The sequence below is a fragment of the Bos mutus genome, chromosome 22 (genome assembly GCF_027580195.1).
Source record: "Bos mutus isolate GX-2022 chromosome 22, NWIPB_WYAK_1.1, whole genome shotgun sequence".
Classification (NCBI taxonomy): domain Eukaryota; kingdom Metazoa; phylum Chordata; class Mammalia; order Artiodactyla; family Bovidae; genus Bos; species Bos mutus.
The window spans coordinates 30,112,142-30,176,074 of record NC_091638.1 but is presented as its reverse complement, the minus strand read 5'-3'; the positions used below and the strand labels follow the sequence as shown (position 1 = coordinate 30,176,074).

The 63,933-nt window shown below is 41.9% G+C and overlaps 2 protein-coding genes across 2 annotated transcripts; one reads left to right on the top strand and one right to left on the bottom strand.

Annotated features, from left to right (window-relative positions):
- The first annotated feature begins 30,908 nt into the window (after positions 1-30,908).
- On the top strand, positions 30,909-33,511 carry GPR27 (G protein-coupled receptor 27). The gene has a single exon (XM_070360126.1). It carries the CDS (start codon positions 31,049-31,051, stop codon positions 32,189-32,191), a length of 1,143 nt encoding a protein of 380 aa, XP_070216227.1. The 5' UTR covers positions 30,909-31,048; the 3' UTR covers positions 32,192-33,511.
- A 12,565-nt stretch (positions 33,512-46,076) lies between these two features.
- On the bottom strand, positions 46,077-60,091 carry PROK2 (prokineticin 2). Its single transcript, XM_005909946.3, has 3 exons — positions 59,789-60,091; positions 56,324-56,449; positions 46,077-47,676 (listed from the first exon to the last, which is right to left on the bottom strand). The coding sequence occupies exons 1-3, from the start codon at positions 59,882-59,884 to the stop codon at positions 47,572-47,574; spliced, it is 327 nt and encodes a 108-aa protein (XP_005910008.2). The 5' UTR covers positions 59,885-60,091; the 3' UTR covers positions 46,077-47,571.
- Between the last annotated feature and the right edge of the window lie 3,842 nt (positions 60,092-63,933).

Here is a 63,933-nt window from a genome sequence, read left to right as displayed (position 1 = left end):
TTTTTCAAGAAAATGCACATATGGCATTGTTTAAGCTATCCTGTGCATTTTATAGTTATTAACTCATTTAATCCTCACAAAATCCAATGAGGAAGGTACATTATTAGCCCATTCAACAGACGAGAAATTGAGAAATTAAATTAACCCCAAGGTCACCCAGCTAAAAAGTGAGAGGGCCAGGATTTGAACATAGGTATTCCAACTCCAGAATCTAGCTCCTGACTGCCAGTATCTACTGCCTCTCTAACTAGGAAACTAACAGGTCCACATAATAAAAATAAGAGTGAATAGTAAGCCTCCTTCCCTCCCAAGGCTATCAATACTGTTACCCAGAGGAAGCCACTGTTTATAGTTTCCTTCTGGAAAAATGCAAGTATGCATATAAAAGCATATATCTAGATACATATATTGTACACCTACCTACGTCTTTTATAAAGAAATAGATGTGTTTTATACCACTGCGGCATCTCCTGATCTTACTTAACATATTTGAAGACTTTCATATCAAAACATATAAATCTACTTCATTTTAAGCACTGCAAAGTAATCTATTCTAAAGAAGTAATATAATTTAATTCACTAACACTCAAGATTTGGTTTGCATTTTCTTTGATATTTAATGCTACCATAAGCATTTTTCTACTTAATGTCTTTCCTTATCTCCACCAGTTTATTTCAGAATAAGTTTGGAGAAGTAGAATTTTTGCCCGCATCTAAAATTTTGATACACATTAATTTGCACATAAATTAATGTGCAAAATGGTTACATACATTTACATGTAAATGATTTGTAAATACTGGCAGATTCCAAACTTTTATATACATCTTCAAATTTTATATAAAATTCTAAGGTATTGGTTGAAAGAGAGTTTTTGCTTACTGGTGATTAGAACTAGTCAAACTATCAAGTTTAGCTTCTTCCTTATGTCCTATAACAATACTCTCAGCAAGAAAGGGATATTTTAAAAGTTTCATCTGCAGTTTCTAAAAAATAATATACACCACATGATAAATTACTTTCAGAATTTAGAACTAGGAACAGTCTGGCAATTTGTCTTTATTATCAATTATGCACCTTCCTCTTTTTGCTTTGGCTTCCAGGATGCTCAAAATTACATCTGATGTTCGATCCAAACTTCAATAGTAACCAATGAAAAAGCATCATTACTTTTATATTAATGTATTCCTATTTTTAATGATCCAGTTGCACATGTGCATATTATATTGTGAACCCCTCAAATCTATTTTGGAAGTAGGTGATCTACAAAAAATATAAAATTTAAATCACCTTAAGATTACTAAAGAAGTCTGGTGATATGACCAAGGGGAGAAGCAAGGAGAGGACAATGGGCATTGCTTTCACTCCCTTCCTGTTAGAAACGTGTAAGATACTTAACCACTGCTAACCATTTCTCTTCAGAGAATGGTTAACCATTTCTTAACCATTTCTCTTCAGAATTATCCTCAGAAGATAATCAGTGAGGAAAATTCCCCTGATCCTTCCCACTTTGCAATTGGACAGCAGGAATTCCAAGTTTCAGGGTAGAAAGGGAACTTGGAGAGTATCTACATACACCCATCATTTTACAAATGAGGAAACTGAGGCCCAGAGAGGTGAGGGAACTTACCCGAGGCCACAGCTCTAGGAAATGACAGAGGCAGGACTAGAACGTGGGTAGCGTAAGGTCCAGGCCAACGTGCTCTCCCACTGCGTAGCACGCCACTCAGATGGCTTGGGGTGGCAGGAGGAAGGAAGAGAAGGTGACCCCACAGCCCCTAGCAACGAAAACAACAAAAAGACTTGAGGCACTCATAAATAATTAAGCAATTAGCTGCAGCAGCTATTCCCCTCCCTTCCAGCATCCAGTCACCAAGGCAACTTGGGCAGGGTGCCTGCTGGTTGCCTAGTAACAGCGTGGTCTGCTCCCCTGACATGTTCCCTAGGCATCAAAGGATTTGAGAGCCAGGAAGAGCCTTAGACAGGGACCACTATTCCAACACCTTCATTTCCCAAATAGGGCAGTGGCGGCCCAGAGATGCTGAGGAACCTGCCCAAGGTCACACAGCTACTCAGAGGCACAGCCAGGCTCCATTTCCAGTTGCTTTCCATTGTACTATGGCTGCCTCAGGGACACTGCAGATGAAGGAAAGGAGATCTCTCCACAGTTCCCAGAAGAATAAGAAAGTAAGATGGAGACAGCAAGCAGGAAAGAGACAGAGACCTTGAGCTCTCATATGCAATTAACAAGAGCTGGTAATCCCATCAGCCCAACTTTCATCATCACCATGGCAACATGGGTGAGGTGGGTACTGGTTGCCTAGTAACAAGTGGTCCTCTCTCTTCCACTCAATCCAGCTCCCTGGGAGTCGCAGGAACAGTAGAATGTTGGAGCTAGAAGGGAAGGCAGGGTTCCTGACACACAAGGGGCACTCTGCATGGGCCTCTAAAGTAAGAACACCTGAATCAAACGCCAGCTTTCCCCAAACCTGGAAAGCTTCTTATCCCTCGCCACCTCGGTCTCTACATCTGAGGAGTGGGCACACTGATGGTCCCTACCTCTCGAGCTGTCATTAGGATTAAACGAGAAAATGTACAGGTCAAGTGCCCGGTATTGAGTAAAGATGCAGCACATGTTAAGTATTCATTTATTCCAGTTTATCAGTGAATATTTGTTGCATGTCTGCCATACAAACACCACTGTTCTAGGCTCTTGAGATTTGTTAGTGAGCAATACAGACAAAAGAAATCCCTGTCTCAGGAAGCACACTTTCCTATGGAATGGATATATTATTATATCTATATATACACATATATCTATTTAAGTGTTTGCTGAATGGATGCAGAAACTTATTGGCAATGTGCTATGTTTACGTTACTAAGCTCCTTCTCTTAAGACTGAGAAGTTTCCTGTTTACAGGGTGTGATGCTATAAATATGCAGGCCTGTCTTGTATGTGGAAACTCCCGTCTTCTCTTCTTATAGAAGCATGGAAGAAAAAAAGGAGGGCAGTGGCCACTAGATGGCAGACCTCAATCTCTGCAGATAAATGACCCGTAGAGGCTCAGACCCAGAAGGATGCTTCCAGTGAAGGCAAGGGCTGCAGTTGGTCCATCCCAGGGCAAGGCTGGAGGGGTGGGAGAGACCAGAAACGTCTCTGGATGCAACACTGGAGTTCTCAGGGGAGGCTGTCGTGTGGTGGAAGAGAGACTGCTTTAATGAGAATGAATCCTCTGTTAATCAGGATCCTGCCCTGTGGAAGAAGCTGTGTGACCCAGGGAAGTTTTATTCACCTTGCTGAGCTCCACATTCCACAAAGAGGTAACAACAGAGCTCCCTCTGGTTGCTGCTTTGAGGCATACATGAGAAAACACGTCTAAGGCACCTTGCAAGCTGCACATGGAAAAAGCATTGTTACTCATCTAGAATCGAAAAGATGCCTGAAGGTCTGGTTCAGGGTTGCAAGTGGAAGAGAGAGGGCCAAGGGGAAGAGCACTTATTAAAGCCTCTGCAGTGAGGAGACAGAGGTCCTCCCAGTCACCAAGCCTGGGAATTGTGGCACTGAGGTTGGCTTGTCTTACCATCCACCTCCCTATCCACTCATCAGCCCCAGACTCCTTGTTTTGTTCTTCTCACCCTTGTATCGGTCTTCTCTCTTTATTCCCAGGGCTAGCACCTGCCCCGGAGAAGGCAATGGCACCCCACTCCAGTACTCTTGCCTGGAAAATCCCATGGATGGAGGAGCCTGGAAGGCTGCAGTCCATGGGGTCGCTGAGGGTCGGACACGACTGAGCGACTTCACTTTCACTTTTCACTTTCATGCATTGGAGAAGGAAATGGCAACCCACTCCAGTGTTCTTGCCTGGAGAATCCCAGGGACGGGCGAGCCTGGTGGGCTGCCGTCTATGGGGTCGCACAGAGTCGGACACAATTGAAGTAACTTAGCAGCAGCAGCAGCAGCAGCACCTGCCCTGGGCAAGCCGAGCACATTAGCCTCCCTGCTTCCAGGGTTCTCCAACCCGCGGCGGGAAGCACCCTGAGCAACCATCCTGAAACATCCATCTGACCATGCCTAAATGCTCCACTGCTGGCTCTCACGGGAAAGCTCAGAGTCTGGTGGCCACCAGGGCTCAGCAGCTTCAGGAGCCTTCCTGCCTGTCCACGCTTGTGCTCTCCCACTCCCCAGAGCTTCTCTGCAGCCTGGAGACATCGGTACCCGCTGGTTTCTCTCCTGCACCTCCACTTCAGCCCCTCTGCCCATTCTCCCTCTCAGGTCTCTGGACAAAGCTCTTCCCCAGCCTCCCACACTAGAGCAAGTCCTCCTCCCTGATCATTTCCTGCCAGCACGTGTCACAGCCACACTGATCTACTGCTTCCCACACCATAATATCCGGTCCCAGATGGCCAGGCCCCTCTTCTTCACTGCTGTGCCCTACTGCCCAGCCCAGTGTTGGCCACGTGGACAATACGTCATCAACATCTGTTAAGTACATGAACTGGGTACACAGCAGCTACTGACTGAAAACAACAGTCTATGAATTCATCTCCCAGTTTCTAGATGTTCTCTGTCGTCAGTGCATCCTTTGTGTGGATGGCATGTTAGTCTTCCAAAATAGCACCTTTTTCCTTTTACTTCTTTCCTCAAAAGCCTGAGCAAATGGCTAAATGGCTGTCTCTAACAAGCTGAGGTCAGAGATCTTCAGTGTAGCATTTGAAATCCTTTCCACCCAACCCACCTTTCCAAATGCATCTGCAACCATATTTCCAAATATATATGGTTATGTAGTATATATGCCTATATTTACATATATGTGGAAACAGAGGACTATATATGAAGTGTTTGGAAATATACATAGTTGGACACACGCTCTTCCCCTTGGAGTGTTCTCCCTTCTGCCAGGGCATGCGCTCCCGTGGGCAGGCCTATGACCCCTCGTAGTACGGCATGTGGAAGATTCAAGCTGCTACATCAGTGATCTGTCTACTCCCCACCCAGTGAACACACTGTGTGCACTCACATCTCGGCACTTTTGCCTGAGATCTTTCCTCTTCCCTGTCCTTCCAAACTGTCTAACCCTCTTTCAAGGGCCAGAGCAAGTTTCACTGCAGGAGATCAGCCACCACACACACTCCAGAAAGGGGCAGGAGATCCAGAGTTGCAGGGGCACATCTGAGCAGGTGCCCAAACTCCTTTCCTCAGGAACCCTCTTGCCCTGACAGCAATGAAACTGGGAAGTAACCATGTTTTTTACCTTGATTAGGAAGAAAGCCCCACCCACTTCAGAAACACCAGTTCTGGGACCACTCTGAGAATTCAGACTTGAGGACTTTTGTTGGGACCCCACAGTAGTCCACTGATTGGAAGAACCATGATTCAAACAAGCAACTCCTACTGTTGGGCATTTAAATTGTTACCAAGGTTTGTCTTCTTTATGTGCCCTCCCCTCCCTACAATAAATATGCTCTGCAAATCACTGGCTCCTTATAAAAGAGTAGTTATTAATGCTCCGCCAGGCCAATCAATCCACCAGAGAGGTGAGGATGGCTCAGATCAGAAACTGGACCTGAAGAGGAAGTTCAGTAGGCCTCCACTTGGTCTTTGAAAAGTATTTTTAATTGATTTTTAATTGGAGGAGAATTCCTTTACAGTGCAGTGTTGGTTTCTGCTTATTTTTGGAAGTTTTTAAAGGAGAGAAAAAGGTGGACAGTAGAGAGGCGATGTGAGCTGAGGAAGATACAGAAGTGTGTGTCTGAGCGCACCCTTTACTGCTATGTGATTTGGGACAAAGCAAGCTCTTTGCTTCTTCTTTTTGTTCGTGTAAAAAATGACTCCCCACCAGGACCGGTTTCACAGTGCCGTCTGGAGGTGAGGCTCTGCATGAGCCATAAAATGCTCCACAAGAGCTGGATGCTATCTCCTTATTCCTGGCGGGGACAGCCCCCATCCTCTGTGCTGTGTGAACATGGGTATTCTCCTTTGCACTTTAGAGATTTAGAGAAGAGTGTAGAGAGCAAGTGACTGTCCTGGTCTGCCTGAGACTCTCAGGACTGTAACACTGGAAGTCCTGAAAAATTCCTCCTCATCCTGGGCAAATCTGTGAGGTTGGTTGTGCCAAGAGCACGTCCAAGGAGCACGCACTGTGGCACATGGCTCTCCATGTCCATCACGGAGGCTTTCACTCCCCGTGGCCAGCTGACAATTATGGGTAGAGTGGGAGGTTATTGCTGGTCACTTCTTCACAGCTAAGAAGTTAACTGCTTTACGGGTAAGATTTGGTTTTGAGCTTTCAGTTAGGACTCAGGTATCATAGTGGAACATTTTGCAAGCCAGTATTCTGAGGAAGGGTGCTGTGCTTTCCAAAGCTTTATGTTGAAACTTAAGTAACTGCATTGTTTCATGGCTTAAGAAATCCTGATATAGAAAACATCAATTCCTCAGCAAACTATTAGAAGATGATGAGCCATTTTATAAAATGACCACCTGGCAACTTCCTTGGTAGTCCAGTGGCTAAGACTCCACACTCTCATTGCAGGGGGCCCAGGTTCAAGCCCTGGTCAGGAAAGTAGATCCCACATGCCTCAACTAAGAGTTTGAATGCCACAACCAAAGATCTGGCATGCTGGAACTAAAAAGATCCCGTGTAGCACAGCTAAGACCTGGTGCAGCCAAATACATAACATAAATAAATATATATATATATTTTTAAAAGCAACAACCTCCCCCCACAAATGATCACTGATAGCCTCACTTTCCATATTAACCTAAGTTCCTTGAGGGTGGAAAGTCCACCTCTGTGGTCTTCACAAAACAGGTGGCTAAAGTAGCAGATCCTTAATAAATAGTGGGATGATGAATCCCTGTATGATTAAAAAATTCATGAAATATTTTATGTCATTTATTACTTAAGAGCTGAGCAGTCTAAAATTTGAAAAGCTATTATCAACTAACGGGTGATTAGAAAAGGAAAATAAAGCAATTTCTGAAATGAAACTACACTATTTGTTTTCCTTTAAAAAAACGTGTAATTGCATCAATTTTTTAGAACAATAACTACCATGCAAAGTGCTACATTAGGAATCATGAAGATGCTTTTGAACAACATTTTAGGCTAATGACATCTTGCAGTTACTTAATCTCTTACCATGAGCAGGAATTCCACGCTCCCAAAACAGAAAGATATTGTCAATTTTTTTTACTTCTTTCTTATTGATCTTCATTTGGTGCATATTATGTACCTAATGCTAATTTGTATATTGTGGTATTCCTTTAAAAATTTCTTCAGTTTTTATAAGATGGTGTCTTTTCCTGGGAAGTGAAGGATATGCACATATTATTTACACAAAGCCTGTTACAAAATTTGGTCCTTAGTGGAGTCACAGTCAACATGGTCCCCACAGATCACCTTGCAGGTATGTCTTGTGTCAAAAATGTTCACTATCATTGACAATGATCTTGGAGATAACTAAGAATAATTTTTCTCCTTTCAAAAACATCCAGAACCCTGAGAACTAAACTCTGGATTATTTTAACTTTGAGCAATTCTCTATCATTCCTAAAATGCCCAAGAGTCATCTTTTATACTGCATGAAACATAATCTTGTCAACAAAATACAGTAGCATTGTTTTTCATATTTTGCAAACGCAGAGTTAATGATGCAAATAATTTCCTATCTTTCTTCTGAAGGAAACCATTAATAAGACCATACTCCTTGCAAGAATAAAAATTTAGTAGTAAGAGGGCACAAATCACCCATAAAGGCAAGACATACATTAGCAGTGAGGAAACAAGCCTAATGATTATAATGTCCAGATGGAAATGAATAACTGAATCATTTTCTATCAAATCAAATAGCATCTTAATAAGTTGTTACATCATCTCTGTTGATTTAATTTAACTGAAAGATATGAGAAAATAATTATGATTTGCAAAATATCTTCATTTCCCATGCTTATTAGCATTTGGCCTGTGAATCCCCTCCTTTTATTTTGAAGGTGATGTTACTTCAAAATGCCTTTTAGGTTTCTTTCACTCAAAAGCAGCCCATGTTCAAAAGAAAAACAGCCCCAAACTGGAATGAAATTATTGGAATTAAAAAAAAAAATGGAACTCCAGTGTTTGATCAAATCTTTTATCAAAGAAAGGATCCAAACACTTCTTTTGCCAGGCAAGCTCGTAAGTACAAGTTGTCATGGAAACAGGATGTATTCAAATTATACTAGGAATGACGTTCTTCATCTAACTAGGTGTTCATCTCCTCTAAATGGGGAGAAATTGTTGTAGCTGAAATCCATTATATTTCTTTCAATTCTGCATTAAAAACAATCATTTCCTTTATTTTATATAGAAGTACACAGACACAGAGCCTCATTCTCATAAAAGGGAGAATTAAAATTACTTGCAAAACAACTGGTGCGTAAATAAAAGGCATAAAATGAAAATGAATCCTATGATATAAATCTATTGACGCACAGTGAAGGGGTAAAGAATGAAAATCAGACAATACAAAACCACCTTCACTTACAAGGGATATATTTTTCTCCTATAGCATTAGTGACTATTTTTTACCAAATGATGTAGGCCAGGTCTGGAAGATGGGGTGATTTGTTAACAGGTGTACTGTCACGACTGCTGATGACAGCACAGGCCCTTGTTAATTCACACACATCTAAGAAAGACACAGAAGAAATGCACGGCTGTGATGAGCAGGCATTGCCCACTACTTATAAGGCAATCATCAAGAAACACATGGTATAAGCTAATTTTCTAGGGAAAGATTTACTGCATGCAAGGCCCCTGAAGTCACAGTATATCTAAGAGGTAGCCAGAAATTCTTTTTGAATCAAGGTAATTCTACAGAACATCTTTTAAATTTTTTTTCAGGTGAATATAATATTTTTCCACTATTTCCTTCCAAGAAGTGAGAAAAAAGGGTTTTCATGTCTTGCAGCCTAGAAGGCACCCCACTCCAGTCCTCTTGCCTGGAAAATCCCACGGACGGAGGAGCCTGGTAGGCTACAGTCCATGGGGTCGCCAGGAGTCGGACACGACTGAGCGACTTCACTTTCACTTTTTACTTTTATGCATTGGAGAAGGAAATGGCAACCCACCCCAGTGTTCTTGCCTGGAGAATCCCAGGGATGGGGGAGCCTGGCGGGCTGCCATCTATGGGGTCACACAGAGTCGGACATGACTGAAGTGACTTAGCAACAGCAGCAGCCTAGAAGGATGAGTTCTCAATAAAGCCTTTGTTCAGGCACTTAAGACAATGATCATTCAAATTAAAATGCCAATGGTTCCAAAATATATAAAGAACTCTTAAAACTCAACAATAAGTAAAGGATGACTCAATTTAAAAGTGGACAAAGACCTGAACAGACATCTCACCAAGGAAAATACAGAGTTGGCAAATATGCATATGAAAAGATTCTCAACATCACATGCCATTAAGGAATTGCAAATTAAAACAAGATACCACTGCACACTGATTAGAAGAGCCAAAATCCAAAACCACTAACAACACCAAATGCTGATGAAGATGTGGAGCAACAGGAACTCTCATTCATTGCTGATGGAATGCAAGTGGTACAGCCATCTGGGAAGACAACAGTGATTTCTCACAAAACCAAACATACTCTTACCATTCGATTCAGCAAACCTACTACTTGATATCTAGCCAAAGTAGTTGAAAACACGTTCACACAAAAATCTGCACATAAATGTTAACAGCAATTTACTCACAACTGCCAAAACTTGGAAGCACCAAAGATGTCCTTCAGCTAGTGAATGGATAAATAGTTGATTGATTTAGTTGCTAAGTTGTGTCCAACTCTTACAACCTCATGGACTGTAGCCTGCCAGGCTCCTCTGTCCAGGGATTCACCATGCAAGAATACTGGAGTGAGTTGCTATTTCCTGCTCCAAAATAAACTGTAGTATATAATATTAACTGGAATATTATTCAGGGACAAAAAGAAATGAAATATCAAGCCATGAAAGGATATGAAGAAGCTTAAGTGTATATGACTAAGTGAAAGACGTCAATCTGAAAAGGCAACGTACCATATAATTCCAACTATATAACAATTTGGAAAAGGCAAAACTATGGAGACAGTAAAAAGATCAGTATTTGCCAGTAGCTAGCAGGAAGTGACTGATGAACAGACAAAGAAATGAGGATTTTTAGGGCAGTGAAGCTATTCTGTATAATACTATAATGATGCATATGTCATTATATATTTGTCAAAGCCCACAGAATGCATAACAAGACTGAGCCCTAATGTAAACCATGGGCTTTGGATGATAATGATGTGTCAGTGTAGGTTCACTGATTATAACAAATGTACCACTGTGGTGGGGGATTTTGATAGTGGGGGAGACAGTGCATACATAGAGGTAATAGGAAGGGAAGCCTGTGCGTCCTGCTCAGTTTTATTGTGAACCAAAAGCTGCAAAAAAAAAAAAAAAAATACAGACTAGTTAAAAAAATATCAACAGCAATAATAGCTACCATTTCATGACTGCTTAACTATGTTCCACATTTACTTATCTCAGTTGTTCCACATATCAACTCTATGAGGTCGATATGATTATCATCCCCATTTTATATACTGGAGACTCAAAATGGTTAAATAACATTTCCACAATTATACAGCAAGAGGTACAAAGTTGACACCCAGGTCAGCTTGGTTCCAAGCCTGTGCTGCTAACATCTGCAAACTCTCCTCTTAAGGACATGTTTCACCTCCCTGAAGACACCTCTGTGTCATATGAAAAATGAGTTTGACATTTGACTTAGGAAAGGATTAGAATTATGCTCCAAAATGCTAAAAACAGAACACTGTGGGAAAAGTGTACAACGAATATATACACTTATTAAATAAACAACATGGAACTAATAAAACAGCAAAGAGTTTCAACTACAAATTAACAGCCATTTAGCATTTGCCATAAGACTGGCTGAACCACCTTCCTGTAGAGAGGGACTGTTTAAGAGACATAAACTAATAGATCCGAGAACTTCAAACACCCAAAACATGAAGAAAACACGAAAGCAGAGAATAAACAAATTGCTCGATATAAGAAAAGAAAAACATTATGAACAGAGAAACAAAAGTAAGGATTAGAGAAGACGTTTCATGGGAAATAATACAAGAAAGAAGATAGTGAAGTAATCTCTATAAAGTGCTGAAATTAAAAAAAAAATGTCAACCTAGAATTCTATATCTAGTGACACATCTTTTTAGAGACAATGGAGAATAAATGTGCTTCTAGAAAGATGGAGTAGAAATGCTTTTCTCAATTTTTCTCCTTAAGTGCAGTGAAAAATCCTAAACATTATATATGAAATAAACAGAAGGTGTAAAGATAGGAACCCAAGGAATAACACAATGGTGAGGTCCCTGGGATTTTTGGGTTTTTTTGCCATATATATTTCCCAGATTTAGAGTTGGAAAAGCTGGCAACCTGGAAATGACAATAGGTACAGAAAAGAAAAGCCCCAACAAAAGCCCTTCTCCCTAGCTAAAGGATATGAAGAGGAGTAGCATAGCAAGATAAGAACTTTTATACAACTACTACTCTACACTGGTTCCCAGGTGGCTCAGTGGCAAAGAATCCGCCTGCCAATGCAACAGACGCAGGTTCGATCCCTGGGTTGGGAAGATGTCCTGGAGGAGGAAATGGCAACCCACTCCAGTATTCCTGCTGGGATAATCCCATGGACAGAAGAGATTGGCGGGCTACAGTCCATGGGGTCACAAAGAGTCAGACATGACTGAGCACGCACACTCTACCCCAGCCAAAAATCACGGGAAAGACTGTCACCCCCCCTCTACTCAAGCTAGAAAGGCCAAGAGGGGAGCTGAAGCTTCTGCCTTCACCATGCAGAGTAGAGAAAACAAGTAAACAATTACACAAGCAAAAAAACCCATGATCCTACAAAACAGCCTATCTACAAAAAAACTCACTTCCAATACAGCAATGATTAAATTAAAAGGAAAAGGATGGAAAAAGATATGCCATGTAAATATTAACCTAAGAACATAAGAGCAGCTCTATTAATATCAGAAAAATAGACTTCAGAGCAAAGTTTACTAGAAACAAAGGACAGTACATAATGAAGAAAGGATCAACCCACCAGGAAGACATGACGACTCCAAACATGTGTGCACCAAACCAAAGAGTCTCAAAATATACAAAGCAAACCCTGAAATGGCAGAAAGGAGAAAGCTGATCCACAATTCCACCTGAAGTGAATCAACGCTCCACTCTGAGCAATTGACAAAAACTATGAGACAGAAAATTAGCAAAGGTAAAGAAGAAATGAAAAACAAAATCAATCAACAACATCTAACCAAAATATACTGCACTTTAGTAGAATATACATATTTTTCAAATGCTCTAGAATGTTCACCAGTACAGATTATATTCTGAACATAAAACAAACCTTAACACATTAAAAAAAAAGCAACAGGAAAACTCCTAAACACCTGAAAAGCAAACAGTACACATGCAGTAATCCACAGGCTAAGAGGGGTCTCAACAACACCTAGTTGTGGACGTGACTGCTGATGAAAGTAAAGTCCGATGCTGTAAACAGCAATACTGCATAGGAACCTGGAATGTTTGGTTCATGAATCAAAGCAAATTGGAAGTGGTCAAACAGGAGATGGCAAGAGTGAATGTCGACATTTTAGGAAGCAGCGAACTAAAAAGGAATGGGTGAATTTAACTCAGATGACCACTAACATCAACTACTGTGGCAGGAATCCCTTAAAAGAAGTAGAGTGGCCATCACAGTCAACAAGAGAGTCTGAAAGGCAGCACTTGGATGCAATCTCAAAAACGACAGAATGATCTCTGTTCATTTCCAAAGCAAACCATTCAATATCACAGTAATCCAAGTCTATGCCCCAATCAGTAATGCTGAGGAAGTTGAAGTTGAACGGTTCTCTGAAGACCTTCTAGAACTAGCATCCAAAAAAGATGTCATTTTTTTAAATAGGGGACTGGAATGCAAACACAGAAGTCAAGAAATATCTGGATTAACGGGCAACTTTGGCCTTGGAGTACAGAATGAAGGAGGGCAAAGGCTAATAGAGTTTTGCCAAGAGAAAGCACTGGTCATAGCAAACACCCTCTTCCAACAACACATGAAGACTCTATACATGGACATCACCAGATGGTCAATACAGAAATCAGACTGATAATATTCTTGGCAGCAAAAGATGGAGAAGCTCTATACAGTCAGCAAAAACAAGACCGTGAGCTGACTGTGGCTCAGATCATGAACTCCTTATTGCAAAATTCAGACTTACATTGAAGAAAGTAGGGAAAACCACTAGACCATTCAGGTACGACCTAAATCAAATCCCTTATGATTATACAGTGGAAGTGACAAACAGATTCAAGGGATTAGATCTGATAAACAGAGTGCCTGAAGAACTATGGACGGAGGTTCATGACACTGTAAGGATAGTGATCAAGACCATCCCCAAGAAAAAAATACAAAAAGGCAAAATGGTTGTCTGAGGAGTTCTTACAAATAGCTGTGAAAAGAAGAGAAGCAGAAGGCAAAGAAGAAAAGAAAAGATATACCCATTTGAATGCAGGGTTTCAAAGAATAGCAAGGAGAGATAAGAAAGCCTTCCTCAGTGATCAGGGCAAAGAAATAGAGGAAAACAACAGAATGGGAAAGACTAGAGATCTCTTCAAGAATATTAGACATACCAAGGGAACACTTCATGCAAAGATGGGCACAATTAAGGACAGAAATGATATGGATCGAACAGAAGTAGAAGATATTAAGAAGAGATAGCAAGAATACACAGAAGAACTATACAAAAAAGACCTTCATGACCCAGATAATCACAATGGTGTGATCACTGACCTAGAGCCAGACATCCTGGAATGTGAAGTCAAGTGGGCCTTAGGAAGCATCACTACAAACAAAGCTAGTGGAGGCGACGGAATTCCAGTTGAGCTATTTCAAATCCTGAAAGATGATGCTGTGAAGTGTTGCACTCAATATGTCAGCAAATTTGGAAAACTCAGCAGTGGCCACAGGACTGGAAAAGGTCAGTTTTCATTCCAATCCCAAAGAAAGGCAATGCCAAAGAATGCTCAAACTACCGCACAATTGCACTCATCTCACATGCTAGTAAAGTAATGCTCAAAATTCTCCAAGCCAGGCTTCAACAGTACATGAACCATGAATTTCCAGAGGTTGAAGATGGATTTAGAAAAGGCAGAGGAATCACAGATCAAATTGCCAACATCCACCGGATCATCGAAAAAGCAAGAGAGTTCCAGAAAAACATCTACTTCTTTCTTGACTATGCCAAACCCTTTGACTGTGTGGATCACAACAAACTGTGGAAAATTCTGAAAGAGATGAGAATACCAGACCACCTGACCTGCCTCTTGAGAAATCTATATGCAGGTCAAGAAGCAACAGTTAGAACTGGACGTGGAAGAACAGACTGGTTCCAAATAGGAAAAGGAGTATGTCAGTGTTGTATATTGTCACCCTGCTTATTTGACTTACGTGCAGAGTACATCATGAGAAATGCTGGGCTGGATGAAGCACAAGCTGGAATCAAGATTGCCGGGAGAAATATCAATAACCTCAGATATGCAGATGACACCACCCTTATGGCAGAAAGTGAAGAGGAACTCAAAAGCCTCTTGATGAAAGTGAAAGAGTACAGGGAAAAAGTTGGCTTAAAGCTCAACATTCAGAAAACTAAGATCATGGCATCTGGTCCCATCACTTCCTGGGAAATAGATGGGGAAACAGTGGAAACAGTGTCAGACTTTATTTTTCTGGGTTCCAAAATCACTGCAGATGGTGATTGCAGCCATGAAATTAAGACGCTTACTCCTTAGAAGGAATGTTATGACCAACGTAGATAGCATATTCAAAAGCAGAGACATTACTTTGCCAACAAAGGTCTGTCTAGTCAAAGATACGGTTTTTCCAGTAGTCATGTATGGATGTGAGAGTTGGACTATAAAGAAAGCTGAGTGCAGAAGAATTGATGCTTTTGAACTGTAGTGTTGGAGAAGACTCTTGAGAGTCCCTTGGACAGCAAGAAGATCCAACCAGTCCATCGTAAAGGAAATCAGCCCTGAATGTTCATTGGAAACACTGATGCTGAAGCTGAAACTCCAATACTTTGGCCACCAGATGCGAAGAACTGACTCATTGGAAAAGACCCTGATGCTGGGAAAGATTGAAGGAGGAGAAAGGGATGACAGAGGATGAGATGGTTGGATGGCATCACCGACTCAATGGACATGGGTTTGAGTAAACTCCGGGAGTTGGTGATGGATAGGGAAGCCTGGCATGCTGCAGTCCATGGGGTTGCAAAGAATAGGACATGACTGAGTGACTGAACTGAACTGAAGAGGGGTCTCAAAGAAAAATTTAAATATACATAAAACTGAATGAAAACAAAAAACACAACTCATTAAAATATATCAGATGCAGCTAATGCACTGCTGAGAAGGAAATTTACAGTACTAAATCCTTACATTAGAAAAGGAGAAAGGTCTCAAATAAATAATATAAACTTCTACATTAATAAACTAGAAAGAGTAAAGTACTCAAAGCAATAAGTGGAAAAAGAGAAGATAAAAGAAGAAATCAATAAAATTGAAAATAGAAAAAAAAGAAAATTAATAAAAGTAAAAAATAGAGACACTTTCCACATGAAAAAGCTGGAAGTATTCATCACCATCAGACTCATGCTACAAGAAATGCCACATGAAGCCCTTCAAGAAGAAGGAAAATTATATCAGAAGGAAATTTAGATATACAGAAAGGGGTGAAGAGAACTGGAAATGGCAATCACATCAATAGATATATGAATATATTATATTATATTTAAATGACATGTTTAAATAAAAACAATGTAGTGCGGAGAAGGCAATGGTGCCCCACTCCAGTGCTCTTGCCTGGAGAATCCCATGGATGGAGGAGCCTGGAAGGCTGCAGTCCATGGGGTCGCGAAGAGTCATACACGACTGCGCGACTTCACTTCGACTTTTCACTTTCATGCATTGGAGAAGGAAATGGCAACCCACTCCAGTGTTCTTGCCTGGAGAATCCCAGGGACGGGGAAGCCTGGTGGGCTGCTGTCTATGAGGTCGCACAGAGTCAGACACAACTGAAGCGACTTAGCAGCAGCAGCAGCAGTGTGGGATTAATAACATAAATAAAAGAAAAATGTGACATGAATAGCAAGAAAGAAATGAATGAAATGAAATAGAAAGAAATGAAAGCATACTACTTCAAATTTTTAGACTGTATATGAAGAGGCATAATATCACCTGTAAGTTAGAGATTATGCTTGCTATATTCCTCAAATGGGCTTCCCAAGTGGCACTAGTGGCAAAGAATCCTACTGCCACTGCAGGAGACACAGGAGACGCGGGTTTGATCCCTGGGCAGGGAAAATCCCCTGGAGAAGGAAATGGCAACCCACGCCAGTATTCTTGCTGGGAAACCTCATGGACAGAGGAGTCTGGCGGGGCTACAGGCCATGGGGTTGCAAAGAGTTGGATGCACGTGAGTGCGCGTTTGCACACACACACAACCCCCCCTTAAACAAACCACTGAAATAAAGCAAAAATTTATAGCAAATAATGTAACTAAAGAGATAAGAAATCATAAGGAACATTCAATTAATCCAAAATAAGCATAAAGATAGGGACAGGAGAAAAAAGAGCAGGTAGGACAAGTAAAAAAAAAACAAAACAAATAGGAAGATGATGGACTTGAATCTTATTATATTAATATTCACATTAAATGTGGACAGTATAAATACCCCCATTGAAAGCAGGGACTGTCAGATTGGAAAAAAAGAAGACCCAACAAAAATGCTGCCAAAAAGAAATGTGCTTTAAATATACAGACAGAAGCAGGTTAAAAGTAGAAGGATGGAGACTCTATGTTTCTTTCTGCAGGTGATACACAAAATCGTTCAGTTTAACAAATATTTACTGAACATCTCCTATGAACCAGGAGTATTTAAAAAATCTGTTCAGAGAACAAAACAAGTTTAAGAATTCACTCAAAACCACACACCTCTGTACACAGGCAAACACACGCACAAGCAGAAACCCTGAAATTCCAGGCACAAACTGTAAGCAGAATTAGACATTACATTGCTCCTTAGCTTGATTTTATGAGCATATCCTATCAAAAAATCATTTTTAAAATTAAAAAATAAGAGTAGATAAAAGATACACTGTACTACTTCTAATAAGAAAACTGTAGTGGCTATATCATTACCACACTAAATTTCAAAGCAAAGAGTACTACTAGGGATGACAAAGGTCAAATAATAATATAAAGGATTTACTGCATCAAGAGGACACAATAATTCTAATATTGTGTTGCTCCTGATAATAACAGAATTCTGAAATACATGAAGAAAAAACTGTTAGACGTGCAAAGAGAAATATACAAATCCATAATTATAGTCTGAGATTTCAACACCTTGCTCTCAATAATTGATAGAACAAGCAGACAGAAAATCAGTAAGAGTATAAAATATTTCAACAACATTATCGACTAACTTGACCTGATTGACATTTATAGAACATTCTATTTAACAACCACATAATACACATTCTTTTCAAGCACACATGGAGCATTTAAGCAAGACAGACCATATTCTGGGTCATAAAACAATTTGCAATAAATTTAATAGAGCTCAAGTCATATGAGTATGTTCACTGATACAATGGAATTACATTAAAAATTAATTAACAGCAATATACCTGGGAATCTCCAAATAAACATATAAGCTAAATAACACACTTCTATATAAACCATGCTTCAAAAGCGCAATCAAAAGGGAAATTAGAAAGTATTTTGAAATGAATAAACATGAAAACACACATCAAATTTGTGGGAGGCTGCTGAAGTAGTACTGAGGGGAATTTTATAATAAGGATGTTTGAATACTGGTCTCAAATCAGTGAATTCAGCTTCATTTTAAGAAACTGGGAAGAGAAAATTGGACTCAAAGTAAGTAAAAGAGAGGAAATAATAAAGATCAGAGCAAAAACCAATGAAGTAGAAAACAGAAAAAATAAATGAAACAAAAATATACTTCTTAACCTGTAGCCAGACTATTCAGGAAAAAATTGAGAACAAACAAGTTACCAAAATCAGGATTGACATAGACAATATCAAGACAGACTCTATAGACAGCAATGGATTTCTAAAGAAAACAAAGGAATGATTTATCACTCTCTGAAAATGAGTTAATAACATTGATGAGATGGAAAAACTCCTTGAAAGGCACAAACTACCAAAGCTTAATCAAGAAATAGATAATAACCTAAAAAGCCATATATCTGTAAAAGAAATGGAATATGTAGTTAAATACCTTTCCACAAAGAAAATTCAAGGATCAAATGGTTTTGCTGGTGAATTCTACCAAACATTTAAGGAAAAAATAATATCAACTACAGATTCCTTTTCTAAACAAACTACACAAAAAACTTGAGAAGGTGACAATACTTTCCGATTTGTTCTCTTAGGCCAGACTCACTCTGAGGTAAAAAACAGACAAAACTGGTACTAGAGGAAGACTAGAGATGAATAACCATCGTGAATATAGATATAAAAATTTCAAACAAAATTTTAGTGAGCAGAATATAAGGATAACACATGATGGCCAACTAGTATTTCTTTCAGGAATGTAGGTTGGTTTAACATTTGCAAGTCAATTAATATAATTCATCATTTAACAAATTAAAACGGTAAGCCATCTCAATAGATGCAGAAAAGCATTTTGCTAATCCAACATTCATTCCTGATTTTTTCTAAACTTCTCAGTTTAGAAGGGACTTCTTCTCAGGACCAGAAGGGAACTTCCTCATTTACAGGCATCTACAAAAACCTACAGGTAATATCACAGTTAACAGTAAAACACACAAAACTTTTTCTTTAATATAGAGGGAGAGACTGAGGTCTATTCTTATCACTTCTCTTTTAACATTGTACCGAGATTCTACCCAGTACAATAAGGTAAGAAAAATAAAAAGAGTCTAGACTGGAAGGGAAAAAGTAAAACAGATAACACAATCACCTACATAAAAAAACCTGATGAATTTACCCTAGAAAGCTGCTAGAGTTGATAAGTGGGTTTAGCAAATTTTTAGGATACAAGATCAACACAAATATCAATGATATATTTACATTCTAGGATTGAACAATGAGAAACAAGTTTTTTAAAAATGCCATTTACAATAGTATCAAAAATATAAAATACTTATGGATAAATCTGATGAAGATGTACAAGAACTGTACACTGATAACAAAAGACTGCTGAAAAAAATTTAAGACCTAAATAAATGGGTAAACATACCTTGATCATGTATGTCAAGAATACGGTGTATTGTTAAGACTTTAATTCTCCCCAAATTTATCGCTACACAATCTCAACTAAAGCCTTTTTTATAAAATTTGACAAACTGATTCTAAGACCTACATATACATGCTAATGACTGAGAACAGCCAAAACATTCTGAAAAAGAAGAACGAATTTGAAGAAATAACACTCCCTGACTTTAAAAGTTTATTAAAAAGCCACAATAATCAATACAGTGAGGTCCTGGCATCAAGAAAGGTATAGACAGACTGAACAGAACAGCAAGACTAGAAAGAGACACACACACACATATATATGAACAACTGATTTTTGACACAAATGCAAAGGCAATAGGTTTTCAACAGAGTAATGGAACAGCTGGCTATCCCTACACACATCCACACACAAAAAGAACTTCAATCCATACCTCCTATACCTCATACTATTTGTAAGAATTAGCTTAATATGAAACATAAAACTAAACATAAAAATTTAAAGAGAAAATACAGAAGAAAATCTTTGTGATCATGGTGTAGGCAAGGATTTCTTAGATATGACATCAAAATCACATTCATAAAACAATTCAAAATGATGCGCATATGAGAAGATGCTCAACATCATGAGTCATTATTTTCAACCAAGGAAGATTCTATTTCCAGCCAAATTATCAATCAAGTATGAAGGATAAAGAACTGCATTTTCAGACACATAATAAGATCTTACTGAGATATATAAATCACTTAAAAAGAAGTGAAAAAAGAAAGAAAGAACAAGAAAAAGATCTGGGTTATGGGTAACAGGTGCTCTGACATCGGTAAGTAGGGAAGGTAGGGAAGAGACAAACATGATGTTGTAGGGAAATGCCAGGGGAACAGCTGTGCAGACAGCTGTTCAGATCTGATCGAAGAGAATGTCTCCAAAGACAAAAATACAACCATCTGGTTGGATAATGAGTTTGGCTGTAGTGAATGAAACTGGATGGTTCTGTCAAAAAGTTGGAGGTCAAATGGGTTACATGCACATGTTACTTTAAGGGGGGAAAACCTACAATCGTTAGCTCTAGAGGGGGGGAAGTTGTGCAATTGACATAATGTAGTTACGATGTATGATTCAGCTGTGAAATACACTGCATGAGGTGGAACAACTCCATACCTCACTGATGCCAAGCTGACTCTAACTAACTTGTGTTCATTAGAGTTCTATGCCTGTTAGGAGAGTGGCAGAAAGGTGGCAGCAAGCGGGTCGGAAATGTAGCTGTTAAATCACAATGTCTGTGACACTGAAATCAGATCTTCTTAAAATCATATGGAAGTCTAAGGAGAAATGTGCCAAAGTCAACACTTTTTATGTGGCTTGTTTCACCATCAAAATCTGTCTGCCTTGTCTCAAAGGTAAGCCCACCTTTTATTTTGGTAGATACTCTCCTTAACAGTGGTAATAATTCTGGCCAGTAAAAGATTCTACACTTCATCTAAATCGAAACACAGTGCAAAGCTTGGGGCTGGGGGAGGAAGAATTTATATATGTGTAAATGTGTGCATGTATAGATGGTGAGTTAAACATTCATTTTTCGTTATAAGAAAGTTATTGACAACTAGTAAAACAGAAAATCAAGAAAGAGTAGGTACATCCCTAAAGGTGTGTTTCTATGGGCTTGTGTCCCACTGCTTAGAGAATTTTATAAGAATGTACTCCAAAAATCTGTATCTTAAAAATTATAGTCTCTATAACTCTCTAAAATAAAAATAACAATAATGAATACACTATCAATTTTCATTCCAATCCCAAAGAAACTGTCAGTCACTCAGTCGTGTCTGACTCTGTGACTCCATGAACTGTAGCCAGTATATGGAATTCTCCAGGCAAAAATATTGGAGTGGATTGCCATTTCCTCCTCTAGGGGATCTTCTGGATCCAGGGACTGAATCCAGGTCTCCTGCATGGCAGGCAGATTCTTTACCATCTGAACCACCAGGGAAGATAATCCTAAAGAAGGGCAATGCCAAAGAATGTTCAAACTATCATACAATTGTGTTCATTTCACATGCTAGCAAGGTAATGTTCAAAATCCTTCAAGCTAGGCTTCAACAGTACATGAATCAAGAACTTCCAGGTATACAAGCTGGGTTTAGAAAAGGCAGATGAATCAGAGATCAAATTGCCAACATCTGTTGGATCACAGAGAAAGCAAGGGAATTCCAGAAAAACATCTACTTCTGCTTCATTGACTATGCTAAGGTCTCTGACTGTGTAGATCACAACAAACTGGAATATTCTTAAAGAGATGGGAATACTAGATCACTTTACCTGCCTCTTTAGAAATCTGTATGCAGGTCAAGAACAACAGTTTGAACTGGACATGGAACAACAGACTGGTTCCAAATTGGGAAAGGAGTACGTCAAGGCTGTATATTGTCACCCTGCTTATTTAGCTTGTAATGCAGAGTATATCATGTGAAATGCCAGGGTGGATAACTCACAAGATGGAACCAAGATTGCTGGAAGAAATATCAACAACCTCAGATATGCAAATGACACCATCCTAATGGCAGAAGAGGAACTAAAGAGCCTCTTGATGAATATGAAAGAGGAGATTGAAAAAGCTGGCTTAAAATTCAACATTCAAAAAACTAAGATCATGGTATCCAGTCCCATCACTTCACAGCAAACAGATGGGGAAAAAATGGAAACAGTAGCAGATTTGGGGCTCCAAAACCACTGCAGATGATTATTGCAGCCATGAAATTAAAAGACGCTTGCTCTTTGGAAGAAAAGCTATGACAAACCTAGACAGCATATTAAAAGGCAGAGACACCACTTTGCCGACAAGGGTCCGTATAGTCAAAGCTACGGTTTTTCCAGTAGTCGTGTACAGATGTGAGAGCTGGACCATAAAGAAGGCTGAGTACCGAAGAACTGATGCCTTTGCTCTCTGGTGCTGGAGAAGAGGACTCTTGAGAGTCCCTTGGACTGCAAGAAGATCAAATCAGTCAATCCTGAATATTCACTGGAAGGACTGATGCTGAAGCTGAAACTCCAATACTCTGGCCACCTGATGGAAGAGCTGCCTCACTGAAAAAGACCCTGATGCTGGGAAAAATGGAGAGCAGGAGGAGAAGCAGGCAACAGAGAACAAGATGGTTGGATGGCATCACTGGCTCAATGGACATGAGTTTGAGCAAACTCCAGGAAGTGGTGAAGGACAGGGAAGCCTGACATGCTGCAGTCCGTGGGGTCACAAAGAGCTGGGACATGACTTAGCTACTGAACAACAATTTCCTTTTTGAGTAAATGAGGGGGCAGAGGATTACAGAAGTAGTAACTCTGATATGTACTATTCGTATCATGATTCCATACACAGGAAGAGGACATGTAAGGAATGGGACTGATTCTATCATCTTTGTCCTGATGATGGAGTCCACCTTCTGAAAAGCAAACTTGAGGATCACAACACGATTTAACCACAAGAGGGAGTTGAAGTGGCTATTAAATAATGGAAAAGAGAAGAGCCCCATAAAAAAGCTTTTCTCTCACTTGGAGTCATTATTTTAACTCTTTGAAAAAATTTTTCTAATTTACAGAAATATCAAAAATGAAATTTTAAGTGGTGACAAGTATAGATTTTTGCCTCTTCTAAATGTTAAAAGTGTTCATTTTCAAGCAATTAAAATATTGCCTATAGCATAATGGTGTTGTTTAGTGGCTCCAGTCATGTCTGACTCTTTGAGACCCCATGGACAGCAGCATGCCAGACTTCCCTGTCCTTCACTATCTCCCAGAGTTTGTTCAAATTCACAGCAGAATGGTTTCTCAATTCTGTACCAAATAATACAACCTTCAGTTTAGTATTTATTTACAAGGTATTGATAGGTTTTCCCTCATATGTTAGTCAATGCAGCCCTGTATAGGTACTTACTAACAATTCAGGCTTTCAGGCCAGGCAGATCAGATTTTAACCATACTTTACCACTACAGACTTTATAATTAACTTCACTAATTAACATCAGACTCAAGGTTCCTCATCTGTAAAATGGGGATACAGAGTTTTATAGAAGTAACTGGGACAGTATGTGCAAAATACCTCTACCCACTCCAGTATTCTAGCCTGCAGAAGTCCATGGACTATCCATGGGGTCACAGTCAGACACGACTGAGCGACTTTCACTTTGGTGCACTACCGAATCTCAACAACAGCTTTTCCAATGGGGAGACACTACACCGTAAAGCTACTGACTAAATAAGAATTTCTTAATCCCTCTTCTCATTTCAGCATCAAAATATGTTATACTGAAGCAAACCAAAGACACACCCCTTGTACACATAACCATATGGCAAGACACACTGATTTCTGAGGCCAAACCCAGGGAAGGGCCCAAGAATTCACACCTTTTAAAGGCTTGCATTCACTTAGAAAGCAACGCGGAGTCTAGACCTGCAGCACCCTTTTAACAAGGATACAAAAGTGACCTGACTTTAAAATGAAATGTTTTTCAGAATTATGTATTTTCTTAGGATATTCAGTTATATAACCATCACTACTACCTAAGTTTAGAACAATTTCATCAACCCCAAAACAAATGCTCCAATACTCATTAGCAGTTACTCTTGAAACCCCTCTACCTCAAGTCCATGACAACTACGAATCCGCTTTCTGTCTCTATAGATATGCCTACTCCGGTCACTTTATGTAAGTGGAACTGCACAATATGTGATCTTTTCTGTGTGACTTCTTCCACGTAGCCTAATGTTTTCAAGGTTCATCCATGCTGCAGTATATGTCAGTACTTCATCCCTTTTTTAGAGTGACGAGCACTCCAATATATGGAGAATTCATTTTGTTTATCCATCCATTCACTGATGGACAACTGGATTGCTTCCCCACCTTGGCTAGCATGAAAAATGCTGCTATAAACATTTGTGTACAACTTTTCAGCAGACACATTTCTACTTCTCTTGGGTATATACCCAGGAGTGGAATTACTCAGTCATATGTAACTATGTTTAACTTACGAGAAACTTCCAAACTATTTTCCAAAACAGCTGCATCATTTTATATTTCTGCACCAGCACTGCATGAGGGTTCCAATTTCTCCACATCATCATCAACACTTGTTATTCCCTGTCTTTTTGATAACAGCCATCCCTCTAGGTGTGAAGTGGTATTTTACTATGGTTTTGATTAGCATTTTTCTAATGATTAATGATGGTAAGCACCTTTAAATGTATTTATTGGTCATTTACATATCTTTTTAAAGAAATGCCTATTCAAATCCTTTGCCCAATTTTAAACTGAACTGTTTGCCTTTTTATCGTTGATTTATGGGCATTCTTTACATATTCTAGATACAATTCCCTCATCAGACATATAACTTGACAATATCTTCCCCCATTCTGTCTTTTCACTTTCTTGAAGGAGTTACTTGAACTACGAACTTTAAAAATGTAATAAAATCCAGATTATCTTTTTGTTTATCCTATTGCCTAAAGTTCTGAAAATTTACTCTTAGCTTTTCTTTTAAGTTTTATAGCTCTTACATTTATGTCTATGATCCCTTTTGAGTTAACCTTTGTATATGGTGAGAGGTAAGGGTCCAGCCTTATCCGAGGGCTTCCCTGATGGCTCAGATGGTAAAGAATCTGCCCACAATGCCAGAAACCAGGGTTTGATCCCTGGGTTGGGAAGATCTCCTAGAGAAGGGAATGGCAACCCACTCCAGTATCCTTGCCTGGAGAATTCCATGGACAGAGGGGCCTGGCGGGCTACAGTCCAAGGGGTCACAAAGAGTTGGACATGACTGAGCAACTAACACACACACACACACACAAGGGTCCAACATCATTCTTTGCATGTGACGAGAAATGTTAAAAGAGCTTTCATTAAAATATATTTTGCTTATTAGAAGTGTGACAATATGCCATGACAATATGCCAAAATGACATCTTCAGTCATTCATTTAACAAACATACACAGCAAGGACAGTATTTTGAGATAGGATCTGATAATTTTTCTTCCTCTCTTTTTCCCTATCCTTCCCCTCACTGAAGCACATACCAGGGTCCAGGGCTTCCTTGCCAAGGAGAGGTTTACAGAAGGTAGCTTCCTAACTTTTCCGGGACCACCAATTCCCAGGAGAACCGATCAATTATACTGCCCAGAAAAACAAGAAGGAACAGTACTCTCCAGTGCTGGAGTAGACAGGCAGTCCCCAGAGATGAAGGCAGAAGGGAGGAGAGAGAGCATTGACAGAGGGCGCATTTGTATGAGGTTTCCCACATGTAGTGCTGAGAGGCAACTAACACAATACTATTCCAGATTCTCATACCCCAAATCTGACATGAGGCAGCTAAGAACCACCAAACCAAAATGGCTTACAAGGACAGAAACAAAGTGATGAAACATCACTTCCTCCCACACATATGCACACACTACCCCGAACGACTGTGTGCTGGGCAATCTGGGTGCCAGCCTAGAATTATAGCACATCCTGAAGAAGTAAAGGTCCTTGATGAAGCCCCAGAAACAGTAAGGTTCCATTCTTTTTCTGCACCATCAAGGAAAAACGGTAACTCAGTCAGAAATTAAATTTCTATGAAGCAGATGCATTTCTGGCACCCTTGATTTTATGGACTGACATTCACACCTGCCACACAAATATCAAGATTATATACAGCATCCTCCTAAGCTAGGTTGAGGTGGAGAATAGAAAAGTCAGTCAAGCCATGGTTAGCTAAGGCATTTATAGTCTGGTAAGAGTAAAAAAGGTCTCCCAGGTGGCGCAGCGGTAAAGAATCCACCTGCTCCTTCAGGAGATGTAGCAGACATGGGTTCTATCCTAGTCGGGAATATCCTCTAGAGGAGGAAATGGCAACCCACTCCAGTATTCTTGCCTGGAAAATTCCATGGACAGAGGAGCCTGGCAGGCTACAGCACATCGGGTTGCAGAGAGTCAGACACGACTGAGTACGCACGCACACAAGAGCAAAAAATGTATTTACCACTTATTACACACCATCTGGGTGAACACTTTGTATTACACTCTTTTTGTAAATGGACTGAATGTAATGCAGCCTTCCCTGATAAAGGCCTTTGAGGTTCAAAGGAGGTAAAGGACTTGCCTAAGGATGTTGCTGTTGTTGTTTACTCTGTAAGTTGTGTCTAATTCTTTTGTGACCCCATGGACTATAGCCCACCAAGCTCCTCTGTCCATGGGATTTCCCAGGTGAGAATACTGGAGTGGATTGCCATTTCCTCCTCCAGGGGATCTTTCCAATCCAGGGAAAGAACCTGCATCTCCTGCATGGCAAGTGGATTCTTTACCACTGAACCACCACAGAAGCCACTGCAGGCAGATTCTTTACCGTCTAAGCCACCAGGGAAGCTCCTAAGGATACATGCTAATAATTAGTGGGACTGGGATATGAACTAAGGTATACTTAACCCCAAGCTCGTTTTCAGTCTTGAAGTCAGAACTGACTCCCATGAAGAGGCCAAACTGATGGCTATCCTCTGAACACTCAATACCAACTGGGCACAGACTTCGGTTCATGTTTTCTAAGAGTTGAGATGCAATTAAGTCAAACCAACTTTCTCTAACTTGATGTTCAGCGTGCCTTGGCAGATGACTAGAAGCCAGAAGCCTGAGGCTGGACAGAAGATGTCAGCCAAACAATCTCCCATAATTATGGGAACTGTGGCCTTGACTGAATCTGTCCAGGCCTGTCAACTAGTCTTCCAAACAGCTGATTTCCATTACCGCACACAACATCTATCTGTGCAGCAAAGAAGCAACAGAGCTAATTTGGGGTGGAAATCTCAACTTTTCTATCTATGGACAAAGGAAAAATAATGTTATAAGCAAAATTTTTCTTATAGTGAAAAATCCCACATAGCTATTATGCTTTGAGATGCTGGCATTCAATTCAACTTGGTACCTAAGAAAGTATTTTAAATTCTTGTGTGAAGCTTCCTAGAAACAATAAAAGGAAAGTAGTTGATTCCAGCGACGAAATGTTAATAGTTCTTCCTTAAGTATTAATCTTCCGAACAAACGGTGACAATGAAAGAAGCAGGCATATAAATGCTTTGAGAGTCACGATTTTTATATTTTCTACAGCTGCTTGGGCTACTTGAAGCTGGGTAGATGACTAAACCAAATCCCAAAGAGAAGTACATTAAGTCACAGAGAGAAGTATGAAACACCAGAGAAATCTAAATTATAGGGAACTAATGTCTTTTTTTTCGGGTCCATTTCTGAAAAACAAATCTCTTAGCACTCAGGATCATACAAACACTTAATTTACATTTTCTCATATACACACTACACCTCAGAGGTGAGGACCCTCAGAAATCATTTGGTCCAATTTCTCTTTTTATAAGTGGGAACATTTGAGATTCCAAGAGGTTTAGTGAAATGTCATGTGTTCATTATATGTGAAGATTTCATCGACATGGGAAGGGTACTAACCGAGGAGCAAGAATACCTGGATTGTACTGCACACTAAGTCATGTATCAGTTTACACAATCCAAATGCTGTATTAGATGGTTTTGAAATCTCTCCCCTCTTTGAAGGGGCTTTAGTTCTATGTCTATGAACATTGGGCTTCCCTGGTGGCTCAGCAGTAAAGAATCTCCCTGCAATGCAGGAGACCCAGGTTTGAACCCTGGGGTTAGGAAGATCCCCTGGAGAAGGAAATGGCAACCCACCCCAGTATTCTTGCCTGGAGCATCCATGGACAGAAGAGCCTAGCGGGCTAAAGTCCAAAGAGTCACAAAGAGCCAGACAATACCAAAGCAACTAAGCATGCACGCACACCTGGACATGAATATCAGTAGGCTGCTTGTTTTTAGAAAGTTAATAACTTTCTTTGCCATTACGATGAACGGGCATTACATACGCTGGTTATGAGCACGGGCTCTAGAGTCAAACACTCTCTCTTCCAATCCCAGGTCTTACGCTTACTTTTGGTGAAAGCCTGAACAGGTTATTTACCCACTCTGTCTCATCTACAATATGGTAACCATAGTAGTATCTACCACAAATGGCCCTTATCATAATTATAAGAGATAACACACATCACATATTCAGCATACTGCACAGCACACAGCATGTGTTCAGTAAACACAGGCTCCCAGTAACACTGTCATAAAGGAACTGGAGCTGGTGACTTTGTGTGCATTAAAAGAAGGCATCCCTTCCTCTGGGCAATGCAGCCCAAGTGCAAATGTCCACATCAAGGCTGGATCTCATTCTCTGCAGCTATGTGTATGGCTCAAAAAATTAAAAAGCGAAATCATTCCCCAGTATCCTATGCTGATAGTGGTAACCACTGACTTGTCTGTCATCATGTAAGCCTTCTAGAAAACTTCAGAGGGGACCCACTTATATGGCAGGAACACTTTTGGTCTTCTTTGCTTTTCCTTCCTTCTGCCTGGAATGCTGAGGGAATGGCTGGGGTGTCAACAGCCTATTGATCACGAGGAAAGGGCTAAAAGGTTTTCAGAGACTTAGTCCTTCAGCCAGTAATTCAATGTCAGCAGCCACTGACCTCCAGACTTCTTGTTTCATGAGGAAAATAAACTCCTGTACATTTTTTAGCTACTATTATCAAAATGTAATTCCTGACCAAAATACCATCAAAATCTACTCCTATTGTCTATAAACAAATCAAATATTTGTAGACCTGCCTGGTCAGCCACTCATCCCTGGCCACTTAGAGACCCTAAGTCATGCCCTCGTTGGCCATCATTTAGATTTTTACAAAAGGTCAAAGGCCCTCAAGGTGCTTACTATTCCAAGTGTGGTCTGTAGATGAGAAGCATTAGTGTTGCCTAGGAAATTATTAGAAAGGCAGCCTCTTCTGCCCCAGCCAGATCTCCTGAATCATACAGTATCCCCAGTGATTTCTGTGCTCACTGAGTCTAAGGCTCTGGACTAGACCTACTGACTCTGCTCAGTCATTCCTCTTAAAAACCACTGCCAAAATCATCCTCCTGATGCACATCAGCAGTTTTTGTATCATGCCACTTTCCTCAAAAACCTCCAAGGGTTCCTGACTGCCTACAGACTAAAGTTTAGACTCTTTAGCCTGACAAGGCTCTCTATGATCTTGTATCATCCTGGAAATGCCAAGGTGCCAGCCATGTCAATAAATAATATTCCGCATAAAAGCAAAAAACAAAACAAAACAACCCATGAGTGTACCTAAGAAAGAACCTATGTCTTAATTCTGGCTCCTCCATCCCAACCATTGGGGATACAGAGTTAGAAAAAATCAGACACAGTCCCTTGTGTTCCGGAAGCTTAGAAATTAGTTGCAACATTAATGATAAATATTAAGCGCTAATAAGGAAATGAATGGGCAGTGGTACAGGGTAAGCTAGCCTGGGCAGAAGAATGGCCCAGACGATGGGGAACCTGTTGAGGGGCTGGCCCGGGCAGAGGGAAGAGCCCCTGCAAAGACGGGAGTGAATCTGGAGCAGCTGAGGACAGGAACAGGCTGCCTTTCAGGCTAACCCAGAAAACTCATATCCTGGGAGGAAGGCAGCGTGAGATTAACCTTCCAAATCACTTAAGGGAAAACGCTGAATTTCTTATCCCTAGCAAAAGTCTTCGCTGGGACCACGAAAGAGGCAGAGAGCAGGGTAGTCTTCAGAGTCGCTCAGTCCAGCCCTGGACATCAGGTTGAGTGAAATCTGAATCTCAGCTCTACCACTTTCCAGCTCTCAACTCCCTTGACCTCCAAGCCCCTGCTTCCTCAGACAGAAAGTGGGTTTAAGAATAGAACCAACTTTGTCGTTACTGTGAACACGGAGGAAGATAACGCTGGTAGAGCTCCCCAGAACATCAGCACCCACACCAGTGCTGACCTGAATACTAGAGGTTACAGGGCTGCGGTGAAGATGATGGTGACGACTCTTAATCACTATCAGCTTGCGGGTAGAGAGTTCATTCTAGATCCTCCTGTCCACCGCCCCCGCCCCAATACACGAGGCCTCCCGACCTTAGCATCCCAGGCAAGCTCCCCCCGCCACCCCGCGCACGGCCACCGTGACCCCAGGGCGGGCGCCGGGCGCCGCCGCAGGACCCCGTTACCTGGGGCCAAACGCGACCTGTCGCCACCTCGCGTCCTGGGCCCTGCCTCCCTCCCGGCCGCCTCCCGGCCCCGCAGCTGCGGCGGCGGCGCCCCCAGCCCAGCCCGGCCCGGGCGGCGCGGGATGCCTCGGCGGGGCTGGCGGCGGCGGCCACGCGGCGCGCTCCGGCGGAGGGGAGGGGGCTCCGCGGCGGCAGCGGCGGCGGCGGCGGCGGGGGGCAGAACCCAGAGGCGCGGCGGCGGCAGCGGAGGAAGAGGAGGAGGAGGAGAAGGATGCAGGAGGCTGCGGGCGGCGGCGCGGCCCGGTCCGCAGTGAAGCCCGCGGCGCCCGAGGCGCAGGGAGTGGCCGTCGCCTCCTGCGCGCACCATTCCTGAGATGGCGGCGGCGCGGCGGCAGCTCGGGGAGCCGAGGAGGGGTCAGCCGGGCGGGGGCTGAGCCCCGCCGGCCCGGGAGCTCGCCGGGGACCCTCGCAGGTGGCCGAGCCCCGGTCGGCAGGCAGGCCTGCAGAGCGGAGAGGCCGGGGGCGGCCCCGGAGCGGAGCGCGGCGCCCGGCCCGGGGAGGCCGCGATGGCGAACGCAAGCGAACCGGGCAGCGGCGGAGGCGGCGGCGGTGGGGAGGCGGCCGCCCTGGGCCTCAAGCTGGCCACGCTCAGCCTGCTGCTGTGCGTAAGCCTGGCGGGCAACGTGCTGTTCGCGCTGCTCATCGTTCGGGAGCGCAGCCTGCACCGCGCCCCGTACTACCTGCTGCTCGACCTGTGTCTGGCCGACGGGCTGCGCGCGCTCGCCTGCCTCCCGGCCGTCATGCTGGCCGCGCGGCGGGCCGCGGCCGCCGCGGGGGCGCCGCCGGGCGCGCTGGGTTGCAAGCTGCTCGCCTTCCTGGCCGCGCTCTTCTGCTTCCACGCCGCCTTCCTGCTGCTCGGCGTGGGCGTCACCCGCTACCTGGCCATCGCGCACCACCGCTTCTACGCCGAACGCCTGGCCGGCTGGCCGTGCGCCGCCATGCTGGTGTGCGCCGCCTGGGCGCTGGCGCTGGCCGCGGCCTTCCCGCCAGTGCTGGACGGCGGCGGCGGCGGCGACGACGAGGACGCGCCGTGCGCCCTGGAGCAGCGGCCCGACGGCGCCCCGGGCGCGCTGGGCTTCCTGCTGCTGCTGGCCGTGGTGGTGGGCGCCACGCACCTCGTCTACCTCCGCCTGCTCTTCTTCATCCACGACCGCCGCAAGATGCGGCCCGCGCGCCTCGTGCCCGCCGTCAGCCACGACTGGACCTTCCACGGCCCCGGCGCCACCGGCCAGGCGGCCGCCAACTGGACGGCCGGCTTCGGCCGCGGGCCCACGCCGCCGGCACTCGTGGGCATCCGGCCGGCCGGGCCAGGTCGTGGCGCGCGCCGCCTCCTCGTGCTCGAGGAGTTCAAGACAGAGAAGAGGCTGTGCAAGATGTTCTACGCCGTCACGCTGCTCTTCCTGCTCCTCTGGGGGCCCTACGTCGTGGCCAGTTACCTGCGGGTCCTGGTGCGGCCCGGCGCCGTCCCCCAGGCCTACCTGACGGCCTCCGTGTGGCTGACCTTCGCGCAGGCCGGCATCAACCCCGTCGTGTGCTTCCTCTTCAACAGGGAGCTCAGGGACTGCTTCCGCGCCCAGTTCCCCTGCTGCCAGAGCCCCCAGGCCACCCAGGCCACCCTCCCCTGCGACTTGAAAGGCATCGGTTTATAAGTGGCCCTACCACCACCTGCACCCCAGCCCGGCCTCTCTCTTTGGCTTGGACAGTGACGTCTTTTCTGCCCCTTCGGCCCCCTTTTTAATTTTCTACGCTGCCTTGAAAACGACTCTCGAAGTGCATCATCACTTGGATTGTACAGACTCCAATTGTACAGGGGTAGGGTTTCGAAGTCCCAGCCCCACCCCAGCTCCTGCGATTGTCCTCCTAAATATATTTTCATCCTGACAGTAGGTCCTGGAGTCTTTGTACTTATACTGATGTCTTTTATGCCATGTGTTACTATTTTTTCTTTTTTTTAAATGCTAATTTTCTTCATGCAACCTTTCCTAAAGACCATGGCCAGTTTTCTACAGAAGCTATTTTTGACAACCTCAAGTGGCATTACATTTTGCAGTGAAGTAGAGGAACCCAGAGGGGCTTCACCAGTTCGATTTCTTGAGGGTCTTCTGTTGGAAGCAGGAGACAGAGGGAAAGTTGTCTCGAGTTCCCTCTGAATTGCCGGCCTGGGGTCAGCTGGACTGCTCTGGTTCATTGGAAGGCGTTGAGAACTTTGATCAGTATTGTTAGTGAATTTAAAGAGCAGAGATGGGAGAGAGTAGCGAGGAAGTCATTTTTAATAGGTAACAACACAAGTAAGATTTGTTTCCTACCTTGCTTTATACACTAGGAAATGCCCATCAGTGACAAACTGCTCTCTGTATTATACCAATCTTGAGTGGCAACATTTCTGTAAAATTGCACCTTTCAAAAGAGTAAAAAGTGTTTTGGTTAGTAATGGTGTGGAGAAAATAACAGTATTGCATGTTTTTGTATGTACTGATTGTGGTTGATGGATTGGGAGGGCTCTCCGAGACAAGCAGAGTACGACATCAAAACTGTTCAGGTATTTTTGGCCAATAAAAATTAAAAAACTTTATGGAAACAGTTTTTGCTTTGAGGAGCCCAGTTTTATTCTGTCTTATGAAACTGATTTCCACTTTGAAAATTGTTCTTCTTTCGTTCATGGTATAAATGGATGGACTATAATGATACTCTACTTCTGTGAGACAAAGCATTTCCTTAAAATGTTTGCTAGGTTAAGCTGTGCTGTTCTCCTGATGGTTATTTTAAATTAATAATGAAAACTATAATTTTAAGTACTACTTATTTGTTAGGCACATTGTAACCTTAAATTGAAAGATAAATTCTGCAAGTACTGTACAATATTTTTTCGCTTACAATGCTACATTTTTATCAATGTATCTTCCGTTTTGAGGGTTTATATCTGTATTTCTCTTTGCATTATATAAATATACCAGTATTTTCATTCTGGAGTGGGTTTTTGTTGCTGTTTGAGACTGTGACAGGTGGTATTATCCCTCTAAATAAGGTACTCATGTTCTATTATCCTTTTAGTGCATACTGTTTGGTTCACCGTAATTTCAAAGACATTTAGAGGCTTGTTTACTTAAAATGCAACATAAAAAATCTGCATATCTTCTCTTAAAGGAAAGAAACAGTATATATATAGTTTTAGAACTTTTTAATGAATCTATAAAACATGAGTATGAGCAGAGTAATCACTTTGAGAAAATAATAACATAGGTGCAGTAAATATATTGAAATTTCAATTGGGCATAATGTAAACTATTAAATATTCAGTCCAAGATGGATTAAGTCATAAGCGGGTGTGGCCGGCTTATCTCAGGTGAATGGTCAGCATTATTTTATTTTTTTCTGTAAATATCAGTCAGTCTATGCAGAGAGTCTCATATTTGGAAGACATGAGTAATTATTAGCCTATCTCTCCCCAGATCATAGACCAGGTAGACATTAATTACCCAGGGGCTACTCATCAGATATCTCGGCTTACCTAAAGTCAGGTCCAAAAAGTACATATCTCCTTATCCAACCCTCCACCCACCTAAGTGATCCAAGCTCAAAAACTAGAAGTCACTAAGCCCATGTGATATTCAGAACTTTTAGCACCTGCCATGGCACAGGAACCAGTCCGTCACAGGACTGCTAACTCCTGTGGGACCCCATAGGCAAGTAGCTCAAGGGTACAGAGACATCCTGTGGGCTTTATATGGCCTTGAGTGCATGGTATTTTTTTCACAGGAGAATCTATAACTCAGGGATTCTCAAATGTTAACATTCATAATAATAACTACCTTAAGTACTTGCAGGGTCCAGAGATGCTTACTAGGAGTTGAGATGGGGCCCAGAAAAAAGCATTTTTAAGAAGATTCCCAAAAGTTGGAGGCAGACTTGCAGGCCTCTGCTCGAACATGGATTTACCATGTGTACAAACTTGATCTGGTTGTGTTTTGCTTTGTTCTGATTGGATGACAGATTTCTAATGAGGAATCAGGTGACAGGTAGTGAGAAATGACAGCCAACTGTAAAGGAAGAAGAAAGAACCAAGAGAGGCAGAGAAATTAGCTTTCCAGGGGAATACTGTGCAGGAGCAAAAATCCCCTTGCACCTCAAGAGCTATTTTCAACATTGAATTTATTAAGCCTGTACTTTGATTATTAATTCACATTAATAAAAAAATCATCAGGAAAAGGTTAGTTGTGTTTCAGAATACTCATTGTACCAGGATAGGTACAATGTATTTGGGGAAGACTTCCATTAACATAGGAGCCCGTGGTGGCTCAGATGGTAAAGAGTCTGTCTGCAGTGCAGGAGACCTGGGTTCGATCCCTGTGTCGGGAAGATCCCCTGGAGAAAGAAATGGCAACCCACACCAGTATTCTTGCCTGGAGGAGCTTGCCTAGCAGGCTCCTCCGTCCATGGGATCCACAGAGAGTTGGACATAACTGAGCGATTTCACTTCACTTTCCATTAAAATAGTTCATTTAATTGAAAAATTTATTTAGCATAAACGCTCCCGCTCCTCCCTGAGTGAAACAAATGAGTTATGTCTATACTTGAAGCAAAAGAAAATAAATGGCTTGTCTATAAATCTTTCTCTGGGTATCCTGGCATGGAATTCTTGGGTCAAAAGTGAGCATTTTTAGGTCTTTTGATACCATATGGTCAGATCACTTTGCAGAAAGACTTCTATCTACTTAGATTTCCACCTGACCATTCATTTTTTTTAAAATGAAGTATCTCAAGTAAAATGCAGAAGCAAAGAACAAATTAATAATCATAATAATAAATAGGAATCTCCATTTCCACTATTCAGCCAAGTTTTGCCAAATCTTGTCAGTCTTGCTGTACTGGTTTCTACCTTTTTTCCTTCCCTTTCCTTTCTTCCCTTTTTCCTCTTCTTGCTTTCCCTCCTCCCTCTCTTATTCCTCCTCTTCTCCCATTTCTTTTATTTTCTTCCTTTCCTTCCCTTTCTCTTTTTTCCTTCCTTTCTCCCTCCTTTGGAAAGGAAGAAAAAATGACACAAGCACTTCTGCCAAGCCTTTGGTTTCATCATCAGTCATCTACATCCTCAAGTCCCCTGCCTGTAAGAGGTTCAAGATCCCCGGTTCAGGAAGGGATCACTGGGTCGGTAGGATTGGTTCTACTCTTCACTGTCTTTCTATGACCCATAGGCTCAAGTGCAAATTTCTGGTCTGCCACAGGCAGCCTACTGCGGTCTGGCCCCTCCACCACTCTGGCCTCATCCTCCCCTTGTATTTCCATTTCTCCCTTCTCTGGTTGCCTTTGTATAAATTCTAACTAGGAAGCCCGTCCTTCTTCTCTGTGTGGGGAATCCCTCACCAACTCCTCTTGGGCAGAGGCAATATTCACAATATTTGATAACTGGGATGGTGCGAGCAGAACTGACCTGTACAGCTGTACCCTTGGTCTTGGGTAAACGTCAGGGTTGTGCTGGACTCAGATCCAAGATTTCTGGAAGGCCTTCTTGGCCCATTCACCACTCTGCTGGGCTCTCGTGGTGCGCGGTGTATACCTCCCTGCATCCTGGTGCATCCCGAGGCTCCCGACTCCCCTGCTGGTCTCACCTCCTCCCACTCCCTGCTCAGGCCTGAGATCCGGCCAGTCCAAGTCACTGGCAGTGCTCTGAACAGATCAAACTGGGTCACACCAACTTGCTTTCCGTGCATTGTTTCTTGTGTCCAAAGTCCTTACTCCCTCTTTCCCCAACTCAACTGCTGTTAAGTTTTCAAACATATAGGGTGAGCTTTCAGACATAAAGGGTGAACTAACCTCCATATAGCCAAAGCTATGGTTTATTCCAGTAGTTATGTACGGATGTGAGAGCTGAACAATAAAAAAGGCTGAGGGATGAAGAATTGATGCCTTCGAACTGTGGTGCTGGAGAAGACTCTTGAGAGTCCCTTGGACTGCAAGGAGATCAAACCAGTCAATCCTAAAGGAAATTAGTCCTGAATATTCATTGGAAGGACTGATGCTGAAACTGAAACTCCAATACTTTGGCCACCTGATGCAGAGAGCCAACTCACTGGAAAAGACCCTGATAGTGGGGAAAGTGGAAGGTAGGAGGAGAAAGGGACAACAGAGGAAAAGATGGTTGGATGGCATCACCGACTAGATGGACATGACTGTGAGCAAGATCCATGAGATAGTAAAGGACAGAGAACCTGGCATGCTGCAGTTCATGGGGTCACAGAGTTCGACATGACTTCATGACTGAACAACAACAACCTCTATATAGAGAGAGATGTTGTCCCCATGCAGGTCCTAAAAGATTTTTAAGTCTCCAAACACAGTCATTAGATCTGAGTGCCACAGTGGACTGAGTAGTAGGCTTCCTGGCTTCCTGGCATTTCAAGCTGTCTGTGACTTCAGGCGGGTGAAATTATAAAATGTGGCAGACCCAATATACCATTTTTCAATCCCCTGGTAGATGTGTCCCTCTGTGTGACCTTCCACGACCACTGAACTTGAAGACTTTCTCTGGGAGGGGTAAAGGAAGTAATGGGAAACTGTCTCTACCCATTAATATTCTAGACCCATAACAATACTTTTTGCATAGTTTATTCTCAATAGCTGTTTCTGGAGTAAAAAGAATTAAAAGCAAATTTGATCTAAGTCCAAGGAGTTCTTTACGCTTTTTCTTCAACTTGGACAAGACTTTTGGGGTCTAATTCATCCCAAGAACAGAGCCCTCTTGCCCTTCCTTTTCCTTCCTTTTGGTATATTTTTGCTGGGGATGTGATGCTTGGAGCCATAGCAGCATTCTTGCAACCATGAGAAGAGATACTGTCAACATGGTGAAAAGAGCAGACCTGAAAGATAAAAAGAGCAGATATCTAATTTAACATTGTTGAGCTACTTAGCCAAAGAAGCAACCTCATGTCTCTAGATTTTAGATTTTTGGTCTTCAAAAAAATGCTGCTATTGCTTTAGGCACTAATATTCTGAAAGCCTGTCATCTGAAGCAACAATTAACTTCAACAATACTTAAAACAACTCTATCCTCTCCACTCCCTTGACAGATATGCCTGATATCCTGGAATTGTATTCACAAATTTTAAAAAATTAGACTCATTTATTCACATTTCCAATTATCAGATCATTCAGCCTGTTGTTAGCTGTTAGATTAATCTGGCTCTGGAAAAAATAATAAACTAGATTAGACTATCTCTTAGGTTGAAATAAATCTGGAAGATTTTTTTAAATACCTATTACAAGACTGGTTCTATTTAATTGCATTTTATAAAAACTGTTACCATGATCAGTATATTTTTAAGCTTTTGATATGATAAATTTAGTAGTAGCAATCTGGAAAACCACCTGAATGAATCCATCTAATCCATAGGTATTACAAGCCTCTAAGAAGCTGGTTTCTGTTTTGGGCAATGCAGGGAAACATGGAGATAAGAAAAGTCCAATTTTCTTGCTGATGAGGTAGCAAGCTAACTGGAGAAACCTGGCAAATGTGCCTCAAACCATAAATCAAGGCAAAACATAATTTATACCAGAAGAGAGATCTAGTTAAAAAGCTTGGGATAACAAGACCTCATAGCCAATTGCCCAGAAAGGGCCCTAAGGCAGTCTATCTCTGGTTGCTCAATGAGGGAAGTGGGGGAAAAAAATCATAAGATGGAAAAAAATTTGTCAATTTTGCATCTTCTCCAACTTTCTGAATCCCATATTCTCCTCACTCTGGGGTCCATTTTCAAAATAAATTTCTCTAAGGGAAATAAAACCACATGAATTCTCTCTTCACAGTTTTCCATTCCAATTCTATGTGAATGCTCAAGGGCCAGTAAGGGATGTGGTTGTTGTAATGGAGCAAGTTTGTTACATAAAATTTTTTTGCAGGGAGAGTCAGCAGATTAGATTAAAAATATCAGACCTGAATAGAAACCAAACAGGTAGCTCTCAAGAAGACCACTCCTCTCCCCTCCCAAAGGAAGGGGGCATAGCAGCTCCCACTACACAAAAGGGTATTTTTGTGCTTTTGCTCAAGGGAAAAGGAGAAGAAAAGTCTTAGTATATTCAGTTCACCCTGTTATACTGGTTGCAGGCATTTAAGATAAATAAACAGCTTTCAATTTATATCTGAAAGCCTGAAGACTCCAAGTCACTTCAAATTATACAGAGAAAACATACACAAATGTTTGAAGTTGCAATGTCAAGGCAGAAATGCAATTCTCTTATTTCTCAGTAACGTTAAGGAGACAGGTAAATTAAAGCTATTACCACTTGGCTTCTAGGGGGAATAATTTAGTCATTCATAAATTAAGTTTTAAGTGGCTAACCTACTCTAGGTGGAAAACATGTAAACTGAGAGGAGAGAATATATTTAAAAACATCACCCAATATATTAGCTGGGTTATGCCAGTCTGTGTTGCTCTCTAGGGTGGAAATCTTAACTTTCTGCCAGGATGTGCTATCTGAGAAGCACACGCTGTTTTCCAGTTTGAACCTGTGTTGGAACCTGAAGGGTGCAATAAATGGTTTCATTTTCTTGAAGATACACAGATGTGCTGTAATTTTGAAAGGCTTTGAAAAATTGCTAAAGTGGCAACACGGACTTAATACATGCCTTATTAAAATATTTTATAGAGATCATAAAATTTAAAATACATGAGGAGATGAAATTTTCCTTGCCTTTTTCATTTAACAAGTTTATTTTTTCCTTTTATCCCCCCATGTATTTTCCCCCTATACTTCCTGAATCCTGACCAATTTGCAATGTTCTTAGTAGAAGGGAAAAAAGGAAGAACAAATAGGAAAGAAACCTTGTCACGGGTATTCATTCCAAAGAGTGGCGTACTGAACAGTTTAACTGTACATTGCGTAATGCTTTTAACCCACAGTCACAATCCATTTCATTTGCATATCTAGCTTGAGGAATTATGGGATACCAGAGCTATTTCTAGAACATGATTTGCATAATTGTTCTAATCCTTTATGAGCAGGGTGACATGTGGTCTAACAAAAGATTTTTTTTTTAATTTGTAAGTTACTTTATAAGTTTTATAATGACATTAAACACTTTTAGATATACATTTAATACCTGCCTCTATTGAAAGGAACACAATTATACAAAGGCATGATTAGTCTTCTGCTAGAGGCATATGACTTTACTTTCTACTAGTAGGAGGAACAGCTTTGTTCACTCAAAGCTTGTCATTTTAAGTTTTTTTTTTTTTTCTAGCACCTCTTGGTGAGATTTAAATTCGTTTAAATGTTATATGAGAATGTACTGTTGTAATGAGCCTCAGTGACTCTCCCTGTCTCCCAAATTTCGTAATTCATGGGTAGATGGCATATTTGAGTTTGAAACAGAGGCAGCAAGAATTACACATTCTCTTAGCGTGTGGAATGTGAATGCTCTTGTGACCAAAGAATGTGAGTTTAACCATTTCTGATTTGAAGATTCTTGTTCCATTTGGTTTTCAGATTCTCATTATGATATTTTTTTCAGGACTGAGATAAAGATGAAAACTCCACTTTGGATGTTTGAACTCTGACCACTCTCCAGCCTCACACTCTACATTCTATTTTCCCCCACCCCTGGGCTAGCCAGCCCCAGTGGGGAGGAATTTTCACCCAGCCCTGCCTCTCTTGGTCACAGTAAAAACTAAAACCAACCAAACTGCCTTGCCGTTGCCACTCTGGCCTGACTCACATCTGCTCTGTTCTCTCCAGGCAATACCATGATGTGGGTCATCAATCTTGTCACGTCCTCCCAGTGTGTGTGGCAGCATCGGCTCCAAGCTCCAAACCAATTTGCGGGGCAGGGCAACCACTGCACAAGAACGCAGAAACCAAGTGTTTAGGATCACAGAATGAAGTTTTAACTGTAAGCAAATGCTGCTCTTTTGAAAAGGATGACTCCATTTGTATTGATTAAGGTGGCAGTGGAAGCGTTTTAGCAGAGTCCCTGAATTAGAATGGCTGAACCACTTCTCTGGGCTGCTGGGTGACTTTCTCAGGAGGTTGCTCTGCGACCTGCTGGTGGGTTAGCCCTGCCTTCACTCTCTGGTTCCAAAGCAGCCAGATTCAATGCTGCATCTCCCTGATGGAGTGCAATTTACTTTTAAGCCCATAAGGCAGATCATTTCTGCCCACATTCCATTGCTAAGAACTCAGTCATATGGTCATATGTGGCAAGGGCTGCTGGTAAAAGCAGTGTCTAGATGTCATATTGAGTGGCCCAGCTAAAACCTCTTGGGGAAGAGGCAAGGGTAGAGAGAAAAAGGAGGGAGGTGGGGAGAGAGAGGGAAGAGAGAAAAGAAAAAGAGAATTTGAGAATGAATGAATTGTGGGAGACAATTAAAGTCTACCAGCCATGACTTCCATTCAGGGATTTTCCCCCTCTCTAACTGAATCCAGGAAAATTAATGAGAGTATTAACATCAGTTGTTTGAAAGACTAATGATTGTAGACAACATTTAACTTCCCAGAACCCAGTGATGACACACAGTTAGCAAATATTTTTCTGAAAATTTTTTACTTTGAGCAGCAAATATTTTCTTTTAAAAATTTATACAAGAATAAATATTTATTCATATACCCATGTCCTGGGTCTGAACATGTTTTATTCTTCCATTTCAAACTCCAACTTGGGATTTCAAAAATATGTCTTAAGTGGAAATGTTTAGGAGGAAAGGTTGATCAGTGAAAGGACCATGGCAATATCTAAGCAGAGAGCCACCTTAAAGAAAAAGCATTGATGTTACTGCTGACACGCAAGGCTGTGGCCATCTTATCCCAGCATGGGCCCTATGGAGAAGGGGCCAAACTGATTTGCTTCAAGACAAGACAGGAGAGGTGACAGTTTGAGGGTGCGGTAGGCTGTGGGTAGAGCGGAAGTGATACTGGCGTTGAGTTGCTGCTGTTGATCGCACACTAGATGATGGAGATGTGGGCCTTCCTTAAACAATTTTGCTTAATTTTGTTGATGTTTAAGAAATTCCATAATAAAAAGTGATTGTTTTGCTTGTTTGCTCTGAAGAATGAACCACATACACTCATGTCAACTTCAGCCTTGTCCATAGGGACAGACCTGTGACAGACCTGTTCCAAGTTGCACTGAGAAAACTCCACTTGTGAAACTTCTCAAAGGCTATTCAGACCTACCTTTAATAAAACACAATTTTCTCCAATACGCCCTATACAGTTTTTGAGAGTTTCTGCTTGCTAAGTCACTTCAGTTGTGTCCGACTCTTTGCAATCCTATGGACTATAGCTCCACCAGGCTCCTCTGTCTACGGGATTCTCCAGCAAGAATACTGGAGTGGGTTGTCATGCCCCGCCCCAGGGGTTCTTCCTGATCCAGGTGGGTTCTTTACCAATAGTGCTACCTGGGAAGCACTGAGTTTCTGCTACAAAAATATTTTTCATAAATTATTTCTCTCAAAAAGATGAGAAAAAAGTGGATTCCAACAATGTGGAAGTTTGTGCACTCTGAAGATGTGAAATGTTACATCTCAAATTATCTTACCTGAACCCTTCCCCTCAAGCTTTAAAGAGTGACTTAATATAAAAATGTCTTCCTTGAAACACAGTAAAATGAAGAGCTGACCTAAAACTGGTATTTCTTTAAACAGTATACACACTGTTTAAGTGTACGAAATGTTTACCTCTCCATGACTTTGAATGCAAAATGATAGGCTTTTTCTTTTTAATTTTTAGAATACCAATTTTGTAAAACCCCACTGGGAGGCTTAACTTTTTTTTTTTAATACTGTCATTTCAAATTTTGTACAATACTGAAACAAAACCTTATACAAACAGATACAAAATATCTTCAGGATAAACCAATGGTTCTCACAGGTAGACAATCTACCCCGGCCCCTAACCCCTGGGGACATTTGCTGATATCCAGAGACACTTTTGGGTGTCACAATTCAGGGGAACTACCATCAGCTAGTAGGACAGGAACCAGGGGTGCCTCTAAACATTCCATAATGTGCTGGACAGCTCCACAACAAAAACTCAACTGACCCAGAAAGTCAGAAGTGTCAAGGTTGAGAAACTCTGGGTTACAGTAAGAAAATGCCTGGAACTATTCTTCTCAGTCGCAGCTCCAAGGATCAGGCCATGGTTTTGCCTGGCTGGCACGATTCACACTTCGTTAAGGATGAAAATCCCCTGTGGACACAAAGATGCATGCTCTTTATGTATACAATACAGGTAAACCAGTGCATTCTATCATCAGAAATCATGCTCGTACCATGATTTTTCACGTTCTTGCTTTCAATCTTTTGTGATATACCTATGTTTGATTGATATGCTTACTAGAGTGAGCGATTAGTTACAGTTTGCTGCAATATTGGACTTTCTAAAGCATTGTGATGATTTAGGGGCCCAGTAAAATAGAATCCTGGGATGTATGGGAAAGTGGACAGGTAGAGGGGAGTGTCTGCTTGGAGGTTCAAAAGCTGAGTCACCTGGGAGGGTGCGTTTAAAGAGTAAGAGAGAGAAGCTGGGGCCCCACACCCCACCACAGTGTCCGCAGGAAAGCCAAGGGACCAGCTAGGCTGGACCCAGGCCTGCTTCCCTAATCTTATTCTAAGGAACTTTGAATTGACTCCTCCAACGATCTATGTAACTGACACTAAAGTGCTCCAGGGGGACCCTTCTGCAAACTTCCCTCTAGAAGTAGTATATGGGAGGGGTGGACAGGAAAAAGAAAATGCATTCGTTTATGTCTGGAGATCATAACTACTCTTGAGGGTTGCAAGAAAAGACAAAGACAAAAGCTACACGTGTGGCTTCTAATTAGACAGGCATCTCATAAAGCAGCATTAGTGAAGCAGTAGCTTTTCTACAGAAACATATTCCTTTATGCTTTGTCAGTGGCCCTCAGCCATGGGTGCACCTTAGAAGGAAATGAGTACCTTTAAAAACATAATCCTAACATCCAGACCTCATTCCAGTTTTAGACACGTCAAATTGGAATCTCCAAATGGTGGATGGTAGATGATGGAAAATGAGAATGGTGCCTTAAGAACAGTACACTAATTAGCGCCTCTAACCTGGGGAAATGTATACTCTGAAAGTGGTGGGGGGGACATAGGGGAAAATACACTTTAAGAGTTATGCTGTTAAAGATTATTATTTTGCTGCTGCTGCTGCTGCTAAGTCACTTTAGTTGTGTCCGACTCTGTGCAACCCCATGGATGGCAGCCCACCAGGCTCCCCTGTCCCTGGGATTCTCCAGGCAAGAACACTGGAGTGGGTTGCCATTTCCTTCTCCAATGCAGGAAAGTGAAAAGTGAAAGTGAAGTCGCTCAGTTGTGTCCGATTCCCAGTGACCCCATGGACTGCAGCCCACCAGGCTCCTCCGTCCATGGGATTTTCCAGGCAAGAGTACTGGAGTGGGATTCCATTGCCTTCTCCGGATTATCATCTTGGGGACACGTTAAAAAAAATACTAGAACAAAAGCAATTCTTTTTAATGCAAAGGGAGTACTGAGGATTAACAAATCAGAAGGGACCAAAGGATGAAAAAAAGATTAATTCTGAGGATATTACCTGAAATACATGCAATAGGTTGAAACAGAAAGATCATAAAAGGTTGCTAGTCAATTTTAGACAGTAACCTTCATTGCATAGCAAAAACATCCTGCTTTTAACCTGAAAATGGCCCCCGACTTTATAATCTTCTAAAAAATGAAGTAAGAAGAGAGCCAGGCTGAGATTTCTGATGTTAGAACCAAGGAAGAATAAAGTTTATGTGTTTCATCTATCACTAATTTGGGTTGCTAAAGTTCCCACAAAAGGCTACACTGAATGCTGGAAAGGAAGATGTCTTCAGTTAGATGAGAGGATTTGTAGGGGAACACTTCTGACACAAACGTTTCTACGGTTAGACATGTGTACCCCAATGTTCATTGCAGCATTGTTTACAATAGCCAGGACATGGAAGCAACCTAGATGTCCATCGGCGGACGAATGGATAAGAAAGCTATGGTACATATACACAATGGAATATTACTCAGCCATTAAAAAGAATACATTTGAATCAGTTCTAATGAGGTGGATGAAACTGGAGCCTATTATAGAGAGTGAAGTAAATCAGAACAAAAACACCAATACAGTATAATAACACATATACATGGAATTTAGAAAGATGGTAACAATGACCCCATATGCAAGACAGCAAAAGAGACACAGATGTATAGAACAGTCTTTGGACTCTGTGGGAGAGGGAGAGGGTGGGATGATTTGAGAGAATAGCATTGAAACATGTACATTATCATATGTGAAACAGATTGCCAATCCAGGTTCAATCCATGAGACAAGCTGCTCAGAGCTGGTGCACTGGGATGACCCTGAGGGATGGGATGGGGACGGAGGTGGGAGGGGGGTTCAGGATGGGGAACACATGTACACCCATGGCTGATTCATGTCAATGTGTGGCAAAACCCACTACAATATTGCAAAGTAATTAGCCTCCAATTAAAATAAAATTTTTAAAAAGTGCTGCTCTTAAGAAAAAGGCTGAACCGTTTTCACGAAAGTCAATGGATTTCTTTGCCAAGAAATCCAAAGATCCACTTGAGTTTGGTCAGTAGCTTCTGCCATAAAATCTATTTCTACCTTAGAAAGAATGGAATCCACTCACAAAATTTATATCAGACTAGATTGTTGACTTAGGTTTTCTTGCATAAATTCTCACTTTGCCTTACTTTTAGAAATTCTGGCCTATGAAGTTCCAACTTCCACGAGAGCTTGTCCTAGGGACTGGAAGAAACAGCACCACCATACCATCTTTACAGCGCAAAGCTTTGAGTGCTTTGCACACAATTATTTTAAAAACTGTCCAGGAAACATGACCACAAGCTTTTTACAACAACTGTTTGATAAGTGCTGGTAACAAGTTAAAAAGTAATAACCAAATAGAAGAGCACACTCCTCAATAAAAATAATAACCAACGAGAGAGGTAACAAATGACAAAGCTCTGTTTTTCTTTGAATGGTAGTGCATCAGTAGGTACAGTTCTAAGTTTTGTACACCCAATTCACATAATATTCTCTTGGCTGTGTATACGCAGTCTAAGTTTTTAGGTATTGATTTAAAATATCAAGTTGATATATAAAAGCAAACTTTTATAAAAGCTACATGTCTTTTAACCTGGGGGAAAACAGATGATTGACCCAATCAAGTTTTCACCACTTATTAAAAGGATGTGTTGAACATTATGTGAAAACAGCACTGAGCAAAATTGAGCAAAATTACCCATAATTCCACTTGAAGACTTTTTTTCCCCGGCAAACTCACCAAGGAATGTTTCTTGAACGCAAACTAACCTGAACCCAAAATAATCCTTCTACGACCAAGTATGGTACTAAGTACAGCAAAATTCAATACACTTATAGCAAAACTTACCCCAGGGGAAAAGTTATATATAATATGCAACTGTAAGTCCTGGCTGAATAAATAACTATACAGTGAACAACTACTTTTTGTGGGTTAGTCGGTTGGCATGGCCACTTTAGTCAGTTAAACACATTTCAGAAGTTGTTTATTTGCAAATTTGAATCCATTTACAATACTTGCTGGGTTTTTTTCAAGGCATCGCCATAGGCCAGGACCTAGCACCCTGCCTAACCACTTATGGTCAGCACCCATTACTATTTGCTGAATCAAGACAGTGAAATGCCATGAGTCCATTTTGATTACAGTTATGCATGTCATAATTTTCCTTCATTCCCCCAAACCTCACCGATTTATACATTATTTTTGTACTACCATAAAACTCATGCAAACAGAACGTTCCTGTATGCAAAAGGAAAATGTACACTCTGTTAGTGCTATATTACCAACTCTGGAGTCTTTACCCATTTTTTTAATATGGGCTATATAGAAATCCGCTTGTAATAAAAACTGACAACTGTGACAAAAATAAGGATATAATATTAAAAATAAATCAAATGATATACAGTACTGTCATTCTGATACAGAATTTTTACACAGCAATAGTGGTACATACAAATGACAGGGTGTCAGGCAATCCATTACAACAGACCTTTGGGTTACAGATAAAGTTTAAGTGACAACTTAATATTGATTCTAACATGGTAACTAGTGTTATGCCAGATTAAAATCAATATATCTTCTTCAAGTGACATTTTCTGGAACATCTCTAACTAGGAGACTTTTGCTAAAAAAAAATCCTTATAAAAAGAAAAAGAAATAAATGTAGTATTGTACTGGAAATGTCTTTTTTTTTAAAAAAAAAAATCCCAAATCTATAAATCTAGACTAATTTGACTTCCCATTCTCTCTGTCCTTACACTGGTCAACCGTAGACCTGGCACCCACTTACATAAGCAGGTTCAAAGTTCAGGAGCAGCCCGTCTCTACTCCCTATAAGAGAAGTTTAGGGTATCTGGTTCAACTACACATTCTTTCCACTGTTTAAGTATCAGGCAAAAAAGCTTGATTCTCATCAGTGATTCTGCCAGCAAGCTCAAGGATATGGATCCTCACTTTAAAATGCTAGAGGGTCAGGGAGGGAAATGCCAAACAATAAAATGAGAGTCTTAAAACTCATTGGGGAATGAAGGAAAGAGACCCAAGTGGTGTGTGTGTGTGTATGTGTGTGTGTGGTGGGACAGGGCTGGGGGCAGGGTATGTTTAGGGAAAAAAAATTTCTGTAACAAAATAACAGATTTGTATTCTCTGCACTTCTGCGAAAATGGGTGAGTTATTGGCATTAAAAAAAAAAAAGCCAAATGAAAAAACAAACAGGGAAATGAGAACTGTTCCATAATGTCCTGCACTTTATGTTTCTATTCAAAATGTAAATCCCCTTTCAATCAAAAAAAAAAAAAAGTGCAACATCATTTAAAAATCAAAGAGGGAAATGTGACTTAGAGAACTAAGGAAGCAATAGCATTTCTTTCTGGCATATTATCTGTTTGACACAATCACAGGTGAACAGGCTTTACAGACATTGTGTGGCTGTTCACATTTAAAGCGTCTCCTCTAAAGTGATTACTTCTGGGCTAAACATGTGTATCGGTTAAACGAAGTCCGTGAACAGGCCAAGCCAGGCAGGCATGGACACGTGTGATGCATTCTCCGCCCAAGAAATGGAACCTAAAATAAAAAAGAAAACCGAGTTAGAGCAGGAAATGTTAAAAAGGAAAAAACTATTCTTAAGGAATTTCTTTGAATAGAAGTTAGTGTTTATTAAATATTAACTATTTCTCAAACAACAGCATCTATTTTCATGTATTATCCTTTTGTAGCCTTCCAACCACTCTATGAAGATGGCAAACACTTTAATCACACCCATCTGATAGATGAGAGACAAAAGCACAGAGAGGTTAGGAACTTGCCTGAGGTCACATATCCAGAACTTGAAGCTTGGCTGGCAAGTGGACCTGAAGGACCAAGCATTTAAACAGCAAGCTACACTGTCTTTTACTTTTTCTCATATAATTCTTTTTTAGAGTGTCCTGCTACTGAAGCTCCTTGAAGAGAACATAATTTTTTGGGCACGACCACATGCGTACAATAAGCAAATAAAAATTCACTGATGATGAGAAATGTATAAATTCATACATTTGTGCAAAGATGTGAGCGAGTTCCCTGGCAGTTTAGTGGTTAAGATTTGGTGATTTCACTGCCATGGCCTGGGTTCAATCCCTGGTCAGGGAACTGAGATCCTGCAAGCCAACAAAATCAGGGAAAGAGGCAGCCCAATTTGCAGCAATGCAACAGAGCAAACCCCAGGCGGGAGAGCCAGCAGCAAAAGGCTGCTCTCACCCCAAGCACAGTTCGGTTGCCGTTTCTAAGAACCTGCTTGAACCTGGGTGAAGCTTGAACCAAGCACAGTTCAACCAAACTGAACCAAGCACAGTTCGGTGCTCAAACTAAACCGAACTGAACCAAGCACATTTCGGTGAAGCTTGAGCCAAGCACAGTTCAACCGAACCGAACCAAGCACAGTTCAACCAAACTGAACCAAGCACAGTTCGGTGCTTGGGTGACTTCCTGAAGTTCAGTGCTTGGGTGACTTCACCTGAACTTGGGTGAAGCTTGAACCAAGCACAGTTCAACCAAACCGAACCAAGCACAGTTCGGTTGCTGTTTCTAAGAACCTGCTTGAACCTGGGTGAAGCTAGGTTGAGGAGGGTCAACTAGCAACTGGTGTGGTCGTTCTCTGTGCCAGGGGCAAGTGAAGGACTCACAAAACATGTATGCTTTCTAGAGGCAAAGAGCAAAACCCACCCTTCTTCCCATAGGAATGGTGCCCCCTTGAGAATCTGCCTGCTTTGCAAGGGATAGGGAGAAAGTTTAACTGTAGGCCTGCAAGTGGTTGAGGATAATGAAATGAGATGGCAAATTACCCAATTGAGGGTAATGTGAGAGAGGACAGCTACTGCAATCTCATGCCGTCAGGGGATCCGTCCACAGCTGACACGCGGCACAGAAATGCATCCTTCCTGCCTCCCAGCTCAAATGCTTCCTTTGGTATCATGCTAGAGCATTTCCTATTCCACCAAAAGAGGCTGCCCCACACGAGTGATCTATCCGTACAAGAAAATTTGAGATGCATCTTCCAGATGCCTTCGAAATCATTTCTTTCTGCATCAAACAAAAGGCTGAACAAAAGGCTGTCTGCAGACAGTGGCAGAACCATTCTAACCTTATTTTCAGGTTGAACTGATTGGATGGATCCAATTCTATGGGTGTTCAGCAATGGTCAAGGCTAATTATTCTGGGCATTATCTTTGGAGGCTACCATGCTCATGTGCTCCTTACCTTTTTCTTTCTTCTTCTCTTCCTCTTTCTTCTTTCCTGCCTTCCATTTCCAAAATGGTTCTGGAAGGGCCAGGGAGATGGTTGAGATCAATAAATACCAAGGGAAGAGTAGGCAGGTGGGGGTGGCACGTGGTGAACAGGCAGGACCATCCCAGCTCCTCTGTCCTTTTGTGAGAGCATTACTTTTGAGGTTCAAAGGGCAGTGTCTCCATGGGGGCACATGGCCATCGGTCCCATGCAGACACGGGCTAGAATGGTTCTGTCACTGTGTGTGTCAAAGGGTCCATGGAAGGCCGGCTCATCTGTTGCCACTGAGAATATATCAGAGGAGGTGGGGGCAGCAGGAATGGCTTGGACAATTACAAGTGGATGGCATGAGACATAATAACTCATGACTTTGGCCTAGAGATTTTGAGAGATTCCTTTCGCTGAGCCCCAAACTACTGCATGAACCAGCGGTTCTCAGTCTGGGGTGATGCTGCCCCCAGGAGATGGCTGGCAATGTCCAGAGAGGCAGTTTTGTGTGTCACAGTGCAGGGAGGGGGCATCTGATGGATAGAGGCCAAGGATGTTGCTAAACATCCTACAACTCAGGGGACCTTTCCCATGTCAGAGTTATCTGTTCTCAAATGTCCACAGTGCCGAGGCTGAGGAACAAACACAGGTGGCAAGGAACAGGAGCCTGGAAAGGGTGAGTGCTACCTGTAACAAGCATGTCAAACTGTTACACGTGGAGAACACCAATCAGGTGTCTCCTGTTCATTCGTTCAACAGACTCCAACTGCCTGTCACCAGCACATCAGGCCCTGTTTCAGGTACTGAGGATACAGCGATGAATCAAACAAGAAAGGTTTCCGCCCAGCAATGGAGGGTCATATCAACGACAGCTACTCAGTAAGACAGTTTCAGCTACTACGCATCCCAGGCTTCAGTCTGACGCTCTGTGCACCTCGACACTGTGGTCACCCTTGGGTCTGCCACGTGGGTTCTCAGCAGCAAAAGCAGCAGGAAAGAAAAATGACTCACACCAGCAGCCTGCCGCAGGCCAGGCCACAGCAAGGCATGATGTCTGAGTGTCATGCTAAAGCTGGGTGCCAGATTTCTGTCTCCCTGTGACACAAGCTAAGTGGCTTCCTCTTGAAATGAAGCAACACAGCTGACAGAGGTCATCAAGCCACAAAAGGGACATGTCACAGTCAAACCCATCTCCATCTTCTTCCAAATACCACCAGGCCCAGATTCCAGGCCCTGAGAAGAAAAGGGAATCTTTTAGTTTTGAGTGCATTAACACTCAGCCTGGTACAAAGGACACACTCAAAAATATATGTGTCAAATGCTTGTCTTCTACCCCAATCCCACCATAGGCTGTGACCTCCCTGAGGGGTAAAAAGGTGACCTTCTCAGCTCCTGCGGCTCCACCTTTGTCCTAAATTCCTCTGCCTGGCACTGATCAATGCCACCAAACTCAGAAACCAAAGGCTCTTGCTTATGCAGAGTCCCTCCAGGGTCTAGGAAGGGCCCTGGCAATGTGTTCTCAAGGTCATGTGTTTTTGTGAAACCTTCAAAAATGTCTATTATTCTTTTTCTTACCCAGGGCATCATGACCATGTAAACATCAACCTACATTTGCTGCAACTCAATTTAACACAATGATTAAACTGGCAGGTCCCTTTATACCTGGGTGCCCTTTTCTTATTTTTATCCTTTTTCAAGATTCAGCCTGTGTTTCTCCCTCCCTCACCCGAGCTTTTCTACACTGGACAAGCCTGTAGCAGTTTTCTCCTCCATCTACGTGCTCTCAATCACACACACTACGATTTCTGACATGGTGAACACCCCATAGATACCTGCCAATTTCTTGTCTGGCCCATTCACTGCTATTTCTACATTCATGTATGGCAAGCCTAGTAGCTGTCTGACAGTCACACAAGCACAAGAAAGTGTGCACAGAAGATGCATCTTTAGATGTATTAATACAGCCAAGGAGCTAATCATTCAGTACCAACGTGACGCTTTACTTTAGAATCAACTATGCACTCAAGCCAATGTTTCTAATACTGTAGATTTCCAATCAGCAAATTCTAGGAGTTACCAAGGCAGAACCTTCAGCACTCTTGAGAAGGCATGATGCCCAACACATCTGCAGCATTTTTAAAGAGAAAACAGCGCTGATATAAAACCAAAATATTATTTGTGCTCTCTCTCAAAACAGAGTCAACTGTGTTAAAGAAGGGAACACAATGGGATACTTGAAGAAAAGCTGAGTCACGTGACATAAAAAGCACTGGCCCAATAATTTTTTTCCTTAATAAAACCAGTTTTCTTACCACTTTATCAATAGAAGTATATAGTTCAAAAACATTCAAATGGTATGAGTGCATAAAATAAAAATGACAAGTCCCATACATCCACAGTTTCTGGTTTCAATAGGTCTGATGAGTGCCACTGTATGGTTTCTTTTAATTTTTTTTTTCTTTTGGTAATAGGCATATATTCTCATGGTTTCCCAGGTGGCACTACTGGTAAAGAATCTGCCCGCCAGTGCAGGAGATGTAAGAGGTGTGGGTTCAAGCCCTGGATGGGGAAGATCCCCTGGAGAAGGAAATGGCAACCCACTCCAGTGTTCTTGCCTAGAGAATCCCATGAATGAGGAAGATGGCAGGCTACAGTCATAATGTCGCGAAAAGTCAGACACGACTGAAGCAACTTGACACAGTACATATATTCTCAGAACCCTAAATATACAATTATTGATCTGTTCCCCTCCTGTGAGCATCATGTTAACCTGGGGCCTGTGCTGACTCAAGTGGATCCAACACAGACCTGGGCCTCCCACTGCACTGTGTCCCCAGAAAAAATAAAGAAAAAACAGGGAATGGTGGGCCAGCCTCCTTGGTTGTACGGAACTGGACTTGAGTTGGGGAACCTTGAGTCTCTGGGACTAGAGGGGCATAAAAGATATGCAAGAAATAAGAGTGGTAGTTTCTGCAGGTCAAAGGGCCCCCTGACACACACACATCTTGGCAATCATGTGTGGCAGCCACCAGCACCTGTGTGGATGACGGCAAAAGAAGTTGTGTGCTTGGGTAGCTGATGAGTTCCCTAGGAGGTGAAAATGCTGCATCTCCTGTGCTGTGTCTTGATAGGCTAAGTAAAAGACGCATTAGACAGTGGTGCGCACCCGGCGTGATTCCAGCCCCCTGCAACGCCTGGGGGGACATCTAGAGGCCATGTTGGAGGTCACCACTGGGATGGGGTGCTACGGCACCTAGCGGGTAGAGACTAGGGCTGCTAGTAAACACACTGCAATGCCCAGGGCCACCCCCACAACGAGGAGCCATCCAGTCTAAACTGTCAGAAGAGCCGGGCTCAGAAGTCCTCTTGTCAACTGGAAATCATGTTCTTCAGAAAAGGAGAATGGATTAGTCAAGTTTTAAAGTGCAGCTCAAAAACAAAAATAAAAAACCAAAGCAAGTGCTAAAAAAGTGTTAACATAAAAAACGGAGCAAAATTTAAAAATAAGATTAATTTTTTGAAGGAAATATAGATTAAATTTAATATTTTAATAAAATAATAAGCAATAAAAGTACTCATCACATAATTTTAAACTTCGAAAGCCCATGAGTAAATAGCATAGGATGGACATGACTAGTCTTTGTAAGCTCTGTTAATAAAAGTGTGGGTACCAATAGAAACTAGTGTTTCTTAAACTGGAGAAAGCAATAAACAGCAAAGTATTCCCAGTAGATACGTGATTTAATAATGCACTCTTAATTATTAAAAACGAGTTGTTAAAGAAAAATCAATACGTTATAACTACCATCTGCCTAAAAATGTGTTTAGAAAGCATGCATCCTATTCCTTTCAAGTAGACTTATATTTTATTCTATTTTTGAATGATCAAATGTGAAGTTAAAAACTTTACAAAATTGTAGCCTAGGAGTGTCTAAACTGTCTAATTGATACATCAGAAACAAAATAGTAAAATGAATTCAATAGTTTCTACCTATAGGTCTTAATTTCATTCATCAAATACTGTTCACTTTATCAAAATAAATATCGGTGGCTAATGTCTAAGCCAAACCAGAATAGAAAGTTTAAAATTAGAGCAGGTATAGTCCTCACCTATTCATAGTCTTGTGCTTCTAATACACCAGTCCCTGTGACCACAATCAGAGTTAATCTATTTTTTTTTAGAAGGCAAAAAGAAAGTGGAGGGGGGAAAGTAATGAACACATCACATTTAAAAGAACTTTTATACAGCATCCATCTATATTTTTACCATCTACTAATCAACTGTAAAACTTTAGAGTAGAGTCTCACCAGGACATATTTATTTTAAAATGGGTTGTTTTTTTTTTTTTAAGTTGTTTTGAATAGAGTATAGCTGAAAGATACTCTGGAAGAACTAGGTTTTCATCAGGATAAGTTAATTTCACTCAGAACAAGTAACAACTCTGGAACAAGAACTAGGTTATTGAAATGACCTATGAAAATGTATTTTCAAGACAGTAAAATAACCAATATGAACAGCTGTAATATTGAGGTCTAAAAACATGGTTCAAGTGGTTATCTGAATGGGGGTAAGTTCAGATCTGACGTTAACATCTTACTTTTTCAGTACTTTCCGTTCTTTTATCACTTAATTTTACTATGGAAACTATAATCTGTTATCATAGACTTTATTATCAACAGTGTGATTAAAAGCACAGCACAGAGATGCTCCTGGGTTTATGGCAGGAGAATGATTTTGTTTTCTTTCAAAACTGACTTCGCACTAAACCTGAACTAGAAACTATAGGAACCAGGAAAATAGAATCTGGTTCTCTTGTCAAAATATCTCAACATTTGGAAACCTCATCAGAACTACAAGATGAGACAGATTTCAACTCTGGACTATTCTGTGTCATCTCAGGGAACATCTTCCCTACACAAACCCATCTGGGTTAATTGCACTGAAAAAAAGGTTCAAATTAAACATGACCACAGCTTTCACTGAGTAGATGCCAATGGAGTGATGGGCAGAGCAAAATCCAGAGCCTGTTCTCTGACCTATCGCCTTGGGACCTCAGCCACATACTGAGCCCCTGGGAGGCTGAATGTTGTACAGAGGATGGGAGAAAACCAAACCTTACTTCACAGACTTGCATTAAATGAGAAACACATCCACGACAATTAGTATCATATTGAGGATCTGGTACACCATGGCACACAAGTAGCAACTAGTACTGCTATTTGTACAAAAATAGTTACCCAGAATGTGTCATTCTTGACTTGTTTTAGCAAACCAGCTGGGGTAGCGGAGGTTATACTAACAATGTACAAAGACAACTAATTATGAAAGAACAGTGAATTAAGAGTCAACTTTTAAGCAACAGCGACTCCCATGGACAAAAGATGGCTCGTGTTGGATAAGGCTGATGAAAAAAACTGAGACCGATGCCAAAGGCAGCTGGGCAGGCTTCACCCTCCACCCCCACCCCCACCAAGGGGAATGGGGTTAGTGGTTTGGCACAGAGCCAGACAACTAACGGTTTTGAAACCTTTCCTGTCTCAAAATGGCCGGGAATAAAAGGTGCATATCATGCTTACAAACGACAGTACCGGCTCAAGCGGTCAAACCATGGTGAGGAATGGTACCAATGCAACAGGAAGTGTTTCTCAAGGAAACCACAGGAGAGCCCAAGGTCATCTTCAGATGGGTCTAAACAACCAGGGTTCCCACTACAGCACATTGAGCGAAACCCCAATTTTCTTATTTCATTCAGATAGAGTCAAAACCTTAGCTGTTATCTGTGACTGTGGAGTATGGGAAAGATATTTGGCTCCATTTCAGTTTTAAACCCTAAGCCACATGTGGGGAAAAGAAGAAGGCAGAAGGCAGAATTCAGTTTGCTTTGAGAACATTCAACCTGTTTTTAGAGGATGTGATGGGTAGAGAGAGAACACTGCAGAGGACTGAACTCACCTCCAACAAGCCCCAGGCCTGGGACACGTCCTCAAGCACACACACGCCGCTCCCCACCCACCCCTGCACCCTGGACCCCATGTAGCTGCTGGTAAGTGAGGATGTACTAACGGCACAAGAAGAGCAAGGCACCTGCAGCCTGGCACCCCTGGGGATTTGGCTGGAACCATACTGGGTTTCACACACTTTGTATCTGAAGGACACGGATTCTCCAGGTTCCACAAACTTCTCTGCTCCCTCCTACCTGCCACCCACCCACTTCTGGAAGTCCTACACAGCTCTCTGGCCCCTGCAGACAGGAGGGTCTGCAACGCCTGAGGACACAACCTCTGCAGCCCCATCCGATCCTGCCGTCACTCCTGCCACTTCCTGTCAATAACTTTCCAAAAATGGTGTTTAGGTCATTGTGATATGGAGCTGTTAGAGAGGAAAATAAATTGGAAAGGTAAACATCATGAATCTCCAGGGTTGTGAACATTGCATCCTGTGGAGAGAGTCAAAATGTAGGACTTTCAAGTTAAAATACAAGAGTGATTGCATCATGGATCATTTTCTACAAAACCCAAAGCACAAACTTATGTGCTTCTGCCTTTTCAGTAGGTCTGATTTCAGCAAAGAAGTATACACAGTATTTTATATATACACACACATATATGTATATAAATGGTAATATATATACATAAATGGTCTTTTAGGATATAAAATACATTCATATATCCAAAAGTAATATATATTTATATCCTAAAAGTGTTAAGCAAAATTCGGTATTTCAAATTATTTTTATGAAATGTTTCTAATGCCATGAGAATGAAGATATGTAAATGATTAGTTAAATAAGGATGGTAAGAATACAGTTCTCTCAGATGGAAATGGAGAGGAGAATGGAAGAGGTTTTCCACTTCATCTTCTCTGATTTCCAATTTCTAGCACATTTCATGTCATAGAGGCCTTGCTTGGAGTTGAGTAACTGAAATGTAAGAAAACCAACAAGAACACATATATACTAACTTTACGAGTCATCGGATGGCAACTGTCTCCCACTTTGCCCATCGGTGTGCAAATCCGTATGCTCTTAACCCAGAGACTAACAGCACAGCACATGCCTCCACCACACTGGGGGTCCCTGTCGCAGGCCTGAAATGTGATAAGCAAACAGATAAAGATAATCAGAATGACTCAGGCTAAAATTAGCAGTAAAAAAAAAAAAAGCTCTTTTAATATCTCACAGCTATGATTTTAATAATCTTACATGTTTATAAAAACTGTAATCATTTATTTGAACATATTTACAATAAAATCTGATCAGAGATTTTCCCACTTGGTGAAAAAAAAAAAGCCTAAATAATGGCCCACAGAGTATGAAAATTATAAACCCCAATACTTTTTTAAAAAATCAGCTCTCTTTTTCTAGTGCTTTATGGATGAAACAGCTTTGAACTTGAAGTTTATATTGGTCTTTTACCATACGTGGCCATTAGGAACTACATAAATTGAATCACAAGATTTTATAACTATTAACGGTAGAATAAAGTGGGCCCAATTTAAAAAAGAGATTTAAATGGTCTCTAAATCTATCATGAAATGCTCCAGATCCGTAAAGATACTGATGTAAATTTAAAAGTATAACTCATTTTCTCTTTCAAATATTTGCATTTTGGTTCATGAGATTTAACATTTCTCACACCTCTGACTTGATTTTCACCATTTCCTTTTGAAAGAAAGAAATTTCATAGGCTGAGAATGGCCAGACCAAGACTTTTGCCTTATGTTACTCTTTTTTTTAGGTGAGTAACCTGCAAAAAAGGAAATTATTGGCTTAGGGTATACATATGTGTACAATATAAGATTAATGAAACTATTCTGAGATCCATCAGATTTAGAAATGCAAGTGAAAGATGCAATTATCAACAGTGAATACTCAAGACACTTGTTCCTAATATAAAAATTGTAAATACATATAATCAAAGAATCAGCTATGGAGGAATTTCCTCACTTGACTAAACAGAAGTAAATAATGAAGTGTAAACTTATTTGCATAAAAGTAGATCCAAAGAACTATGGTTCTTTCCTAGAACCATCCATAAATAGGATGCTTTGTTTGAATGGTGTTCAGTAATCTGTTTTGTTAGTGTTAAGGTGAGAACATCCTATACTATATATGTAAGAAGCTAAGAAATCTATAATTTAGACAAATTTAAGCGCAGATTTAATGCAAATAACTAAGATACTTCTTCAGAGTTCTTAGTTTTGGAGAAGCTATAATTTCGCAAAAGACAAATATATGGGGATACTCATTATTTTTTCATTAAAGTGATCAGCTATATTGTTTTATTTCCCCCATTAGAATTTTTTCTTGGGCTATTTAGTATTGGATAAAAACTGTAATTTTCATCTTGGGGTGTTTAGACATTTATAGGAAAATATACAAACAGTTCCATTTTTCCAGTTTTTATCTGAACATCAGAAATCACACATACGTAGCCATTACATTCCATAAATGAGATGTTCACTGTACGATCTTTTTCAATACAGTTTTAACAAATCTATGTGGACATATAAATCAATTCAAAAATAACCACATTACTACTCCCCAAAAAGTAAATATTTAAGATGGAGGTTTTAGGCAATATTTTATTTCAACAGATTCTTAAGACCAGGAATTCTGAAGCCCCACTAGCTCTTTTAATAAGACAATCAAAATCCAGCCAAAATCTCTTAAATTTCAATCACTCACTTGGATTTTAAACATCCTAGAGATGACATATCTAGATAAGTTACTAGGTTTTTCATTTGACTCCAGATGGTTCCTGTCATGGAAACATAACTATATTTATTTACTGCCATGCTGTTTTAGAGAAATTTTTAAAGATCCTTTTATTTTCTAGCACTGTTTTGCAACAAGAAAAACAACACATATAATCGCATATAGCCAGTTTAAATTTTAACAGATAAACATTCAATGTGATAAAATTTCACTTTGTAACAAAAAAGGTTCAGTTCTTGGAAATACTTATAAAGACTTGCATGGGTTTATATATTTTTAATTAGACAGCTGTTTCTTAATGCCCTTCATCTTTAACCCACTGCAAATCTATTCAACTGGTGTTGTCTTATGAATGGAACAAAAAGATACTTATATTACAAAGGAATCTGGGGCTCAGAGGATTAGCAGAAATTTAAAGAGCCAGCAGGGGAAGATGAGGGAAAACCAATCAGATTTCAATTCTCATGTATTAGAAAGACTTGTAAAAACTTTTTTTCAACCACATGGACTGACAAAGCTATTCAAATACATCTATATCTGTAAAAATCTCTACAAACTATACTAATAAATATCACAATACTTATTAAGTATCTCTTGGCCATAACCCAAATATCTATTGGTTGTAACCAAATACTGTTATAATACAAGGACTTTCAATGTGCTATAAGCATATGGAGACAATAGTGCTTAATTTTGTCAAGACAACGACAGTTCCCTTAAATTTAAATGGTATTTCATTATCTGTGTACTATCATTTCAAACATAAAACTTTTTTCTCTAAACCCTATTATGTGAACTTAGATATTTGAAATAATTTAATGGGGGTGTAAAATACTTTCAGACTTATTGGAGTTGAACAATCAGGAAATGGTAGCGATTCTGCATTGTTGGCATAAAGTAGACATTTTCATTTTGTGCTGTAAAGTTATCCTTCGGATCCACACAAAGAAAATTGTTGGTGGACCTAGGAGAGGACTGAACTAGTTCCTACTTCCACAAATGATGACATCTCTCTAAACTGAAACATCTACAGGATCACCTACTCCATAACTAAGCCAAAGCACTGCAGGTGCGTTTATCAGGAACAGGAAACGGAAAACTTTTACAAGGAGAAGCTCAGGACGTTGGGGGGGAAAAAATGAAAAACGCTGGAACTGAGAAGAAAGGACCCACGTTGCTTTTCAAAAGTGCACTTATGACCTTGAACCAAGTTATTTCAAAGGGATTTTGCAGAGAATGCTTTGGGGAGCAAACTCCTCAACCGCAGAATTAAGTCTCCCAGGATCTGGGGGTACTGGTCTTGCCCCTTTACATTTTAAAGCACTTAAATTTTAAGGACAGAGGCTGGAAAAGCTGGGGCAAAGTGCTCGAGAAAACTGCCAAAGGCAACTTCTTTCAACTTAAGAGGAAAAAAGACCAAACGCGAGGACAGAGGGGCAGGCGAGCGTGAGAAGGTGGTGGGGAGCGACCGTGGGCACTTCTTCCAGGGAGCGCCCGATGTCCTGGCCGCCCGCTGCTTAGGGATCAGGGCATCCTCCAAGTGCTCCAAGGGGCGAGTGGGGCAGGTGTCCCGGTCCGGGATAACCCTCCCGTGCCCCCACCTCCCGGTCGCTGTCCCCACGCCGTCTCCCCCTGGGTTCCCGCCCCCACGACCCGGCGGCACGAGGAGGGCGCGCATCCCGGGTGGACAGGTGCGCCCGGCCGCTTACCCCGGTGATGACCGCGGCGTCGCCGGCGGGAGGTGTGAGCAGCAGCGGAGGCAGCAGCAGTAGGAGCAGCAGGCGGGCGCAGCGCGGGCTTCTCATGGCGCCCTCGGGCCTGGGCGGCTGTTGGGGGGCCGTTGGGGACGCACGGGCTGGAGCGCAGAACGCAGAGCGCCGGGCGGGCCACTCACGCGATCCTGCCGGCGGTTATAAAGGCGAGCCCCGCCGTGACTCACGCAGCCGCCCGGCCGGCCGCACGCGCGGGGGGCATGGCGCGGGCACACCCCCGCGCCCACCCCCCTGCCCCGGCTCCGCTCGCGGCAGGGACTGCTCGCGTCCCTGCCGCGCACGTGTCGCCGTGGTCCCGGGCGCCCCCACTCGGGGCGCTACGCAGGCAGCGCCCCCCGCGCGGCGCCCGGCTCGCGGCCAGCCCCTTGGCTCGCGGCCAGCCACTTGCCTCGCGCCGCGGCTGCCTTCCGCACGCGCCCGCACGTCTTTTTTGGTCAGAGACACCCCCTCTGCTGTCCTGGTTTCCCCAGCTCCACGTACTCAGCGCTGCAAACTTGCAGCTCATTTGCTCTCCAGATGTCTAGGGAGTGCCTACTAAGGTGCTGGGCGCTGTGGACACACCGGGGGAGCAAGGGAGGAGCCAAAAGCCGCTCAATGTATTAATTTCTGTATGCCACCTACAGCCACTTGGTTTGTCCTTAGGGTCCAGTAACTGAACAGAAAAGACAAACATCAAACAAACAACCTGGAAACGTGGAAAACAAGGGGCAAAGAACAAAGGGAGGGCAAAATTACCCCTCATCCCACATCCCTGACGACACTGAGGGATTTGTCCTTCTAGCTGTGGGAGTCCAATTTATTTCTTTCAAGGACTGTCCTCCCTTTCTGCTCACATCTGTTCCCTACCCTCTGCTCTCTGATTTTCCTCGCATTCATTTCTTCCCTTTAACATCGCGCCAGCTTCAGGCAGAGCAGTTCAGGATGATGCTAAAGCGAAATGAGATCGCCAAGCTCCGGATGCCAGCCTGAGGCGCCTTACGCTGTAGGTAGGCAGCTCTCTTACTTTCCAGTCCAAGATAATCATCTTTCAGTCTTTATAAGACGCGATACGACGTTACTGGGATTCGTTCATTTGTGTAAGTATGATTTGAGTGCCTATTGGGTTCTAGGACCCCTATGAGAGGACCAGTGAGAGCTTCCCCTTCCATTGTGACCTCCAGTCTGGCTTCAAGAATCTCAGCGTGTTTATCCTCAAGGAAATTCTTTCGAGAATACCTAGGTGTGACCACTCCAGACTTGTTTCCACCGAAGTTCTGGGAAGCTCGACTTTATTCCTTGAAACCTCAGCTTTCCCTGGCCCTATTGAAAAGCAGATGTGTCTTCCAGTTTCTATAATAAATGCAGTGGGGAGAGTCGGGACAAAGTTACTTTCAGACTGTGGGGCTCCCCCCATGCCAAAGCATTCAGACTAAATGTGGAAAAAAAATTTTTTTAAAGGCAATTATCCGAATGTTAAACAGCTGAGTATTTGGAAAACTAAAATTTTGACTGATTTTTAAAAACCCTTTTCATGCATGTTTTTATGTTTGAGAAATGTCTTGAAAGAGAAAACAAAAAAATATCAAACTTTTTTTTTTACATTAAAAATTTGTAAAAATTGGGTTCACGGTTAAAGTAAGTGGAAACAGTAGCAAGTGACAGATCCGTGGAAAGTTTCATTTTCCAATCTCCATGCCAATGGTAGCATGGGAATGCTGCCGGGTAAATGTAAAAACCAGTCAACATGGATTTTAACATTCCTACAATTTTTTTTAATGGTCTAATTTATATTTGTTACTGCTGAATGCCAGTTTGGGTATCCCCTGCTTCTCCAGGCATACAAAACAGGCTATGTCTCCAGAGTAAAGTCAGTTTTCAAAAGTAGAAGTCTTCACACACTGCTGTTTGGAAAACAATCCTCATAAAGATGTTTTGAAACAAAGTTGGAAACACTTAAAATTCTTAGAGTTGGTTTGGTTTCATGTTGATTCTTTTGATCCTGCTGTTTCTTCTAATTGTTCTAATGCTTAGAGGAGAAATGAAGGCCTCTGATATGACAGATCTTTGTATCCACGGCCAAGTTAAAATATTGAAGTCTGAAAGTTGGTTGCATCTCATAAAGAGAAAGATGGAAAGCTGAGTTTAACTAGTTCATAAACATCAGCTAGGGAAGCCATTGTTGAAATAGAAATTGAAGAGTAGTTTGACTATTCTATTCTCTTTCTTACTGTTAATTTTGCCACGTGATCAACGCAGCCTTGGGATAACTATAGAAAGAAAACCAAACTTTGTGTAGTTTAGAATCTAGATTCCTGTTTTCTAGCAGACCATCAAGGGAACAGGTGAATTGAAGGAGCAGTACAGGAAAGTCCATAGACCTCAGGATTGTAAATTAGACTGAGCTGGATTGGAATTCTCAGTGACCAGTGGGCAAGCTGTTTAAAAACTTCACTAAACCTCTGTTTTCTCACTTGTAAAATGGATAAAAATACCAATCTCATGGTAAACAACCTCCATGGGGTTTAAATAGGATAATACCTATAACATGCTTAGCACAGTCTTTAGAACATACTAGGAGCCCTGTTAAGCATGAAGGTGAAAGTGAAGTTGCTCAGTCGTGTCCGACTCTTTGCGACCCCACCGATGGTAGCCTACCAGGCTCTGCCGTCCATGGTATTTTTCAGGCAAGAATACTGGAGTGGGCTGCCATTTCCTTCTCCAGCGGACCTTCCCAACCCAGGGATCGAACCTGGGTCTCCTGCATTGCAGACAGACACTTTACCATCTGAGCCACCAGGGAAGCCCCTGTTAAGCATAGCCTCCTATTAAGTCTTATCCTTTGGTGTTCTCTGACAACTTCAGCCAACACAGTTTTTTCTGTCTTGCCCACCAGATTAGATTAAATCCTAAATCTAACAACTGGTGTCCTTATAAGAGAAAGAAGAGGGATACCTGGACACAAAGCGACACAAGGAGAAGGCCAGGTAAAGGTGGAGGCAGAGACTGGAGTAATGCATGTAGAAGTCAAGAAATACCAGGGATTACCAACAACCACCAGAACCCGGAAGAGTCAACAAAAGATTGTTCCCTAGAGCCTTCAGAAGAAGCATAGTCTTATTGACATCTTGATTTTGGACTTTTAGCCTCCAAAACTGTCAGAGAATAAGTTTCTATTCCAGGTGAGGGAGGCTGGAGGGGTGCACAATGCATGTGTACTCAGTCGTGTCCAACTGTTTGTAACTCCATGGACTGCAGCCCACCAGGCTCCTCTGTCCATAGAGTTTTCCAGGCAAGAATACTGGAGTATCCTACATTTCCTACTGTAGGAGATCTTCCCAACCCAGGGATCGAAACTGCTCCTTCAGCATCGGCAGGCTGATTCTTTACCACTGAGCCACCTGGGAAGGGTGCACACCAGCTCTCAAATGCCTCTATCTGGAAAAAAAAAAGCCTCTGAAATTGGCATATATCATTTCTGCTCATGTTTTAATGGCCAAAAAAAAAAAAAAAACCAAAACCGACTTAGTCTGTCTTCAAGGGACAGGCAATGAATGTGAGTCTGTAATACCCTCTGTTTTCTGAGGAACCAGAAACTGGTGAACAGCACCATATTTTACAGGAAAGGGATCATTTGTGGTTTATTCTCTCTAATGAGCATGTAATAGGGAAAAACCTTTGCATTCTATTACAAGTTAACCACTAAAGGGATGTCATCTCTAAGTTTAAACTATACATAAAGGGCTTCCCTGGTGGCTCAGATGGTAAAGAGTCTGCCTGCAATGCAGGAAACCTAGGTTCGGTCCCTGGGTTGGGTAGATCCCCTGGAGAAGGAAATGGCAACCCACTCCAGTAGTCTTACCTGGAGAATCCCATGGGCAGAGGAGCCTGGCGGGCTACAGTTCATGGGGGGTTGCAAAGAGTCAGATATGACTGAATGACTAATACACACACATACATACATGATGGTCCATCTCTGGGAACCTTGCTTCCCAGGTAATGAGTATCAGCTGAAATACTTTTCTTTAGCTCACAGGAAACATCCTGACCAGGCCCACCCATGAATGACTGCAGGGAGAAATTAACTTATCTCCTCTGGAGGCTGA

Coding starts and splice junctions, on each gene's coding strand:
- PROK2 (XM_005909946.3), bottom strand. CDS start 59,884: ATGAGAAGCCCGCGCTGCGCCCGCCTGCTGCTCCTACTGCTGCTGCCT. Junction 56,450..59,788: donor ACGCCGCGGTCATCACCGGG/GTAAGCGGCCGG, acceptor ATCACATTTCAG/GCCTGCGACAGGGACCCCCA. Junction 47,677..56,323: donor GCCATCCGATGACTCGTAAA/GTTAGTATATAT, acceptor TTTTTATTTTAG/GTTCCATTTCTTGGGCGGAG.
- GPR27 (XM_070360126.1), top strand. CDS start 31,049: ATGGCGAACGCAAGCGAACCGGGCAGCGGCGGAGGCGGCGGCGGTGGG.